This window comes from Cynocephalus volans, chromosome 5, assembly GCF_027409185.1.
Source record: "Cynocephalus volans isolate mCynVol1 chromosome 5, mCynVol1.pri, whole genome shotgun sequence".
In the NCBI taxonomy this organism is placed as follows: domain Eukaryota; kingdom Metazoa; phylum Chordata; class Mammalia; order Dermoptera; family Cynocephalidae; genus Cynocephalus; species Cynocephalus volans.
The window spans coordinates 61,417,914-61,490,002 of NC_084464.1; the positions used below are offsets into that span (position 1 = coordinate 61,417,914).

A 72,089-nucleotide genomic window follows, 5' to 3' on the forward strand; every position below is an offset into this window, starting at 1 on the left:
ACAGAGAAGCACCTAATAAGCATTAGCTATCATTGTCACTACCTAATGTACTCAATACAAGTAAAAGGCATCTAATAAATGTTTATATATTGATGCATAGTTCATTCATGCATTTGATTTTAATTATTGAGCTCTATTCTCCCATGGTTAAGTTACACTGATGAGGAAGTTAGACACATTTGAAAACTATATGAAATGAGAAACAGTGAATTTTTAGTGTTACTAGTAAAGTTAGAAAAGTTCACAAACTACCATCATAGCAAAATTATAATCTTGTTCAATCAAATGCAGTACTTCAATATCATTACATTTCTTTTCTCAGAACAGAGGAGATATTTCATCAATCACCAAAAAACTTTTAAGAGAGTCTATAAATTTTGATGTGTTTGTGCTGGATATATTCTATATCCATGTGTGCTTTTAATCAGCACATCTGAGAAATTAAAGAGAAAGATGCTTAAGTCACTTCTGAAGGTGAGGGTCAGTAGCAAATTGCAGAAGCAAGTTTGATGGAGGGAAAGAACTAAGAGTTAGAAAGTAGAAGAACTGAGATTTTTGTCCTAAACTAGCCACTTATGATCTTAGGCAAGTCACTCCACCTTTCTGAGCCCCAACTCCCTCTTCTGTAAAGTAATGGGCCTGGCATAATCGTTCCTTGTTTTCGTCATAGTTCTAACACTGGACTTCTAAAGTCCTCACATCGAAGAGTTGGAACTGACTGTTCAGTCCAGTGTGCTTCCTGAAGGTTGACTGAATTTAGTTGAATTGCAATTTATATTAAATAATATATTGATTTATATTAAATCTATAAAGTGGATCACTCTAAAACTACATTATAGAATTTTCTCTCAGATTTTGCAAGAAAAAAAAGATTAACTGTATTGAGTCTTCTGTCATATTCTTGTGTATCCTAGATTTGTTTGAAGATTATGACTTAAGATCTCTTACAAAATTGTGAAGTTACTCCAAAATGTCATTTCTTAATGGCTCATGGTGTCTAGGGAAGGTTGGACAAGCAAACCTTACACCACGGTTTCTCAACCTCAACACTATTGACATATCGTTCTTTGCTGCAGAAACTGTCCTATGCATTGTTTGATGTTTAGCAGCATTCCTGGCCTCCACCCACTAGACACCAGTAGCACCACCACCCACAGCCTGATTTGACAGCTAAAAAATGTCTCCAGGCATTTCCAAATATCTTCCGGGGATCAAGATCACCTCCATGTTGCAGATCTCTGCCTAGACAGAAAGTCATCAGCCTACCACATGCTGTATCTGTTTCCTTCACTTTCTTTCCACTTTACATTTTCTTTCTCCATTCATTCTTCTTTCCTTTCCTCCATTGGGCTTCGTTTTTCCTCCTTTCATTCTTCTGCTTTTTTTCTCTCTCTCTCACTACTATACATGATATAATTTTACCATTGTCTAAGCCGCTGACTCCTGATAGTCAGAGAAAACCTGACTCTAGACCTTGACAAATGCCCATGTAGTATCTGTAAGGCTAAGGAGACAGATGTGAAGTCAAAGTTGGGCTCAAATCCTATTTCCATCATTTACCAGTTCTATGACAATTTGGGGAAGTTTCTTAATCACTGTGGGACTTGATTTTCTCATCTGAAAAAATGAATGTAATAGTGCCTTTTTCATACACCTTGTAAAGATTAAATTAAGTGAGCTAAAGTACTTAAAGTATTTAGCTAGGGCCTAGGACAGGTGAGGTCTCAATAGATGGCAGCTAGTATTTACTAATATAAAGTTACTAGAGTGAAAGAAGCTCTACTCCAAACACAGTGAAGAGATTTTAAGAGTAGGAGAACCCATAATAGAAATTAAAGCATTGTTATTGTTAGTTGTCAAAGCAGGTAGAATCTAATAAGTCTAAAGAAAATAAATATGGAGTAAAGGGCAGAGTTAATGATGGTGATCTTTTGAGTCTTTTGACCCAGTTAAATCCACAAATTGCTAATTTAATTGGAGCATATGTATTGTGACTATTTCACATAGGAGCAACCACATTTATTCTCAAATGTAAGTCGATGGTACTAGAGTATATTAAGGTAATAATCATTTGCAAAAGAAATGCTCTCTTCTGTTAAAAAAAATGTTGGGAAGAAACAATAGTTTATCCCACAAATACCATTTGGATAAACACTTTAAGACACTCTGATTTCAAAAGGCTAGACCTGGTTTGCTGCTTCTCTTCACAACTAATGTAACTTGGAAGGCTCTGAAACTCTGGTCTCTCTTTTTAGCCAAAATCATTTCTTTCTGTTATGTCATTTGGGTACAAGGTTACTTTGGAGCCAATAGCATTACATTCTCCAAAACTGGGTTCCTCATTTTCTAGTACTGTCCCCATTAACTATAACTGAAATGGAAAGTATTTGAAAAAATAACATCAAGGTCATTAACAAGAAAGAAAACTCATTGCCCCAAGATAATTGGTTAAGGATAAACCATGGTCATACTTTTATTACAGATTTGTGAAAATCAGAAAAGTTTCTGACAAGTAAAGCTATAAATCCTGGAACAGACAGATCCTTTCTACGATCTCGAAGTAACTGACTAGGTGCAGCCTGATCCAACTCTCTCCCTGAGTTGTATTTCCACAGAAAGAAGGCTTACTTCCAGCTCCTGTATTATGAGACCCAGGAACATAAAAAGAGCAGACAAGGCCAGAAAGTACATTCAGAGTCCAGGCCGAGACTAGCCCGCCCATCAGTTCACAAACCATTGCTCTTTGCCTTCCGTGGGCCAAAAATCAAAAGCTAAGAAGGTGGTAAGAGATGTGGCCCCAAAGATTGGCTTCCACTGGTGAATGCATAAATCAAGATTTGGAAATGTTCAGGGTGAGACTTTATGGGAGAAAGTCACCACTAGTAGAATATGGAACAGTTTTTTCTAAGAAATGTAGAATCTGGAATCTGAGAGCCTGATATAGAACAAGTAGAAGCCCACCCCCCCCACACACACACGTATGCTTTTAATTTATTAATAGCTAATCACCATTTTTACTTGAAAAAAATCTAAGCAAATAATACAAAATCTGTCAGAACTAGGGCATCTGAGCACTGTACAGAATGCAATAAGTTAATTCAGGCTTTAACTTAGAAAGTAAAATACCACTTAATGTAGTTTCATGGTCAAGGTCACAAACTCTTCTTCTCCTATAATGTTTCATTTTCTTTACTAAAACAGTATACTCCTTCTGAGCAACTGTCCTGTGATTTATTTTCATATATACATAATACATTGAAAAAAATAGTCACTTGATCAATATTGAAAAAATTGGCCCCACAAAGGCATTGGAAGCTGCCGATATGACCTAACTCAAGTTCAATTTCAATTCTCTGGAAGCTTTCAGGTAGTTTTCATGCTGACAACATCATATTTCACGTGGTGATAAAAATTCTGAAGGAAATCAGTGAGAGAGAGGATAAAAAACTGACTTCTCATGCTTAGTTGGGTCTTAAAATATTTTTTTCACTTTTTGTTTAGGTCATGATGATGGGGTTTAATAAAAATATTTTACAACACAACAATAAAAGAGCATTCTTTATAATTTCTATATAAATACTAGTGAAAGTTTTATAAAGAATCTTTACATTCTTCTGCAATTAAGGAAATACTTGGAAAGGACTACTTCTCTATTAGTTGTGTGCTTATTTAAATTGCTTAAAGATTTTTGAAACTCCCTCAAAGGGAATCTGGCTTTGAGTGTGATCATTGGATGAATCTTCTGCAAAGGGTTTATTTCTTTTAGGGATCAAACAAATGTTCTTCAGAAATAATTGCAAATGAAAGCCTAAAAGGCCCTTCATCCATACCCTAAGTAAATAAATTTCCTTTTCTTCATTTCATAAAGCCACCCACAGAAATCCTATTAAATATGGGAAAAAAGTGATAATGATAAAAGCAAAACAATCAGAGACTGACAGACCAATAAAGCTATTTAGTATAATTACTGTGATGTTGTTTCTACTAATAGAAATCAGATAACATATGCATTACATGGAAACATGGGCTCAGTAAATGTGTACAATTCCCCAATCAGATAATTCATATACAGATGCAAAAATAATGGAATCTTCCACATATATGTCTCAATGCCAGTCCTTCGCAATGATTAATCTGCTGAACTCACAATGCAATATCCAGCTGAGCACCTGTAGTAGAATCCCAATATCTTGACGTTGTAAAGGACCTCCTGCCCAGCATTACCCAATCCCTGATGTGATGGAGGCCATCCCCGCTCTGCTTGCATCCTGCAGGGATTGGAAGTTCACCATAAAAGCTGCCTTTTTCAGTACTTCAAATTTTTGAAAATTTTTTTGTCACACTGAGTTAAATCTGCCTCCTAGTAACAACTCTCTGTTGATTTTATCCTGTATCTTTAGAGCAAAAGAGATTTCACCTAAAACACTTTGAGCACATTTGGGCCAGCCACTTTGTTATATGCTAGAAATAGAGCAGTGAGCAAGACAAATGCCATCTTTTCCCTCAGTCTACTGATCCTTCCCCAAGACCATCTTCAGATATTAGACAGCATTCACATCCCTGAGTTCTCTCTGTTCTAGTGTGACCATCCCAGGTTTCTCAACTCTTTCTCCCTTGGCATGACTTCCAGGACTTCCTTCAATCTGATTTTTTTTTTTACTTTTAGAGACCTTTGGTTTATCATGGATAGTCTTAAAGCAAGTCACCATGACTGGGCACAATGCCTGAAATGCATGAGAACAGTGGAATGTAACTTCTGTCCATCTGAACCAAGTTCACTAATGCAACCCAGAATTTCACTCACTATATGGGTTTATAAGTCTCAATATGTTGCTGAACATGGTGCTGATGTGGTTAGTACGTTCTGGAAGCCATAAGGACTTGAGCAGTGAAGGACTATGGGTATCTCCATATCTTCTTCTGTCGGTTGATGAGTACCTCCCTTCATGCTCATGTTTTGGTTACTTTTATCTTTGCTGAATTATAGCTTTTGGGATTTGCTTCAGAAAGCTAGACTGTCAAAGTATTTTTGAATTCTTATTCTACAGTCCAATGTACTATTTCCCGCAATGTTTAGCACCTGAAAAATAATAAACATGTCTTATAATTCTTCTTTCAAGTCAACATTTTTTTTAATATTAAAAAGAGTAAGATTAAGGGCAAAGTCCTGTGGTAAATTAACTACTGAAGTTACTGACTCAAATTGGTTTTCATTAATCAATCAACCTTTTTGAGGGAGAATTGTTTGAATAGCTGAAAATATGAGATAAAAACAATATACACAACATACTGAGTGGTTTCCTTATACTGTAGACCATGATAAGCATTTTTATATGTACTATCTCATTTAATAATTATGACCACCCACATGCAATGGTTATTGCCATATACATATTTCATATAAGGAATATATTTCATACAAGAAAATATGTTTCATATAAAGAAATTGAAGCTCAGGAGGGTTAAGTAATTTCCCCAATGTCCAAAAGAGTAAGTGGCAGATCTGAAATTCACACGTATCTTTCCTACTCTAAAGCTCATGTCCTTCATGAAAAGGTAGGACTGTCTCCAAATACCACAGCATTACTCAGCCCATATAAGGGAACCAATGCGAAACCTTTGAAATGTCTCAGTGAGCATCAAATACTTCATGTCTCCAACACTGTCTAGTAAACCTATAACAAAAGGAATTGAGAACACATGAAATGATCTGTTCTTCCTGAATCCATTCTAGTTTATAACGATCTCTTCTTTCCTGCCCAGATTTCATTATTAACTGTAATTTGACAACCTAAACTATTATTTTTCTGGGCTAACAATATCAATATGTATCATAGTATGATTCCCCATCTATAGTTTCTAGCCTTTATCTTTTTCCCCCTTTCTGAAAAATGAAATATTTTCCAGACTTTGCTAATAAACATTGTTTTTATTCTGCATACTTTATCAAAGGTTACTGACCATAATTTCAAGATCACAATTGCAAATTCTTTTAGTACATTAAGATGAAATTCTTCCAGACAGAATTCTTTCAAAGTGTCTATTAAGTACTAACTATTAAAATGATATCCTCTTCCCTCAAGCTATATGCTATGGTCTGAGTGTTTGTGTCCCTCCAAAATTCATATGTTGAAATCTAACCCCCAACGTGTTGGCATTAAGAGAAGGGACCTTTGGGAGGTGACTGGGTTAGGTCATGAAGGTGGAGCCCTTGTGAATGGCATTAGTGCCCTTAGAAAAGAGACCTAAGGGAGCTTGTTTGCCCCTTTTGCCTTTCCACTATGAGACAACACTTAGAAGACATCATCTATGAGGAACAAGCCCTCACCAGATCCTGAATCTGCTAGTGCCTTAATCTTGGAACTTCCAGCCTCCAGAACTATGAGCAATAAAATTCTGCTGTTTATAAATTACTCCGTCTAAGGGGTTTTTTTGGGTTTTGTTTGTTTGTTTGTTTGTTTTTCTTTTTTTTTTCCTTCTCTGGCTGTACACAGGAACTTTTGTTTATTGCAAACAAACAAACAAACAAAAATAGACAGAGGGAGAAAAGGAAAGAGAGAAATTAGAAGAACAACATATAAGGTTAAGAATTTAGAAGTGTCTTAAATTCTGCCCAAATGGTAGCATAATTTACAGGAACAAATGACAATCAGCTGGAGGGTATTTTTGCAGACCTGTAAGGTATTTTGTTATAGCAGCCCGAACAAACTAGGTCCCTATATTCTAATCCTTTCTTTGTTTGCTTTCTTCTAAGATCATATTCTAAAAACTTTTTTGTGATCAGTATTTATCAAAAGATTGGGATCAATTCTCTTAAACTCCCCCATCCCCACCCCTTGCCCACCACCAGAGTCCTGGAGGGCTGAGATTTTCCTGCCACATGTTCAGAAAGGAACACTTTCATTTAAAATTTTTCATTAATTACTACTTGATGCCTTTATAAATGTCCATTTCTAAAGGAAGAGGCTTGGATACCACCCAGTAAATTCTTCTCATTTTATAGATGAGAAAACTGAGACCCAAAAAGGTCAAAGGATTTATTAAGGGAAGATAGTTGGTAAGTGAAAAAAACATCTTATGTTAAAGAAATAAAAAAGAATCATAAAATGAATATCCTTCTCTATTTTTATCAAAATGCACAAACATGTATTTTAGAAAGTAGTTCCAATAAAATGCTAATTTCTCCCAAATGCTCCTTATACTTATAAGACACTTCAGCTCGGTGTTATACATTATGTGTGTTTATTCATGCTTTAAAGGTTATATTTCTGCTCTGCCTCTTTCCAAGTCTTTATTTGCAATTTTTTTCCTCACAAATATGTGTTGGTCTGTTGGTTGCATTTTGAAACCAAATTGTTTAGTCTTCTCACCCTTTGAGATTGCTCCTTCTTAAAGCAATAATATGGAAAATGCTCACAATGATGGAAGTACCTGTCCTCCTGCATTAGTCATGGCAAAGGAGACACACACCTCTCACATTTTGTGTAAGAAATATCCACTGGTATTGGAAACAATTTTTCTATGGCTGTTTGCATCATTTACTCCAGCCCCCCATCTTCCTTTCCTTAACCTCTTTATTTCCTGGAGATACAAATTTGAAAACTGTCCTGTTGGTCACTACCTACCTCCACAATCAAACAGAAAAGCATAAGGACTTCAGAATATCTAAAATATGTAATAAAATTACAAATGCTCCCAAAAGTCCAAGAGAAAGGAGTTTTCTCAGTTACAGCTATTTTAATTTTCTCAAGTGAATTTAACTCAATGTTGCTTTCCAAATTTATAAACGTACCATTAATTTAATATTATGGTTAAAGCAAGAAATACTGTTTCCTTTTCAGAGTTTGCCTCAATCTGTATAATTATGAAGAGTCAATCTAGAGATTTCACCCACATTGAATTTTCTAAAACACTCTTGAGCAAACATTAGTCCCTCCTGTTCAGTTTCCTCATAGCAAAATCACTGAAACCTATGTGGTATCAAAGCTCTATAAATCTGAGGGCCAGTGTTTGAAATGTAGTTTCACATATTTAACTGTAATTTTTCCAAATTGATGTTAAAAATACATAACAAAGCTTCCAAAAAAATATGATCATAAGAATGCTTCAAGACGGAAACATGCTAGGAAAATAAGCAGACTGTCACAATAAAAAGTGGAGCTGTCATGTCTTATTAATCAATTAGGTGGACAATAATGCGTCTGATGGGTAAGGGGTGGGGCAGTACCTGAGCGTGTTGAAGTCAGTGCTTCTTTCTCTTCTTTCCTTTGCCTATTTACAAATCCAAAGCAATGATAACTCTTGAAAAAGTAATTCAAAAGTACTGTCTTAATTTTAGAAGACAGAATCATGATACTGTGGGACAAGTGCTCAGTACATAACCAGCAGTCCTAAGATGGGGTTCCCACGTCCTCCACTTCTAACCAGGAGCTTCTGCAAATCCCTGGCTGATGGAAGCCTCCACCCTTCTGATACCCAGCTCAGTGTTTTGAGATGATGATGAGAAATTAAATTGTTTACGAAGTTGTCTACGGAGCAATAATATCATATACGTTCTTTCTTGCACAAGTGTTGTTCTGATAAATTTTCACAATGACTCCCATTTCGTAGTTCCGTACACTAGTAAAAAGCTTGCCCGACCGCTTAGAATAAGGGTCAGGGCCCAAACTTGACACAATAATCCTGATTCTAAGTCTTCTTTTCCCACTTTATTATTATGTTTGGGGAAGATGGAAAAGAGAAATTCAGGGAGACCATGTAATGGGAAAAGAAAAAGTAGTCCATCAGGCATCTGCCAAGGGAAATAGCTTAAACCATAGGTAGGTAGCAAGGTGAGGAATCGCGGAAGAAAGGAAGTCAAAGAAATTTAGATAGTTTATAATACGATTTTTAGAAGAAAGAAGACATAAGAGTACTAGTAGTTGAGCTAGATTTAACATGTTATTATTTTTCTGTAACATTTTTTTCAAGTCATAAACCTACTCCGAAAACCGCCAGCAGAGGGCTCCATGCTAGATGCATTTGCTTTCCGTCGGTGGCTTCCTCATTTATTGGATCATATTCCCTCTATCTGAGGCTGAATAAAAAAGGAGCATTATTAACTCTCTTCTTTTCTGTTATAAACTGAAGTACATATAAGTAAAAGGGAAAAATATGAGCATAACTATCTGGGATGTCTCTAGCACGCTTCCACCTAGGCAAGTGTATGCCTGCCTGAAAAAGAAATGCGGACATAAGGCAAGACAAAATGATGATACGAATGCATATTTTACTGCTTTAATTTCCCTTCCAAACCCAAAGTTTGTTTTAACTTTGCGTTTGTATTTATTGAGTTCTTGTGGGAATCTTTTCTACGTCACACGATTGGGTGTGGGAGCGAAATACAGTAGAAAGTAAGAGTAAGAAAGGCCGAACCAAGTTAGGAAAATTTTTCTCAGTAGAGGTTCAGCTTCTATTCGAGCAGTTTTTGAGGCGTTTGAGCTTCTTAGATGTTGAAACAATCGTTTCTAAAATTAGTAGATTAGTAGATATAATAAGAAATGAACTTTTAAAATGCTGTTAGCAATAACGTTTTCAAGAAACGAAAGAAATCTTTGCCGAAGGAGAAATCGACCGTGCAGTAGTTGCTTCTACAAAATCTCGACAGAGGGCGCTGTTGCCCGTTCAATGACTTGTGGAACGCTCCCCGGGAAAGGTTTACCTTGCAATTTTTAGGATTTTTCGAAGAATGCTCACGTTGAAAAATTAATTAGGACTTTAATAATGTTATGTATTTCTATGGGTATCTCTTTATATGTGTGTGGGTGTGTGTATGTATTTTTAAGTTTATGCTTACTAAAACCAAATTTGTTATTTTTCAGTTTTCCTACCGAATCTAAATCAATTTTAACCAAATATTTCAAAATATTTCTACTTTTAAAAAGACTTAATGTTAGCATAAAATAAAAATACGTATGAAAAATCTGAAATTATACATATATAACGCTATAAAATAGTTATGCTAACACAATACATTACATATTTTTAAATAGTTTTATATGTAAAATCGTCCTTCTCGGGTTGTTTCGTTTTGTTTTATTAAGTTTTGGAGCTCATTTAATTTAGATTGATCAATTATATACCAAAAAGAGAGAGAAAAGGTGTTAAGAGCATTTAGAAAAAAAATAAGATACTTCCAAGTGCTTTTCGTTTGAGATGGAATGATCTTTAGAAAATAAATAGAATGAAGTTCTTTATTTGAAAGGGAAAAGACAATTATTCCCATTAATAAATCTGTGTCTGGAGAATCTGAACTTGCAAGTATATGATATATGTCTTTCAAAGTATTGATCAGGGACTGATTTTAGTTCTAGAAGGCGGAGTATGGAACCCTTTCCAAGACCCTCCACACAATAAGATTAGGAAGAACGCTTTCCCATCTCCTAACTAGCTCTGGGGGCAAAGAGGAAAATCTTTGCTGATGCTCCTAGTGGAAAACCTGTAGAGATTCTGTATGGTTAATATTTTAAAAAGAGGAAAGAAAGGAAGGAGGGAGGGAGGGAAGGAGAGAGGAAAGGAAAGAAGGAAGTTGATGAAAGAGAAAGGAGGAAGGAAGGAAAGAAGGAAAGAGAAAGGAAGGAAGGAAAGCGAGAAAGAAAAGGGAAGGAAGCAAGGAAGGAAAGAGAGAAAGAGAAAGAAAGAGGAAGGAAGGTAGGTAGGAAGGATAACAGGATGGAGGGAAGAAAGGAAGGAGGAAGGGAGAGGCAAAAACAAAAATTAGAACTGGAAGGGGAAAGGGGTTTATTTCTGAAATTTCTTCTTAAGCACCTTACTTGATTCTTTTATCTGACTTATCTTTAAAATTTAAATTAAAAATCTGCGGAATTGTTCACTCTGCACTATATGAAGCGTCTCCTTGGCTTTTCACGGAATCGGTATCCACCGCGGTTGTCCGGAGCCTCGGAGCCTCGGTCCCCGCTCGCACAGGGCAGCGCGCAGCAGTAACAGATTTAGACAATCGCTCTTTGCAGATTTATTCTTATCAGGTTTAATAACCTCCACCCCAAATTGCCCCGTCCCTGCCCATTCCCTCCTACCATTTTTTTCTACCCCGGAGGCAAATATCCTCCTGCGGGGCTTCCATTCCGGCTTTGGGGAGCCTTTAACACCCTAAGTAGAAAAATAGAGGGGGTGGAAAAAGGGAGAACAAGTGAGTATCCTTTCGTGATGAATTTCTGAAACCCTCTGCCTTAAAGAGCACCCCATTTCCAGGTTTGGTTAACTTTGTTCTTGTTGTTTTCGTTCTTTTCTTTAAAAAAAAAAAAAAAAAAAAAACAACTATACAAGTCACGTATAAGAAAATATACACTAAAAAATAAATCCTGCATACACCCTAAAATATTTTTCACTGTTTCCTTGAAGAATATTCTACTTGAACTTTCTCAGATTCAGATGATCATTTCTTGGCTCTCCATGATTAAAACCACTTACAAGTTACAGACAACAGATGTAAATATAAAATGTTCTATGCCTCTGCAAAGAAGGCTCAAAATTAACATTGTGCATGTGTGTGCATGTTGCTTCCAACATCTTTAAAAACTTCATAAACTGGAGACTCCAGCTCAGAGGACTGGCACATGGAAATCGGTTGAAAACACACAGAAACAACCCCTAAAACAATAAGCAGTACAGACTGAGGTGTTCATATGGTATTTAAATTTCCAAATGTGTTTAACGAAATGACCAGAAAATATTAGAAATGGTCATCACGGTGGCTAGCTTTTTTGTTCTACAGTGACAGAGATAAAGTTTTTTTAAAAAAAAGAAGAAGAAGAAGAAGTGCAGCCATCAACACAGAGAGATCCCTTAAAATTCCCAAATTCAGCTTTCAAAATACCCTTCTCCTGAACACACATGAATAATCGCTTTTGTGTTTGAAAATCTCAGTAATGGTCCCCCTTTTGAAGCCTACATAGAAAACAGGGGACTGATGGCCCCTTTACAAATTGTAAAGACTTTAGTTAGTGACTACAGTTATTCATTTTCAATATAGAGGTTTTTAAATGTATACATTTATATTAATCACCCTGAGCAACTCCCTCTCTTTTAAATGCACGTTTAGAGTCTGTAGACTCTGTGTGACCCAGGGGTGCTTATGTAACTAAATGTGGATGTCTGGGTGTAAATACGTGTTTATGATTTTTATAATATATATGTCTGTGGGTTGCATCTAACTCCTGTGTGTGCAATAATGTCTTTCCCTTTGCTGAGGCTTACTTCTCCAGCCTATTGTTTGAGACAACAGATATAAGTTGCGATGGGAGAGGAGCGTCGGATTTGGTGTGTATCCCCCATTTCCAATTATAGATGGATCATTACAGACAGCGGAGTCCTGAGAAGCCAGACATCTGCTCCTCACATGAATGCACTCACCTCCTAGAGACCAGGCTGCCATCATGCTCTGGAAGCTCGTGGAGAATGTCAAGTACGAAGATATCTATGAGGTGAGTCGACACCCCAAGATGTATCTTAGAGCTTTGCAGATAGCGAATTTGAGCTTATTGACACCCCAACTGCTATATATTTTTAAGCTATTTACTCGTAGATTTCCGGTCGGTTTTCTCAGCTTTCTTTAACTTTTAGGAAAGCTGGCTTGGGGAGAGACTTCGCCATTCTGAAAAAGGACTTTCAGGTCGAAATCGGGCAACTTTAATTTAAGAGGTTTTTTCCTTTTTCTTTTTGTTTCTCTCTTCCTTCCCCCCACCCCCACCCCCACCCTTTTAGGCTCTGGTGGGGAACGTGGTGCTACTGAATGTGGGCAGACGGTCAGAGAAAATAGAGATTCTGATAAAGGCAGGGGCTCTCCTCGTTTTGAGTGTGGGAGAGAATTGGGTTCTCAAGCCTCGTTTATAACAGATTCGGGCTTTGGGTTTTTATTTTTAATAAAATTTCTGAAATCGATAACAAACGGATCCAAGTCGAAGAAAGAAAATTGGAAAGGGAGGTGGATAGATGGACGGATATACGGAGAGAGCACCACGTAAGGAGCCGTAGCCGACGATCGATCGTTTTCTCTTGCGCTTTGCTTCTTTGAGGGTCGGTGCGTGCAAACGGAGATCGCAGCCGCCCGGTGTCTGGGCGTTTGTAACGAAGCGTTCTGCCTGTGCTCAGTGCGCACGGTTCTCTAGCGCGGAGACTGGCGCGGCTCTCCCCGGGCTGGAGAAGTTGCGCACCCCCGGGCGGGCGCCTGCCGCCTTCGCGGGGCCGGGAGCGCGTTCGCGGAGGCCCTTTTCGGTCTCGGGCGAGAAATGAGGCGGCGGCCGGGCGGCTCCGCTGCTCGCGGGCCGGGCGGGAGTTCGGGCGGGGCGCGGGGCGCCAGGCGGGACGGGCAGGGGACGGAGGGACCTCGCGTGGGAGACTCCGTTTAGTGCCAGGGAAGGGAACAAGCAAAGGCTCCGAGGAGACGTCGAGGGAGGGAAGAAAGAAAAGCTTGGAGAAAGGCCGAAGGGAAGCGACGCGGAGTTGGGAAGGGGAGAAGACCGAAGCGGGCGAGCGGGACCCTGGAGACCGGCCAGAGGAAAAGTTGGCGAGAAGCGGAAGAGAAGGACGCAGCGCGCGGGCGGCGGGAACGGGCAGCGCTCGCTCGGCCCCAGCGGTCGCGGGAGGGACGCGCCCAGGCTCCGCAAAGGGCCGGGAAAGAAGCGCGAGCCCGCCGCGTTCCGGCAGGACTGGGAGCCCGGCAGAGGGTCGCCTTGCGGACCTTGAGAACGAGCCACTTAACAGAAGCGGCCGGCCCGGTCCTCCTTCCTACAAGCAGATTGTGGCCCCGACGAGCGCCCCGCGGGCAGCGGCCAGAGCCCGCGCCGTGTCCCCCGGCTCTGGCCATCCCTGAACCCTAGTTCTGGGATGTGAGAGAGAGATTCGTCTTTCTGCGAAACGATACTTGGGGTTTCCCTTTCCTCTTTGTGGCTGCTTATTGACTGTACCCAAGAGCCGCGCCTCCGCGCCTGGTGGCGTTTGTTTCGGTTCTGCCTCCTTTTCTCTCCTTAACAGGCAGAATAATGGTAACGTCGAAGACGCTGGAACTGCCTGAAAGAACAGGAGCGTCCGGAGTGGGCATGACATTGGCGGGAATGGGGCCACGGTGTAAACCGCTCGCAGTATAAGTAGAGGGACTTCAGTGGGTGCTAAAAAGTGTTCAGAGTAACACTCGTTCTTTGATTATGAAAAGTAAACTGGCTACATGGAAAAGGAGGGAGGGAGAGAAGAAAAAGGGAGGGAAAGAGGAAGAGGGAGGAGTGAAGTGCAGGGTGGGGGAGAGAAAGGAGAAAAGGGGGAGGGAGAGAGGGTGCGAGAGAGAACGTTACAGATATTCCCGTCTGTCTAAATTTTCTGCTCAAAAAAAAAAAAAAAAAAAAAAAAAACACAGGAGAACCCGCAGCGTGGTGGAAGGAGCCTATTTAAGTCTGGACTAAGGTTGAACTTTAACAGAAATGGCAGTCAGGCCAGTTGAACGGGTTCCTGAAACATCCAAAAAGGTTTTCTGTTGCCCCTGGCTTTGCCTGGAAAGGATAAGTTTAGTGTACTTGAAGATTGATTGCGTATATTTTAAATCGAGTTAAAAATTGCAGACTGTGTGAGTACTAAAGAGGAAAAGGCCGAACAAGGGCTGAAAAGCCCCCATCGTGCTTGCGTCCTATAACAAATGAGCATAATCTCCCACACTCCAGGAAAAGTCTGGCAATGTCACTCTGAGCAACTGAGCCCACTGGTTTACTTTTCTCTCCCCTCCAAATGATGAGCAATGCCTTTTTACTTTGTTTTGTAATCTGCACACTAAGCACCCAGGACGATCAATTGCCCCCATTAGGAAAGTCTCTCTCCAGGTACAAGGAGACACCTACGTTCTATACGAGCCCCCAGAGCCGTTCTCCCTCACTGCCTTGTCCAAAGGAGCAGGGGCTGCTTTACGCGTGTCCCCGGCTCAGTTAATTGAAGTTCTGCCTCTTTCCTGCTAAACTTTTTCCCCAGTCTGCCTTTGCCAGCCCCCTCGTCTGATTACATCTAGTAATTCTCCACTGAATGAACGTCATTTACAATAGTAGGGGAGCTCTGAGCTCGCTGCTGCTTCACGCTCCATTTGTCCTCCATTCTCCCTTTAAAGTACTCGTGTAATATTAATAGTCATGAATATCAATTATTATGAGGCGGTGTAGGCAAGCAGAGGGAGGAAGGGGCGCCCGAGCAGTCTGAGCCCAGCTTCGGGTGGAAGAGGACTGCATCTGGAGCCCCAAAGAACGGCAGAAGAAAAGAGGCCAAAAAGACAGCAAGAGACAGATGAACAGTTCTGTCTGTGTGTGACAGGCATCGCCAATCTTTGGGGGGGGGGGGGTTCTTTTTTTTTTTTTTTTTTTTTTTTGATGGCTTGTCCTGGAAACACCTCAAGCTCGTCTCCTGTGCCCAGCTCGCTTCTCTGCTGGACTCCTTAATATTTTTTTTTTTAATCATTGTTTGATTTTGAGCAGTAACCAGGCTTTTTTTTCCAGATGTTAGTCCACACCTATTCATCCATGGTGAGTTTGGATTCACGTTGTACCAGAATTGCATGCTCCCTCCTCTCACTGTCTCTCTGTCTCTGCGTCTCTGTGTGTGTGTGTCTCACACTCTCTGGCTCTCTCTGTCTTCCTTTGAGCGCCTTTGGCTTGGTAATTTAGCACCATAATTGGACGAGGCTGCAGCTGCTTCTCTCTGCATTGTGTGTTCTCCGTCTGAGCTCCATGAGTCAGCTGGGAGGGGGGAGGCCGAACAGAAAAACTTTTTATTTGCCATTGCAGTTTGGAAATTTGGGTGACTATTTCTCCAAAAAGAATTGTGGGGACTTGACCATGGCATTTTTACAGAGAGAGAGAAACTTAAAGCCCCCTGCCTCCCCCGCACACCTCCCCCTTCTCCTTTCACTTAGCTTACACTCCAGATAGGACTAAGAACAAGTTGTCTGGGCTTTTTTCTCTCCTTCCCAACTTTAAGTGCTTCATTTTTACACCCTAGAGTATAATAGCATCAGATGTTAAAACAACAACACCAACAAACTTAGGAATAACTCCTGAGAACCATAACTCAATTTAACATGGGCTTAGGAGATGATTTCGAATGAGAGCTGTTTAATCAAACACTATTTAAGTTATTAATTCCTCTCGGGGAGGGAGGGGTGACTGCGAACTCAGATCAGGCAGATTCCCCGGAGCTCCTGGAATTATCAGATTGAATGGGAAGCTCCTGATCCGCTGGCTGCATTGCTAGTAAAGGCAGAAGTTGGTTTTTAAGCAGGAGGAGCAGCACAGCACATACTTTGAAGTTTTATTTGTTGTGCTTTGGGCCTCTGGAAGAGTTCGAAAAAAATAGTTTAGAACACCCAGAAGAGCAAATACCATAATGAAGACTCCTACATTTTTAATTAAGGCATTTAGAATCCTCCTCCATACAGTTTCTTTACCCGCTCCCATTTCTCCTGCTTTGCACTCCCAAAAGAAGGCTCAGATGTTAGTTAAGTGGGTAACCCCCCCCCCATTTTCTCCCCAAAGCCTCGCGTTTGGAATTGCTGAAATCATGTGGCCCTCTGATTCAACTTGGGGGTCTAAGTTTCAGACTCTTGCTTCTTCCCCTGTCCCGGGAAGAGCGTACAAAAATCGGACTTCTCCATTTGTCGCTCGTATATTTTTTTGTTTTGTTTTGTTTTGCTTTGCTTTCTTCCTCTCTGTCTCTATCTCTCTCTCTCTCTCTCTCTGTCTCTCTCTCTCTATCTCCGCTCCCAGGACCGGCACGATGGCGTCCCGAGCCACAGCTCACGACTCTCCCAGCTGGGCTCGGTGTCTCAAGGACCCTACTCGAGCGCCCCGCCGCTGTCCCACACCCCGTCGTCAGACTTCCAGCCGCCCTACTTCCCTCCTCCCTACCAGCCGCTCCCCTACCACCAGAGCCAGGACCCCTACTCCCACGTCAACGACCCCTACTCCCTGAACCCACTGCACCAGCCCCAGCAGCACCCCTGGGGACAACGACAGCGGCAAGAAGTGGGTTCGGAAGCCGGCTCTCTCCTGCCCCAGCCTCGGGCCGCCTTGCCCCAGCTCTCGGGCCTTGACCCCCGGAGGGACTACCACTCGGTCCGCCGGCCGGACGTGCTGCTGCATTCGGCGCACCACGGTCTGGATGCGGGAATGGGTGACAGCCTCTCTCTGCATGGCCTCGGCCATCCCGGCATCGAAGACGTCCAGGTAATCACAAACAAACAAAAAAGACAATAAATAAGGAATGCCCCGGGAGGAGGAGGGGCAGGAAAGGGGCAGCTCTGCCTCCTTTGGGGGAGGTTGTTCGCATCTTTAGAACAGGACTAGCTGGACAGAACATATCTAACTGTTTATGGGTATATATATATATGGCTCTGTAGTGGCAATTTCTGGAGATCCAAATATAAAGGCCAGACCATTAGAAATTAAATCATGAAGGAGAAAAATATGTATGTGTTTTGATAGTTTACCATCATGGGAATCAAGGCTGGTGTTTTTGTCTTGCCTCAGCTATCCGACTCCTGCATTTTCTTTAGTGCTTTGTGTGAGCAAGCTTCATACTCCCTTACTCGCCCTGCCACTAGCATGCACACCCCCATAGTGGGCCTGTCCCTCTGATTTGGTAGGTGAAGACCTGGTTGCCTAAACAGTAGGACTCCAGCATGAAGGTGCAGGAGCCTCTGGATGCTCCAGAGGTTCCTCCGGAATTTGCAAAGATTTTGCTAAGCATGATAATGAACATTGGAAGAAAGATGTGCGCTATGTTCATCTAAGCCAGGTTTTGCTTTGAATGTCCCGTAAGCCGCAGAGACCTTTTCCAAAATAGAGTTCTAGAGTCACCTCTCGAGAAATGGAATATTTATGGGAGAGAAACCCAGAAAACCATAATGCAGTTTGGGAGTCCATGAGGACAGAGACCATATTGGATATTCTTTCACTTTTTGGCCCATTAAATAATTGTGGAGCAATATTCTCCAATTCCCTCTCCAGTCTTCCCCCTCCATTAACATTCTTCTCTCCCCAATGCCACTATCCCAGTTGAAGAGGCATCACCTGTTTATTTCGTAAAACAAAAGTCTCAAAACACTCCTCCTACCCACCCACTATCCCATCTGCAACCTACACAATGAAGTCTGATTTGGTTGAGAATACTTGGTTAAACCAAACAAAGAAACATCAAAGAGATTCTTCCTAAAAACTGTCTGGGCAATTCTGAGCAGTTCTCCTATTTTACCTTAATTTAAATAGTCTATTAAAAAGATAAATATGATTGAAAGATATTTAATTGACTCTTTGGTCTCATTAGCATAGTTGTATATATTATGCATCTTAGGCATACCTCTGAAGCAAAGGAAAATGAAATTGGGAAAGAGAAAAGGGTGCATGAGTCATTCTTCTTTACCTTGCTGGAAAAAAAAAAATATTTTTAAACAGTTAAAATGTGGTGATAGCATGAAATGTTGTGTGTGATTTATGGTGGTTTACTGTTTTTTTTTTTTTTAATCAGTTATTTATTGTTTTCCAAAAAGACAGAATCACCTGATTTGTGGCTGGATTTACCTATAGTAACAAGAGTGATGGTTTTGTTCATTTAACTGAGCTTGACTGCCCCTATTTGGAGATATTGCTCCTTTTGAAATACCATAGAAGAAAGAAAATATTTGTTTTTTTTAATGAATTGGGGTAATATGCATCTTGGAGGGAAAAGTTTTTAAATTAACCTTTCTGAGGATGGTTCAAAGTGCTGGATAATGAAAGTGGATCAACTCATCACCATTACCGTTGGTGATGCTGACACCGGCTGTGTCACCACCACCCTGCAGGCCAGTAACTCAGGCAACTGAACCCAGGAATTCTTCCCCCAAAAGAGGGAGAAGATTTCCTTGGTTTCAGATTTTTTTTAAAGACAGAATTGTGAGAGTTTTCAAGTGTTTAGCAAAATGCAACGGGTGAGAGAAAAACAAGATCAAGTCAGTGTACATGTGGGAGAACACCCTTGTCAAAGCATCGGAAAGGATTTACCGTGTTTGTGTGAGCTGAGCACTGCGGCCGAGTTGTTGTGGTGGGGAATATAGACCACAAAGGTGGAGAGAGCCCAGAGGAGAGAAGGAGCAGTCCGGGACCCCCGCAGGCTTCCCGCCCCACCCCGCCCTGTTCCTCCCCCAGCTTCATCCCAGCCAGTGGCCTGGCGAAGTGGGGAAGCCCGCGGGACCTTCTGGCGAGGGGCGTGGGGGACGACTTCAGTGCAAGGTGTCGTGGGGGATGCACCCCGCGTCTGTCCCAGGAGGGAAGCAACAGGGGCAGGAACGGTCCCTGTCTCCGCTGAGATGACAGGCCTCCTGAGGCCAGGGCGAGGTTGACGGTTGACGTGACTCGGAGCAAGTACCAAAGACGGGGAAGTGGTGTACTTAGGACAGATCCCCCCGAATCCAGAGACTGCGACTCAACTGCTCCATCCGGAAGGATCCACTTCCGAGTTGGGAATCTGGAGCTCAAGGGCTAAGGTTACACAAGGTGGTCAGGGTTGCAACGTTTCAGTACAGCTACAGAATGGGTGGGCTGCTACCATAGTCTTTAAAAGGGACGGGAGAGTGCCTCGGCCTGGACCTCAAATTCACTTGTTCGATCTCAAGGGCCTGGTGTGTGTTCCGAATCCCCCCAGGCACAGACCAGACAGACCCCGAGGGCGCTGCCTGGTCTTGGGTCAAGGGCTGGGGGGTTGTTGTGCGAACCAGACACACACACGCAGGGCCACCGCCCGACCGTGAGAGAAGAGGAGGAGAGCTAATTAACCAAATGCTTCTAATATTTTTTTTAAATGAAACTATAAAACCCTGTCAATTTCTATTTCAATTTACTCACAGGGGCTATTAAACTAGCAAATCGCTGTTTGGGTTCTGGGTATGCTACATTTCACTCATTGTATGTGGGTTGGGAGGTGCAGTGTTAAAAACTCAGAAAAAGAGCTATGCAAAGACAGAAAAAGGGCGTGAGATGACACCTGGTTTGGGATTTGTTTTGTTGCCATGCAAACCTCTTCTTCCCATCTTTGCTTTCTAACCTCCCATCACCTCTACCACCCACGAGTATAAACATACAAGGATGTTAAGTCAAGCCCCGCCAAACACACACACACACACGCACAAACACACACTCAAACACACCCGAGTGTCTTAAAGCAACCCCTGGTATCACTTTTAACTAAAGAAGTCTAGTAATTACGAGTCTGTGTTGTTTTTTTGCGCTTCCGCATGCAGTCCTAATTAAATCTTTACGATCCTCCCTGTGACGATTAAGCGCCAGCATGCTGCGTGAATATCCTGTACAAAAACCCAGCAGGCGGCCGTAATTAGATAGAAAATCAGACAAGAGCCTTCTCATTAACTACCACAACTACCCCACGTCGCTGATGAGGCATAGATACATACTTACGTACCAACGTGAAGGTGAGGTGTGGAGGCTCACCGGTCCAGGCCCGTGTGAGGGGGTCTGTCCGCCCACAGACACAGGTGAATATTTCTGTCCCGTGTGAACACATTGCCACTGTAGACATGCGAGCATAGAAAGGCGTGAATCGGGTGTACGTGCGCACGTGTGTGTGCGTGGCGGGCCCCCCTGAGGAGTTCTGAACAAGTTACATGAAGTATTTTTTTAAACGGCGTTTTACTGTTTCTTAAGATGAACACGGCATGTTGCAACACGGAAAACAGTTCTTATGGAGAATAACAATTTTCCTCACCTTTCTGAGAACAGAAGAATGACTATTAAAAATGAAAAAAACCAAATCAACAAGTCCCTCCATGATTAGATCATCTCATTTCTAAAGTGCTGCTTGTTTGGGATAGACGGTCTTTTTCTTGTGATGAACACACACCCTGTCTGGGGATGCAACGTGAGTGGGTGGGAGGTGTTGTGAAAACACCACCTCACTCTCAAGCCCTGTGCTTTTCATGTCTCTATAGAGCAGGTGACACATTGGTCCAAACTGAGCTTTGTAAGAGTCAAGGAAACCAATTGTACATTTCAGAATGACCTAGCATTTATTTTTATTGGAGGTAGGGGTTTGGGGAGGGAGGGAACCCACTGCTTTTGGATGCCCTAGATGCACTGCCAGAACCCCATTCATGGGCATCTTGACAGTCAGAAACTCACTCCAACAGCTATTCCCCCTAAGACGTGCTGCCAATGCTCAGGGTTGAGACTTTCTCTGGATGAAACTGTGGCACAGAAGATGAATGTTCCTTGAGATTACCTAGATGCTGATGGGCAGGATCCAGGTCTTTTGTGTATGTCAGTGTGTCTGTCGTTACTGCCTTCCAAACAGGTGTGCTCCTTGCTGGGAGGTAGCATCAGCAGAGTTAGGAGGGGGAGTAAATTGTGCCCGCTCCTGCGAGGGATTGTCTTTGTACAGCAACAAGCTCGTAGCTCACAGGAACGTGTATGGACTGCAGTGGGTGTGCGGTCCTGGAGGCTTGCAAACATGTTCCTATGTGTTGCTGTTTGCATTCCATTCCAAATTGCTCAGACTTTAATTAAAATCCCATAATATAAACTATTATGTATTTGTAAAATGGCTCTGGGGTTAAGATGCACTGGGATAGAATGAAAAACAGATACCGCTCTTACTAGTATTGGTAAAAGTGTTTTGGCTGTTGCCAAATCTTCACAATTCATATGAGCATATAATATAAAGGTTTATACGTCTATGAAATATCTGTTTTACATAATAACTAAGCCAATATTGTACCCTAGAAGTCTCTCACCATTTTTTTTTCTCTTCTTCCACTGGAAGAATTTATAATTTGGGTGAATTTCATTTCTATGTCTATTTGGAGGTAATAATGATAATAATAAAACCTCCCTTCATGAATTAATATAAATGGAAATAACAGAAACTCCAGTTTGGAATGACATGATTTATGTGTGCAATTCTTTAATATCCAGTCAATTTGAATAGTGATGTTTTTATATTCACAGTCAGTTGAAGATGCCAATAACAGCGGCATGAATCTATTGGACCAGTCTGTCATTAAAAAAGGTATGGATTATTTCCCCCAAAAGTAAGCAAAGTTTTCCTGTGCATTAATATCTTTATGATGCATTTTCACTTTAGAGGAATTCATTATTTTATGAGACCAAATGTTTGTTTAGCATCATAGGACAGTGGCTGTCAGACTCGGTAAAAGGGCATATTGGAAAAAAGGAAATGGGGCAAGGGAGAGTGAAAACCATAGACAGCAACCCGGGTTAGAGAGACAGAAGGACAGCAACTATGGCCTTTTGTTTCATGGTACATTCGAGATATATCTTAAATAATTGAACTATCACCACGTGTGCAACTGGCTGGAAGACACTGGTTTCAAAAATGTGCTATAATTATTTTATTGATAACGAGTTTGCCGAGCTAAACCCTGTGTCATTGAGAGACAGCTCCTTCTTCGTTGTTTTCGTATTCGATTTTTTGGTGGTAATTTTGTTCCCAGTTCTCTATGTTTTATGAGTGGTTTCTTTTATTATTTTTTTTAATTGTGCCAAATGTGTTGCTAAATATGCGCATCCTGAGAAGCTGAGACAGCCTATGCACATTTCTAAATCTTCCTACATATGCATTCATGATTTAGTGTGACTGTGGAATCACCCCATACTGTTAAAGGGCATGTGATATTAACAAATGTTTGCAGTCTCTTGTACAGCTGTAAGCAAAATAATTAACTAATTAAACTAATTAAATGTAATTACAATAACTCATTTCGGGCGTATTGCAGCTGCTTAATTTTTTTTACTCTTCTCTGACAGTCACTGAGAGAATGTCTGGCGATTAGTGTGGCTGCTGAAAGGCCTGAATGTCACTCACATGCCACAAATTTAGGAGCTTGAATGTGCAAACAGTGCAATCTTGAATTATCACAGGAATTGGCATTTGAAGATACAGTTTTCACTACTGTAACCCTTTATTATTGATGCTGAAAAAAAGCTGTCCTCATGTTTGGTGTCAACAATCCCCAGCTTCAGTCATTTATGATTCACTTGAGCCACTTGACATTCACAAAAACAATTAAAAGATGCTCTTGAAAGTAATCCATCCAGAGTCAATTGGAATAGTAGGAGGGCGGTGGAATAAAGATTCCAAGCAGGGTGAGGTATTCCAAATTTTCTTCTTTTACAAAAACAGAAAGAGTAGCATTAAACAGTTGGGAAGCAGTACTTGAAATGATGCCATTTGGTGTGGGAATGAATAGCCTGAAGAATAGTAAGGTTTGGGGCAAAACTATTTCTTTTAAGTGTCGCTCAAACATCTCTCCCTCTCTTCTTTAGATAATATTGTTTCTGTTTTTAATGCCAGGTTTGGAGTTTGCTAAGATATTCAGGCTGGGGGCTTACATGCTGACAAGCTCACTTTCACCATTTCCTCTTGGGTCTTCTTTTTTGGTTAATTGCTGGTTGATTGCGGTGGGGTCGGGGAGGAGCTTCTCCATTGGCTTTTGTTTTGTTTTGTTTTAGTTCCTCCTCCCTTTTCATGGAAAGCTAGAACCGTTTAGCTCAGGGTTCCGTATCCTAGCAACATCATTTGGCCTTGCAGTGAGACATGCCCAACAGATGACCAATCAGAAATGTTATTAATAACCAGGCCAATAAAAATATTTGGAATTTAGCTTGCCTAGCAAAACAGAGCTGAAAATATTCTTAGATGTGTGATGATTTGGTTTCAGGGCTTGTATATGTTTGTCAGCAAAATGAGAATATTTTGCTGTGTATAAAGTTATCTCTAGGAATAAGAAAAGGAGAATATTGACTAAAGTTGATGGTTCTGTTTTTGGAAACACTGGAGTACTTTTTATTTCTCCAAAAGCATTTTGAAAAATTGTACAGCTTAAAACATCTAAGTAGCACTCCAGCCCACTTTAATTGATTCAAGGGGTATGGTCTGAATAGAAAATGTTAGGTCAGTTTCATTATTTAATACTTCGATATTTGCTTTATTACATCAAGAAAAGATCCTAATATCATGCCTTTTATTCAGAAAACCATCAGCAAAATAGGAATAATGGTCTATTTATTTTTCTAACTCACTATGAACCACTTAAAGTTATGGGTTCGTTAGCCTCTTCCCTGCCCTCTAGTCTCCCATCTTTGTCTACTCCCCCCCATGAAGGATGTCTCCAAGAGATTAATTTTGTAAAAGATATGAGAAAGTTTTCTTTTAAAATTATGCTCAGTTTTAATAACTGGCAGGGGACTCAGTTACTTTATTTATTTTCTAATGGGCTTTCAGACAGATTTTTTAAAATTCTACCTCATTAATAAAAGGCTAGAAACTGGTCTGGCCTTGGGTGTCTCTGCCTCTGTGCTTATAAAGCCAGATGACTTGGGCATAAAAAAGATATGTCTCTATCTCTATGTCTCTATATCTCTAAAGCCCCCTCCTCAAATTTAACCAGTCTAATTTTTCACCCATGTTGATTTCACCCCATAGATTATAAGCTCCCTCTCTTGTTATGTTTGCTATCTAGGCTTAGCTGACATTTCTGAAGTAATTTAGTTAAGAGGAAATGAGTTGTTCCCAGTAGAGAGAGCAAACGAGTGGAGTGAAGGTAGCCAGCGTGATAAATGGCTCTTTCATTTGAAGATCTCTGGAGCTCGTTTACGGCTAATTTTCTGTATTGGCCCCCTTTGAGCTATTAATGCAATCGGCAGGGACCGTGGCCCCTCTCCTCTTAGCTGCCCCATTAGAGCTCCCATTAAGCTGCCTAGTCTCAACTCCATGGCAGGAGTGAGTGGAGTAATGAAAGGTGCTTTTTAAACTCTCCTAATCTAAACTGGCAGAGGGTGGTTAATACGATTTGAAGGAGGCTGGTCAATGAGCAATCAATAAAGTAATAATGAGAAGGATTCGGTACATTAACAGTCTAAAAATCCAACAAGACATTAAAAAATCATTCTTAACTCTCACTTCCATTAAGGTTAGGAATCTGGGAGGGGGCAGGGGGTGTGCTCAGCTAGTATGAGTGATCACTGCCACCATCATATAGCCTAACTAATAAAAGGATCAATTAGGCTTTAAGAAAAAGTTTTTGGTGCACTCAGAAGCCAATATGCAATGTTTGACACCTTAGACAGCAGAAAATATGCTGGGATTTCTTGGAAAGACTAGGGTGGCTGGAGTCCAAAGTTCAAATGTTGTGACTGTGGGGCATTTTCATTGGTCTTAGGGATATCCTGTTTGGTTAGTTTCAGTTCAGCCTCCCCTCTCTCCCACTTTTTCCCCCCATTAGTTCTGGCCCCTTCCCCACATAAACACTTTGGTTGGTGTGGATTTTCTTCTGAGAGGAAATAAAGAAATTGCCAAATTTCAATTACAATGGTTCTGTAGGGATTCTTCCTTCTGACTTAGAAGGTAAAAAGCACTGAGGGTCTATCAGAGCCTCTGAAAGGAATGAGTTTCCTCTCAAAGGAAGAGCATTTCCAGTGCTGACTTGGATCCCAATAGCTATTTATCAGCTAGAGATCCTGAGATACATTCCAGCCACCCAGGGAGTGATCATAGTTCATAGAATTTCAAAGCTGGAAAGGTTAGACACTCTTCACTCCCCACCCCGCAGAAATTGAGAGAAGACAGATGACATTCTCAAGGTGCTGCACACCAAATAAGTGATAAGACACAACTCAGTTTCCAGCTTTTCAGACTCTGCCCCTAAAGGATGCCAATACTGGATGTTTGCAGTTTTTTTATATTCCAACTTTCTTTGTGGAAATTTTTAAATTTTTCTTTCCACAATCTCAGTGCTCATATTTATACCTGTGCTATACATGTGGAATACGATTTAACCCTCAGGTAGATGAGAAATGATGTAAAGTAAGGAGAGGGTACTCTGCTGGTGAGAAGTAATTATTTCACTTTGGGGCCACTCTGAATCAATGCTGAACCTTTTGGTTGCTTCCCAATGTAGTTTGCATATTTAAATCAGAGTTCCTTTCAGAGAGACTTAACTGCTTAAATCTATAAGTTCATTTTTTACCTTCTCCCCACCAGCAGATCAAAGCTATGATTTCACACTTAAGTTTAAAGAGTAGAGATTAAGAGCCATCCTATTAACATTTTAGCTCCATACAGTTCACTAGTGAATAATATTTAGTCTAATCATTTTCCTTTCTCTCTCTTAAATAAAACTCGAGCCACTGAAATGAAATAATTATGTTTTTAAACCTTTTTTCTTCTTTTCAACATAATGCAGAGAAAAAGGGAGAAGTGAGTACTGTGGGTGTTATATCCAGAAGTTGGCTGTGCTATCCAACTGAGAACTGGAGAGAAAAAAAAAAAAAACACTTTTAATGTATGCACAGAAAATTGTAAACATATAAAGAACTGAAAGCTTCATGCTGAGTTTTGCTATGCTCCATTTCCTTACCATTTCCTGCTGTCGCTTTAAACCTATCTCAGTCATCTCTGGGTTCCGTGAGCAGGAACAGTGTGCTCATAATTACTAACAAATCAACCGGGCCCTGTTGCTCTCTGGGTTTATTGATAAGCTGAAGTAAAGCAGAAGGGAAGAGACAAAGAGAATAAAATATGGGGTTAATCAGCTGAACTAAGCAGGTGTGAGAGCGAGGTGGGAGAGTAAATGATAACAAAGCTATGAACCTAAAAGAAAGTTGGAAGAAATGTGTAGGGTCTAGTCTAGGGTATCAACACTAGGCCAGGGGAGGAGAGAGGTTTAGAAGCTGAGGATAAGAGGATAGAGGGTGGAAACATGATTGTGATACTTAAATTAGAAAATGGAAATGTACACTCTCCCCCAAGACAGCGGTGTGCTGACAGAAGCTGACTGGATTGGGAGTATTTAGGTGATAATGTATATGCAGAGAGGTATAGCCCAAGGGAGGGAGCAATATACATTCCCCAAAGGAAACAGCTCTTGTCAGGTAAATCAGGCAATTAACAATAGTGAAATTAGAGGGCAGGTTATAAAGTGTCTCAAAAGGTCTGGGTTTTCAAAAGATTTGGCATCTGGGACTTGAGATGCAGGCAAAATTCCAGTCCTTAGGAAAGATTAGGTTACCCAGTATAGGAAGCAAGAATTGAATTTAGTATTTTCAGCTTAGTGGGTTTTTCTGTTGTTGTTAATATATTCTTCCTAAATAGAATTTAAAAATAAAAAGGTTGCTAAGAATCAAAGATGAGATTTTTATACGATTTGTATAGTTAACATCATATTAAAACTACAAAGGACCATCTATATATTGGGGAAAAGTTTTTCCAAGTTTACTAATGTCAATTCCCATTATCATAAGTTATTTGTTTAGAGCCTTGAATATGAGTCTGAAATATGAAAATCAGGACTGCTGTGAAGAACAAGATCAATTAATATTGATGTGGATATTGTGTAGGAGAATTAAATGTCAGGGTGTTCCCACCCCAGTCATCCATCTATTAAGTGACTTTAACTCCACATTTTACTCAAGTCTGATTAATACTCACACTTCAACATTTCACTGGTTCATTCTCAAATGAGAAGCAACTTCACTATGAGAATGAGGAGAACCAGAAAGAAGTCCCCTCTGTGCCTCCCCCCCATGACAGTGCAGAAGATCCACCATGTTACCTAACATCATTCATCCACCTGTGACAAAGTCTTGGGCTCCATGGGCAGAACCAGAGATCCTAAAACGTCTACCAAGAAGTAGCAAAAGAGAGTACTTTCTTTGCCTCATCCATTCCCCTAGAAAGGCTCTTTTCCACAAGGTATTTGTAAAGGGCTAAATGCAATTCATAGAAAATAAAAGATTTAGGGCCTACGTGCCTTTTAGGAGTCTCCAAACAAATGCGGAGGTTTGAATGTTGTAATCTGTGGCAGATAGAATAAACTGTTACAAAAATACTTGGTGTTGGTTAGTCTGTTCAGTACAAGGGAGATTATGCATCTTGTTTGACATATAGGGTTCTAGGCCCCAGATGGTAAAAAAAAAGAAAAAAAGTGTTTCTTTCCTTCATCAGGATTATAGGGTGAGAGAGACAGTCTTTACCAAAGAGGTAGGGGTACAAACCTCTTTTTTCAATCCAGATGTACATTTCAATAAATTTCCTGGGCTGGTGATCAACAAATACTGTGAAGATTTGGGGGCTTCATATATTAATGTAAGAAACTAAGCTGTAAGGCAAGTAAGGAAAAATCACCTGCCCAGTGGCCTCAAGAACCTATGGGAGGAAAAAACTGGCTTGAGCAGTGTGTAAGTCCAGGGGACAAAATTGCAAGGGATCTGGGAGGTTGACTGTCGCACCTCACTCCAGACTTCTGGTTCCACTGAGCCCAACCTCTTCCTGACTTGCAGATGACACTGAAACACAATTAAACAGAAATACAGGCTGGAGAGGCTGAAAGCACCAGGGTAGCAGTGGCAACCAGCTGTCAACTGTTATTAACTTCTGCATAAAACATACCTTGAGTGCGGTTTGTTATCAATTACTTGCCAAAGTGAAACAACTGGGGCAAGGCAAGACCGCTGCTCATGTGAATTAGAGTGATTGGTTGATTGATCAGGGCACCTGTTGTAAATCATAACTCCTCCAAACAATCACAAGCCGGTGCTTTAATTTGTAAACAAAATTCATGTCACTGGAATTGCTTTCACTGGAGATGAGCATTTGGGTTTATTTCTAAATGAATCTGTTTTTGTTATGTAGGAGAGAATGTGGCTTATTTAAAAAGAGGAGCAGCTCTTTGGGGTCTAACTCTCCCACTCAGTGGTATTGCCTGTCTGTTCTTGGGCATAACATCTGATGGTGCCCGCCCTCCCGATTGTCTCTGGTGATGACCATAGATTTTGGTGCAGTATTAGAGAAGGGGGAGTCCCATAAAGACCATTGGTATTACCATTTTATACCATTGAATGATAATAATCATCTTCAGACTTCAGCACCAAATGACATAGGCATTATTATCCTAGAGAGACAAATGAGGAAACAGATTCAGAGAGGTTCCGTGAGGTGTCCAAGGTTACACAGCTAGCATGTGATGGAATAGGGTCTTTCTGATTTCACAGCACAATCTAAGCTCTGGAATGCATGCTTTCTTGATCTGTGTAATGAGCGGGGCTGTGGCAAGCGACATTCTTATGTCTACACACATGGGGTAAGTTTCCAGAGGAGTGATGGCTTTTCCATCTGTTTTCTCACAGTGCTGTGAACGCACGGCAGTCTCACTGGAACAAACACTTCCTCCCCCAGCTTCCACTTGGCGCCTGTCCTGTGGTCTCATGCAATGACACATTCTATCAACCGGTCACCAGGATCGAAACCCGGTCACCTTTATGGCATTTTTTTTTTTTCTCTCTCTCTCTCTCTAGTTCCGGTTCCTCCCAAATCTGTGACTTCTCTAATGATGAATAAAGATGGCTTCCTGGGAGGCATGTCAGTAAACACCGGCGAGGTGTTTTGCTCGGTCCCCGGACGTTTATCTCTGCTCAGTTCAACTTCAAAGTACAAAGTCACTGTGGGAGAAGTGCAGAGACGGCTCTCGCCCCCCGAATGCCTCAATGCGTCTCTCCTCGGCGGCGTCCTCAGAAGGTAAACCCCCCAACCCATTTTTTATATTGGGTGGGGGAAGAAGGCTCAAACGAAAACCAACGTGTCCGACGCGGTTGCCTAGCGACCGGGCGGCCGGAGCGCTGTCCCCGAGCTGAGCGTGCGGAGTGCCTGGGCCGCCACGTGCTCGGGGCCGCCCGCGCAAACACCGCCGCCCTCGGACCCACCCCCGCGGGCTCGCGTCGCGCACGCGCAGTCTCGCGCTCTCGCAGCTTTTGGGGCCCTGGGAACCTTCCGTTTCTCCGCGCCTGCAGCCTGGCTCTCTCCGACCTCCCCCGGACACCTCGAGAGCATTCTCAAGCCTAAGAGCGCGACCCAGAATCTACACACACGCACGCGCGCGCGCACCTGTCTAAAACAGAAGTTTCATTAAGCAACTCCATTCATACCTTGAATGTACTCTGATAATTCTCTACTTTTTTTTATCTGTTTAAAATTCAGTTGGCTACTTGCTAAAGTGGTCTCAAGACCCACTAATGCATTGTGCCCCACAGTCAGAAAACCTCTTTTCTAGATTCATGATTTCCTGACTTTAATAACACCACCAAAAATAGCAATACTGCTACTTTGGAAGTATTAATAGTTATCGCTTCGGGCCATTCAGATGCTCCCCAACATTCAAACCCATAGACTGTCTCCTCGTGGAAGTAGAGAAGGTAATCCTTTCCCATAGTCCCTGCCAACACCTGAACCCTTTTGCTGTGTCTCTGATATGAAGGTGACTTTTTATGAGACAGAACTTTTCAAGTTAACCCACTTTGTTTTCTAAAAGTGGTTGAATAAATAGTACAGCAAGAAAGGTCATAGTAACTGATTTATTTATTTTTCCTTGCATTTTTGCCCAGACCTTAGCACAGACAGGGAGAGCCATGGGAGAAATTAAGTGTGCGACCCAGGAACTTTCTCATTTTGAATGCTCTTGCTTGGCCCTACTTTGATTGAGTTTTCAAGCGAGCCACAGAGTATGAAAGTTTTCAGTCACCCTCTGAGCATTGGGCATGTGTGTATAAAACTTGCTTTAAGATTAAGTGAGATAATCAATATAAAATATTTATCACATAGTTAAACTCTCAAAAGTGTTAGTTTTATCATTATTATGATTATCATCACCATCACTTTTGTATTTCAGTCTTTCCTCTCCTAACACAACTCTGTTATATAGCAACTCTCGACCTCTTCCTTGCAAAGCCCACCTGTTTCAGCAAGTGCCTTCTCCTCTCTGAGCCACTTGGCTCTTTTCCTCTTTCCATCAAGGTGCTTGCCCAGTTTCTGCTCACCTCACTGGCTCCATGACAAGGAGGGAACGTATATGTGCCACTTCTACCTTCTCTGGACCCACAACCTACACCGCAATTATTCCCATCTGGTATCATTTTTTTTTCCTCAGGAGATTTAAAAAAGACTCTCTTTTTTTTTTTTCTTTTTTTTCTTTTTAATGCTCTGTATTGCAGAAATTAAGCAAACCTCAGCAAACTATCAGCAAATAACCAAAAGGAAGGGGAAAATGTGCTAACCTCAAGTTAAAACCTCTTCAAGCTCCACTGGGCTTTAGATTGCTAAATCTAAACTTTGTTTCAGGAACACTCTGAGGTTAATCAGAATGTTAATTCTTGCAATTTCAGAGCCAAATCGAAAAATGGGGGGAGATCTTTGCGAGAAAGGCTAGAAAAAATCGGTTTGAATTTACCCGCGGGCAGGCGCAAAGCAGCAAATGTCACGTTACTCACCTCCCTGGTGGAAGGTAAGCAATACGTGTGGCCATTTCACGAAGTGGCTGAGCTTAAGTGTCGGCTGGTGGCTGACATTTTATACATTTCATGATTAACTGGAAATCATTGCAATTGTTGTGCCCCTATGAGTTGGATGTCAAGCGGCTGCTTGAGAGAAGTTCAAAGGTCCTTTTACTTAGAGGGAGCCATCAGTTGTAGAGAGGCCAAGGGACGTGTAGGAGGGTCCCTAAGCCCTGAAGAGTGCTCAGGTCCAGCCTCCAAACAAGGGCAGGGGTCACCTCTGATGCCACGTGGGGGTCGCAGTCTCTGAAACACCCTCTATATGACCTCTTACAAGAGTAACTTTGTAAGCAACAATCCATTCTATACCCCTTCTCCTTCCCAGATTTTACCTCTGAATTGTCAGTACTAAAAAAACGCTTTGTATTCATGACCCCTAATGGCTATTTTAAAACTCAGGTCACTCCCAGGGCCCAATCTCTTGCTGATTACCTGTGACTTATTGTTATTAAAATACTGATAGCTTAATGAGACCAATGATGCCTAGCAAAATTTGGTGAGAGTTAGGTATGATCTTTAATGTAGATTCATCAGCTGTAAATTGAAGGGTCATAATTGTAATATGCATCTTCTAATTTGCTTATCAGTTTGGGTTTAGAGATGATATTTACAGTAACTAAGTTCATCTACACAGAAACAAAAGGATCTGCAGTTGAATTTGTGGGATGGGGAAGGCATAGGAAATACAGCCAGATGGCCCTAATGGAGAAAGACAGAATTGTCTCTAGAGTCTAGCTTATAGGTCTTATTTTTCTTTCCATTTTTATGGATGCGATATTTTGACACTCTATTAGGGAGTTGGTTTTTGGAGGAGGGGATCTTAGAATATTAACACAGCAACCATAACATCATAACAGTTATATGCCTTGCACTTTGCCATCTTCAAGCCAAAGTTGCTTGACCCAAACTTACTCTCCAGAGGCAACAGTCACTGAATTTTCAGACCACACTTATTAGCAGTTGATTCTCAGCCTGGGGGTTTCACATTTTGCCCTTCAGGGAATTGCTAATATCACAGTCCTCATTTTGAAAAGCAGTCAAGGTAATCTTGGCCCAAGATAGGGATTTTGGTGGCGAAGGGAGGAAACTAGAAAGCCACTGAAATTCTAATACTCGGTTGGCAGTTTTTGGTTTTACGAATCCACATAAGCACCGTGCCTGAAATCTTTAGTTGTTATTATTATAATGATGATTAAAAATAAGTCATGCACCTTAAAAATAATGTAGATATGGGATAATTCAACATACCTTTTTCATGTTTGGGATCTTCCATCAACCCCCTAAGGCTGTCCTTTAAAGGATAATAATGCTTTATTCAAAAGGCTTCCACATAAGCTGAGTATACCTTATATGCCCTGGTTTGCTATAGCTGCTGTGTCATCTCTATGCAGTAGAAAGTCCTTAAGTAGCGAGATGATGACAAAAACCTCTGAAGGGAAGAAACCAAAAACCCATCTAGCAGTAAAAGTGATGACAAAAATAATTATTTCATTGCTGGATACAAATACTCTTTCCATGTACATTGTACATATATTATTTATATGTGGACATATACAAACATGGATTTGTTCATATATTAGTTGTTAATAAGAGGGTTTTTTTCTCTAAAACAATTACAGGAAGATGATGGTGACTTTTAAATTTTATTTAAAGCAGGTATAATGGGTGCTTTAATGAGAAGAAAGAAACCTGACTCGAATATCCAGCCAAATGTCTAGGTTCAATTGCAAGGTGTCTCTTGAATTTATTGGCCCACTTTTTCCTGAAGACAAAGCAAATAGGGTATGGGAGACTCCACTCTTCAGGGGTTGTTTAATTTGGACTTGGCCCAGGGAGAGGCTTGAAAGAGCAGTAGGAGCAAAGTTTGTCCCATCAACTTGAATTACAACTTAAGAATTATTTTTATTTGGGGCATCCGTCTCAGCTTTGCTTTTGACTCCAGTAAGTAGCTGGCCTCCTCTGGAAATACAAACAGAATTGACCAGGGAGTTTTCCTGCCCTGGGATGTTAGGGACACGGTGCTGATTCTTACCTCCACTGTTGTCTTTTCAGGAGAAGCTGTTCACTTAGCTCGGGATTTTGGGTACATTTGCGAAACAGAGTTTCCCGCCAAAGCTGTCTCTGAGTATCTGAACCGGCAGCACACAGACCCCAGTGACTTGCACTCCCGAAAGAATATGCTGCTGGCTACCAAGTGAGTGTCCCAGACCCTCGGCCCTTATCCCTGACTCCCACCCTGTTGGTCCACCTGGCTTGGGAGGTAGCCCTGGGGAGCGATAGTGCAGACCTTCCTTTGTGGAGCAGAAAAAGGGCTCAAGTGGGTTGTATAGAAGTAGCATTTGCAGACTGTGGCGTGCTGGCTTGGAAGCCATCCCAGCTCTCCTCACCCCCTCTGAAGGGGTGGAGGACAAAGTTGATGGCTATAGGATTGTCTCAGTCCTTGTCTCTCTTTCCACGTCTGGGGAAAATGGCTTTATTAATCTGAATCCAGGCTTTTTACACTTCTCTTCTAGAACCCTGGGGATGTCAGGCAGACCTTTTCTGGTTGGGTCCCTGGTCCAGCTCTTCCCTGGATCTCAGGTGTATATTTCTGCCTGGGTTTCACACCTCTCTGCCTATCATATCCACACAGCCACGTGTGCTCACTCAGGGTGTCTGTATGTCACCCACGTGTACCCATCTCTACCCACAGCTCTAATTACTCCGTTTCCAACATTGCTGTTTGTCATCTTCCACAGACTTGTAAAATTTACTACAACTCCAGAGGGGAAAATAGTAAATCTCTGGCTAAATTTAGGCCTCGAGCTCATTTGAACTTTTAGAGTGGGTTTTCTATTTATTTGATTTACTCCTGTCTTTGGCTTCGGTGTCATATTGTTGATGTTTTATGGCCGGCTCAGGCCTGCAGTGGGCGGTGCTGCGTGCGCCCGCACGTTTCTCTCGCAGGCGCGACCCAAACAGCGGCGCTCATTTATTTAGTGCTCCAGGACGCGGTTTGTCCCGTTGACAGCGTAATTTAAAGAAATATATGGAAGGCTGAAAAATCATTTGCTCAAATTTGTCCAGATGTTTTTGAGACGTGATTGGAATTTGATTGCCCCTTTCCGCAGGGTCAAAAAATATTAATGTCCCAGAACTTTAATTGCTTACAGACCTTGGTTTGGGCTTTGAAGATTTAAAATGTTTGACTCTAAGCATTTGTTCTCCCCAGTTCAGAATTTCCTTTTTGGCACTTTGGTAATGAGTACAAACTGAAGAAAGACTTTAACCATCTCTCTCAATTATCAAAACCTGGCACCCACCCTCTTTTTAGTGGGTTTTCCTCTGATGAAATATAATATAATAATAGATCTTAGTAGATTTGCACTGCTAGTACCTCTTGCCCTGGTGACGGGTGGTGGGTGCTTTATGAAAGATAAAGGGTACTTTAGGGGAAAAAAAAATAAAACCAAAGTGTACAAATCAAATAACAGGATTCCATGAACAACTGCTTCATTTCCCTAAGGAATGCTTATAACTGTCTCTCTCACACACACAGACTTACCCCCTCCGTGAAGCCTTATGGCTTCTCTTAAGCCAGCACTTCTTAACCTGGGGTGGGTCTCAGAATCATCTGGGGAGCTTTTTGAAGATATTTATGCATGGAGCTATTCTCAAACCCTCTGAATTGGAGTCAGTGGAGATGAGGGCCTGGGAGTATGTATTGGAACCCCCACAGGTGATTCTGAAGTATCTCCGGCTTACTACCCTACTTTGGTCAGAACCATTACCAATTTCTTCCTGGTTGTGGGGATGTGTGTGTGTATTTCAAATGCAGAAACTCGAGGGTAGAAAGACTGCCTGTTAGTGTTCTCTATCCACCAGCCTTTAAACCAACAACATTTCAACTGCTGCAAGGGGGGGGGGGGGGAGCTATTCTCCATCTAATATAGCCAAAGTGGTAGCACCCTGGGAAAAGATGCCTCAGGGTCCTTCACATTCAGTCACCAGCCCTGTTTACCTGTTGGCCAGGCCAGGTGTCAGGCCATCCCATGGGGGAGGCAGGTCTGGAACTAGAGTGCTGTAGGTTTGCTTTTCTTGAAACCTCACCGACCCACAGACTGGGCGGAGGCAGGTGGACAGGAGAAGTCTGCCAATCTGTGAAAAGCAGTGGCCTTTGGGATGCTGTGCCTCTGCCTGCCTGCAGAGCCAAGCCATTTGACCTTGAGGGCTAAAACCCTCCCATCCAGCTCCAATATTAAAAATTCCTCAAATAAACTCAATCCATAGTTAGGCAGGTAGGATTTCTAAGGCTGGGAGATTCCTCTAAATTGTGGATGCCTTGAGGAAATAAAAACCTTCAACAAATAAAAATCTATCCTCCCTAGTGTCTTAACAGTATACCTTTAGGTTTTATTTAAACTATGTGGGAATCCTTTTATATTGACAACGATCCTGTTATGCAAAGATTTTCAGTAGCCTATGCTTACACGAAAGAAAGGGGTAAAAAAGGAAGAAAAGAAGAAAATATCTCCCTTCCCAAATACAGCAGGTAAACAGGTTTTTGCTTTGAATGGAATCAGCATTCTCTCCCAGAATAAACAGTTTCTTGCCCTGGGCCATGCAAGGCTCCAGCAATCTGCTTCGGTGCCAGGGACAGGCTTGTGGCCGAGGGGCCTAAATCTTTCAGGGCTTTTTGCGCCTGATTACCAAGAGGTTGGAAAGGCAGGAGAGAGGAGGGGGAAGTGGCTCAAAAGGAATACCAGGTGAGAGCTCAAAATTATTGAATATTTAAAATCAAATGCTAAAGCCTAGCGAATTTCCCATTGGAGAGTGTATGCTGTCCTGTAATAGAGGGGAAAGACTGAAGGGGGTGGGGAGGGAAGCAAGGCTTTGGGGTGGAAGGGGTGCATTACCTCCCCACCCCCACTTTTCTTCCAGTCCCAGCTGCTCGAGAAAGGAGAGCGCTGGGAAAGGAAACAGAGCGGAATCGCCCACATTAGCCTCGCTCTTCGGTGACCGGAGCCTCTGGGCTTGTGTGAGCGTCTCCTTTCTAATGTCAGTGACAGCGATACTGAGGGTAATTTTCTCTTCCTCCCCCACACCTTTTCAGGCAACTTTGTAAAGAATTTACGGATCTGCTGGCGCAGGACCGGACGCCGATCGGGAACAGCCGGCCCAGCCCCATCCTGGAGCCGGGGATCCAGAGCTGCCTCACGCACTTCAGCCTCATTACGCACGGCTTCGGCGCCCCGGCCATTTGCGCCGCGCTCACGGCCCTGCAGAACTATCTCACCGAGGCGCTCAAAGGCATGGACAAGATGTTCTTGAACAACACCACAACTAACAGGCACACGTCTGGGGAAGGCCCAGGTAGTAAAACTGGCGACAAGGAGGAGAAACACAGGAAATGAAAAAAATTTTTAAAAAGAAGGAAAAATGTTTTAAATACAAAAGGAAAACAGAAAAAAAAAATCTAATTTTAGCTTTAAAATATTGGATTGGCTTTGGAAGAATTATATTAGGTAGAATACACATACAATCAAAATTAAAAAAAAAAAAGCTAAATAACTTTTAAAAAACTGAGGCGTACAACGGAGCAACAATATCGGTTCTCAGTGTCTATTTCAAGATACACTTGGAGACAACCGTCCGGATTTTCCACTTCGGTTCTTTCGAGCTTAGTAATACTGATAATAAAAGAAAACCATGATTTCCCCTCCCTTTGGAAAATAAACATAAGACTAAACATGAGAAAACGCTAACTTATTGGAAGAAAATCGGAGAAACGTTGGTGTCAGTGCTTTGAGAGCTGGTTGACTGAGACGCACGAACTTCTTAATTTTTAATATTTTTTTAGGAAACTCTCTTGCAGTCCCCACCCTCCACCTCGCCCTTCTCCCCAGCCACGCTTTTCTACGTTGCCCTCTCTGCCTCACACTGTTACGGGAATCTTTGGGATGGGAAATAGTGTGGTTAGCCCTTTTGCGTTGTTTCAGTCCCCTCGGAACCCCTGCCCTGCATTCTTAACTCACCGGTGCCCAGCTCCCTGGCCACTTGCATAATTAGGGAGGGTGAGGGCGGGTGGGGCGGGAGGCCTGCCAAGAGGCAGGCGGAGGCTGCAGCTTTTGGTGCCGGCCAGCAGGGCAGAGGTTCCTGCGGCTGAGGAAAATCCGGACCAATAAGTTGATTCAGAATCAGCAACGATTCCTTTCAGAAATGTTACTAGTTCCCAGCCTTGCCATCATCTGCATACAGAGAATCTTGCATTTGTTATAATATTTGTGTCATCTACCAATTTTAAGAACTATAGTAAAAACAAAAACAAAACACTATGAATACGTTGATTAGTATGTAATTCCTTCGAAGGGGTATGTACCATTTCATTCTCTTCTGTTTTCCAAAGCTTTGCCCGCATGGTTTATGAGCTTCTTCAAAGAGGACTTGGGCTTCCTACACAATCTATAAGGTACAGAGAAAAAAAAAAAAAATCCGATCCCTTTTTAATCAAAGCCTGTGTGTCAGAATTCTGCAGGTGCACTTCTTTAAAGAAGCTCAAAGGGAATAATTTAGAAAGTGGCCAGCCAATATGATGGAAGCAGCTTTGAGTCTACTTGCTAACATACCTCAACATCAGAATTCCGGCGGGGATAGAGGGGGAGTGGGCTGCAAAATGAAATTTAAGGGAAAAGAGTAAGGTGTCTTGGAGTCCTATATTCTAACAGTATTGCCCTGCATTTATAATGCATTCGAATTCTCTGGGCTCTTTGGAAATTGCTGTTTTAACGTGGAAAGAGCAGCTTTGCAAGTGGACGTGGGCAGGAGGATGGCGCAAGCTCCTGTGTTTCTGCAACAATTGCTTTCTTACAAGATGCCTTATGGATGAGGCATTTTTCCCTCCAGATGTACACTAATTTAGGCATATAATGGTAAAATAATGCAAAGTGAAAGGAGATGTATTTCAGTTTTTAATTTTACCGTCTGGATACACTGGGACTATTCCCAGTGGATACAGTTTCATGTGTTTAATATTTCTCACTTCTGGCAGTCCACCTCCTTTCTCGGGCTTCATTTTAGCATTATCATAAAATAAGATCTGGAACCCATTGTCCCCACCATCCTCAAAGCAGCAACAAATCCCCTGGGGTAGTGGTGGGTGAGATAGGTCCCTAAATTTAGTGTAGATACAGGAACCTCTTTAAACAAAGTAGCCAGGACCTTTGCAACATCCTGGAAGATAAAGATCCAGATGTTGTCCTGCAGGATTTACAGTTAGGACCCACTCAAATACCTAAGACTCTCAGTCCCCTACCCCGCCCCCCTTCCAACTAGCCTTGGGGTGAGTGGAGAGGGTGGGTTTTTAGAAACCTGCTGAGAGCTTTGCCCAGACATTTTTTAATGGGGGGAGTGGGGGGGAGGGGAGGAGGGGAGGAATGGAAGGAAGTTATGAAGCTGTTTTTAAGTCACCTGAAGGGCCCAAGCAACGGGTAATATCACACCGCAATCCATCTCCTATTCCTAGCGCCTTTGGGGGCCTCTGGGTCAGCAGGGCCCAGCCCTACAACGTGTCGTTGAGGGGAGTACAAAGGCCAGGAACTAGATCTTACGGAGAGTGTAGACGCTCCCTCTGTCCCCAGTTCAGAAATCCGCACCTTTGTCCGAGGGCCTGGCCGCTTGCATTAGATGTATTCTGATTGCACAAGGCCTGGAGAAAGCACACTGAAAACCATCGTCTCCTTTCCTTGCAGGGCATCGCGCCCCACGCGTGTGACGTGCGAGAGACGCGATGGACGCGTCTTGCTCTTACTGTGCAGGTCCTGAGAGCGTGTGGGCCACTCGCGCCCAGTCGTGTTGAGGACATAGAATCAGCCACTGGAGGGGCCGCCGGCCGCGCGGGCCCTTCCCGCTCTCGGTCTCACCCTAAGGGCTAAGACGACCGAGAAAGCCCCATTCTCCAGTAGGTAATCGGGCGGTACCCCGCGGGCTGCAGGCGGGGAGGGGTCCCAGCGCTGCTTAAGCTCTTTGCTATCAGCGGCAACCCCGGGCGCCTGCTCCCGGAGGGAGAGTGGCCTAGAAATGTCGAAGGCAGCCGAAGCTTCCCCTCCTTCTACGCCTCTACCAGGATAGAAAGGCTTCCCACCTTCCAGCTCCTAAAGGGGGGACATGGGGTGGGAATTGTCCTACTAGGCTATGCAGGCTCCCTTCAGTGTCCTACCGTCCCTCGCGTGACCCAGCTACAAAGAACCCCCTGTGCGGCCCCACCCCCCCACACCCTCCAGCCGCGTGGAGTGAGCCCACTGCCCCTCTCCCTCCCTCACTTTTCCTTTCATGTAGGTCCCCCGCCCCCTTGCTTTCGTTAGCCAAGCCCGCTACGTTTATCTGATAATTGAGTTATTAAAAGATTTGGTTTCCTTGGGCCTATAAATCAATAAACAGTGGGATTAACGCAAGAGTTTGCCTTTTAAGTCAAGGGAAACGTTTAAGGCAAACCCCTTTGAGCTTTGTTTTCAAACCAAACAGGTGAGTTGCAGCTCTCCCCCACCCCTTCGCTCTAGATATTTTATCCTTGCCGCATGTCTCCTCCTAAATGCTCGGTCCCAAATTAAAATAGCTAAAGATGGAAAGGAGAAATCGGGATGTGGCAGTGCTGCCCCTGCAACTTTCCACTTTGTAAGTTCCTTTGGAGGTTCTGCAGATCTCCAGGCCATTCTCTGTCCAACCCTGCCTCTTCCTACAACTATTATGGGTCTCAGGGGAGCAAGGAAGGAGCTGTCCTGGGTGAGGATTCCATCATTGAAGAGATTTTTAATCCTCCCCCCCAGACTGAAAAGGTAACTTCCCTCCACCCCCCACCCCCAATTATCTAGCATTTTCTTTCCTTCTTTCTGGCCTCCACATCCTTAGCTTTCTCCACCCCCTCACACAGAACCGAAGAGGCTTTCAAAGACCTGGATGTTTTGTTTTCTTTGGCCAAGGAAACCACTTTCTCTCAAGCAATTATTTCATATCCTATGAAAACTTTGGTCAAATGAAAAACCCCAAACCCCGAACTTATCTACACACTGTTCCTCTGGTACAACGCATTCCTAGTTAAAGTGTTTATAGAGAGTTTGTCATCCTATCTGATATCCTGTACTTGTAATACATTATGTGGAAAGGAAATAATAACCTTAAACCATGTGATGTTGCCTCAACAGCACAAACAGCGATTCCCTCCTTTGCCAGTCCGTTAAATTATTGGCTTAAAAAAAGTAGTGAAATCGTTTTGTTTTCTTTCAAAAAATGGAATGAACACTATCCTTCTTTAAATGCCAAAATCTACTCCTCTTTTAAGTTGGTCTCTAATTCACTAACATTGTTTTTGCCACACAATCGAGAATTATCAATCTATTGACTCTTCACAAGAAGAGCTTTGGAGGGTATTCATGTTAAGTTTGTACATATTTATTTATGCTTAATTTAATGGGAATGTGTAAATATGGCGAGCAAGTAGTTTGGGATTATTTATCTGTGAATCTATACCTCTGTGAATGGGTGGTTAAAAACAAAAAACTGCTTGACTCTAGGTAGAATCCTATCTGAATTTTTCTGTTCTTTATAGACAAGCTGTTATGGTAATGGGTAGAAATTGGTTTATTGTCCAGTGTTGATCTGATTTACATAAATAAAAAGATTGTTGTGTTTTTGTTGTGTTTTCATCTTCAGTTTTTAAAATATGCAGATTGTTTAATTCCAGAGACAAAAAGTACAACAAGATTTTTTCTTTTTGTTCCCCTCACTGAAGCACACACAGCATTTTTGTTACAACAGAAATACAATAAATTTTGCTTCTCAGAAAAACGACACTTTTGTTTTCACTAGGAGGTGTTTTGGATTTTTTAAATTCCAAATTGACACTCTTCTCTCCTATTTCTAACCAGATTTACAATAAACGTTCGTTTTAACTGAATCTTTTGGTTTATTTTGCCCTTTTAAAAAAAATGAGGAGTCAAATTTACTTTTTAGGTAAAGGACTCTGGGTCCAAGTCAGAGATGACACTCCCTTCCTACTGCTAGTGGGTGGTGTGCTGGCATGGTGTTCCCAGAAGAAGATGTGCAGGAGAGAAGTCTTCAGGGATGGGTGTGGACTTCTGCATCCGCATGCTTGGGATCTGGAGTTAACTGCCCAGTTTGAGGACTGAACCTGAACCTGACCTCATTAGCCATGCAGGGCCCTCCATAAACAAATGACTCTGATGACTAAGAAAAGAGGCATAAATGTCTTAGGAGGCGGCCTAGAGAAGCCAGACCTTTTCTCATTTGGGTTAATGATCTGCAGTGATCAAACATCTCAGTCTGTATTTTATCCCAAGGCTTGAGTGTCTTCCCTGAGGCCAGGAAAGCAAAGTCATCCTAGAAGTTATACAGTTTGGATGAGACACTGCTTCTTTTGGGGCCTCAAAGTCTTTATCGGTAAAATACGAACCGAATCTCCTAAGATCCTTTCTTATACCAATATTGCCTAATTTAATTACTTTATAAAAAGCAGAAACTGCAAAATGTATATAATGGTACTTCAAAACGTTAGTGAAAAAATAAAATTGAAAGAATAAGAATATTTTCATGAACACTTGTGTTTAAAGAGAATCGGAAACATTAAATCTCGATAACCCTAGATTATATGAGAGTGCTTAGCATATAATTGGTGCTCAGTTTATTAATATGCCTCCCATACCAATTTTCTGTTTTTCAGGTGACTCTTTTCCTAGTTGAACTTGCCTATAGGGAATGGCAGAAGGGACAATGGAATCCACTTTATGTGAGATTTTTCCCTTCCTGTTTTACTTATTAATTAAAAGGGGTGAGGGGTATCATGGCTAGGACTATAAACAACGGAATAAAGGGAAAGCAAAAAATAAAAATAAAAAAAGGCAAGTAGAAGAAAGCAAAGAAAACCAAGGAAGTGTGATTATGAGGGTATGCAATCCATTTATCTAGAAAAAAATAGGTATATGACTTAGTTTCTAGCTTAATTGTGTCACACTGACCTTTTCATTTGCTTTGCAGAGAGTTTGGGGTCGGTTACCACTGAGATTATACAAGGAGGGGGTAGGTAATTTCTATACGTATGGCAAGCTTTTCTACAAAAGGTTAGCACCAGCCCTGTATAAACAGACCTGCAATCTGTTACCCCACAAGTGAACACCTGATCACCATGATGACCACCACCACCTGGCAAAGAGAGGTTCTGAGACAATCACCTTTACTAGGTAAAACCCAAGGTCTTGAGAGGCCTGAACTGTCAGAAAAGATCTAGAGGCAGAACTGGAAAGGGAAGAAAGGGGGTTGGAAGTTAAAGCCTTGCCTAATAAAACGGCCCTGGGTTTCTTGTCACAGTTTCTCAGCCCTTTCGTCACTGCTTTATGAAGCTGTGGAAGCAGTAAGAATAGAGCAGGTAGCCAGAACCGCTAGTCTGTTCACCAGCCCAGCGCGGGAACACTAGGTGACCCTGGAGGAGCTGTCGCTGCTACCTCTGCCCCAGAAACCCACCCGCAGGCCCTTATTAACAAGGTAAGGGCTTGATTAAAAATAGTGATAGAAGACCCGTTTTTTTGTTTTGTTTTGTTTTGTTTTGTTTTGTTTATGAGGCCACCTTCTTTTTCTTCATTTGCGAATAACAGCTCCGTAGACTTCCTCCCCAGGGATCCCGGGCGCCAAAACTAGAAGCCACCAGGGAGTCGCTGGTCTGGTGGGTCGTGTCCCTTTGTGAGGGCGCTCAGGGCCCCAATGCAAGCTGCCTTCCACGCTCGGGCTTCGAGGCCGGTTGTCTGTCATTTTGAAGCCTCAGAAATGAAACGTGCAGCTCAGAAGTCCATTAATTTCAGCTTCCCATTAATCTATTTATAAGTGAGCCATCACTGGCTCTATAAATACAATCCTATAAAATTGAACTCCTTCCCATAAATCTTCCAAGTTGTTTATTTACATGTATTCCCCGGCCCTCTAATGATCCTCGTGTAAACTTGGAGAAGACTCGGGCAGACCCGGCCCACGACGGGATGTGCTCACACCTCCATTCCCTCTCGCTGGAATCGTGGCCTCCTAGAGGGAGGACGAAATAGCGCGCAGGCGGAGCAGGTGAGATAGAAAAGGGAGCGCGAAAACTCATTTTTCCTTCTTGACTTTGTTTCCTTGTTTCTATCCCAAACTCACACTCTCCATACGAGTTATTTCCCATCACAAGTTCCACATTGATTTATATCGTCATAAATAGCATTCCTGTGACTATAGCTCCTCTCATAGCTTGGGGTTAGCTCCTTTTTCACTTCCCTGGCAGACTCTACTTTTAAGTCGGGCCTCATAAATAACCCCTTAGGCTTCCTTCGGATGAGCTCAGTCAAACGTCTCCCTGGGTCCGCTTTCCTGATTAGAGTTCATTCATGCCCCTCCCCCAGGTAACAGGTTGGCGCAGTCCCACTGCCTTTCCCCTACGTTTAAAGACACAACCACCAACCGCAATTTGGAGACTGCGTATGAGCGTAGTGATACACCCAGGGCACAGTGTCCGCAGGCTACCGTACCACGTGTGCGCCGCCTCAGCCTGCGTCTCGCCCGCGCACGCGGCGCCCGCTGCTCACGTCTAGGCACGCTCTCCGGGTTGCCGGGCGGGTGTCAAGGAACGCGCACGCGCGGACGCCCACGCCCACACGCACGCGCCGAGGCGCCCCGGGGCCTAACCCCAATCACCGCCACTGCCTAAGGTGCGGCCTGGCCTGCCAGGGTTTCTGGTGAGCCCTCGGGAGCAAGGTGTGCAAACGACTGCAGCGTGGGCAGCCCTTTTTTTTTTTTTTTCTCTATGAACTGGTTATGCTCAGGTTGAGGGAGCAGTTTTGTCACACTGGTTCACCGTGTAACACGCTGGTCACAAGCTAGCAAGGTCAGGCGGCCATTTTTCGCCCACTTGTTCGAAACCCATTGGTTTCTGCCTACCCTGCTTTTCACTTTTTCTCCTCGCTCGGAAGGGCTGCAGCCTTCTGGAGCTGACTCAGGAGAGAGGCGTCCAGACCTAAATAGGGGTCACACCTGCTGCCGAGAGAGGCCTCTGCATAAAAATGCTCTTTAAATTTTTTAAAAAGCAATATAATGGCCAATGGACTTAACAAAGCGTGACTTGCCCAGGCCGCACGGAAGGCAGCTCTGGCAGTCATCTGTAATTCGACCAGTTAACGTCTCAGACGTGCCTCTTCGTGGAGATATTAGCAAACGTTTTCAAGGATGTGGCTGTCAGTTGTCATTAGCTAACGCCTGCTCACCGAGCCTTTTGCTTAACTGGAAGGAGGGCATGGCCAGGGCATAAATGCGTAGAATATTGGGGGGAAGGAGTCTTGTGTCAGAGTTTGTCCCCAGTAATAGCCACATGTCCCTAGCTGTACAGGCATTTATCAAATAAAAGCTGGCACATGAGCAGTGGAACACAGAGACGTGGGAAGGGGAGCTTCTTAAGACTAGAAATGGGCATGAAAGTCATGCAAGTCTTTTCCAGGGTGGAAACTCCCCAGTTCTGACAGGTCTACTTTATAGGTGGAGTGGAGGATCGAGTTGATCCAGTGAGTCCTAGCGCTCACCGAATGAACCCTCTGGTTCTGAGCGCTGGAATCTGGTGTCCGGTCGCTTAATTAGAGGCCCGGCAGCTCTGAAGCACCTGGTTGTGGGCGAAGAGAGTGCAAACCGTAGAGTTTCTGAGAAAACAGGACTTTAGATCGCTTCGACACAGTGGTGGATTTTAAATTGTCGACAGCTTGTTCTGGTTTGGAAACGGCCAGGTAGGAGTTGTATAAAACAGCTGGGAAAAGCGCAGCCAATACAAAGTAAACAAGGATCAAACGAAACCAAACCTCAGGGCTCCATTAGCTGGTCCTCGTCAAGTAAACAAACAAAAAAACATAAAAAATGCCGGTGCTAACGTCGAGATAAAAGCGTCAATCTTAGACCAGGATGAATTTTGTGTATATGTTATCCTTTCTGATAAATGATTTTGCCAAGTGACCAGGTGAGAGACCTGTTAGGGCTATTTATTCTCTCTTACACACACACACACACACACACACACACACTCACTCTCTCTCTCCCCCCCTTCCCCCCAACTCCCCAATATCTGGACTAAACAAAACAGCCACAACAAAGCAGTGCTTACCAATGTGAGATTTCTTTGCAATGAGCGTACCATGTGTCAAAGAGAAGGTAAGATTTTTTCATTTCTTAAGTTTTAAGGCTCTTGTTTTCAAGATAGAATTCTTTTGACCAAGAATACTTAAAAATAGGGAGCTATCAAAATTTGAGGCAGAAGCACAGCTTACTTGTTTCAAATAGATTGTTTCACACACTTTCCCTTTTGCTGTTCTTAGGGAGGCAGCCACAGACATGAGCCCTACCAACAACATGGGCCCAGAGTGACTCATTCATTTTTATGTTCAATCTAAATATTCTTTTCTTCTTCAAAGATAAGGGCCATTCAAGACAATGGGGCCAGATAATCCAAAGAAGGATCAAGCTGATCAGGGTCCCTGTGACCTTTTACCCTTCCTTTAATTCTCAATAGTGAACATCTGTGTTTGGTGGCCAATGTCTGAAAGTAATAAGGACAATTCTAATTTTTTTTTGGGGGGGGGGGGACTGTTGGGTGCCAGTGCAGAGAGATTAAATCTTTGTCTATAACATCACTTTGCAGGATGAAAGTAGGGGAACATCATTCACTAAGCTTGCTGCTTCACAGGCCCTGAGGAATGGAGTGTAGTAATTATGTACACTGAAGTTATAGGTAATTCATATTGCTCCTTTCTTCCCCGTATTTTTAGTCTGTGGGCATTTTTTTTTTTTTTAACAATCCTGTCATTTGTCACCTCTACACCAGGAAAAGAAGATAATATCCACCTTTCTCCAGCCTTGTTCTGGGTTTACTAACAACTGTAAGGACTGTTCAATTAGGTTGAAGACATTTCTCTCACACCTAAAAACAAACGTCAAACCAAACCAAACATGACAAAACACAAATACCCACCACATGTTAATTAATTTATTGAAAAGCCTTTCAACCTTTAGAGTGTAAAACTGCAAAGTTTGCTAATCTTGAGCCCATTCGAAAGAGTCAATGATCTAAAAGAATAAGGTATTCCAGAGATAACCAGTTAGAGAAATTTATCGCCAAAACAAATATCAGGAGTGAAATAATACGTTTTCTCAGTACATGTTGTACTTATGGCACTCTGCTGTGGGTTTCTGATGATCCAAAGTTTGTTTCTTATAAAGGCTGTACCTATGATATTGAATGAGCAAACCTATTACACTTGCATGTGTGAAACTACGTAGCAATTTAAAACTCTGGGGCAAGTTAAGATTGAAAAGTGACAAAATATCTCTACGTCTATGTTTATTTATCTCCTGGAATCCCAGTTGTAGTGAAGCATTGTATCTAATGGAGGTTATTTGGAAAAGCCATCCTATTTTTAATGTTCTGAAATTTGTAGAAGGGGTGTGTCTAGGAACCAGAGCATGAAACCTTAAAATGAAGGTAGAGTTTTCCTGTCAACTCAATACTGGATGATTTCACTGTATGTCATCACTCTAACATGTACTCAGAAACAAGAGTTTGCAGTTGAATGGTTCTTCATTTAATCACATATGTGCACAAGCAAACACAGAAGACTGTTTTCACTCATCATTTCTCCTTGATGTTAAACACATGTTTGGAATTTTGGAACTCTGACTTCTCCAGATCATATTTGTGACTTTGTTCTTACACATGCAGTTTAGAAACCTACAAGGTGATAACTAGGTTATTCTTCCTCTCTTCCTTTCTTTGCTATTAATAACTCTGTCCTTCCTTTCCTCTCCCCCACGAACCCCCCTCCCCAACATTCTGTCAAGCAATAGGCTGTAAAATAGTTATCCAGACCAGCAGCCAGGCAAGTGCCGTTTGAGAGTAATTTCTGCCCCAAGCGTTTAGCCCAGGGCAAAGCAAGCGTGCTCTCTAACTGATCAACCTGGATATTTCATTATTCATTAATTTACTGTTTAACCAAATCCCACTCATTATCAGAGGCAACGCTTGGCAGAGCCCAGCGAACAGTAGCAGTTGGTGTCAGGCATGGAGAATTGGCCCATTTGATCCTGGGCTGTTTTATTATTCAACACCACTGACTGAGAAAAAGGTCCATGAATAATAAAGAGCCAAAGCGTGTTTGAACTGAGAAGCATGACACAGCCTTACAAAACAGCAGTTAGAAAATTAAAGGCAAGGTGGCCCAGACTTTGCATTTTTTATCTTGGCTGTGGGCACAGACATTTATATCCCTACATTGTTTTCAATGATTTTTTTTTTTTTTTTTCAGTCCTTAAGACAGGCATTTGTTTCAGTCACACTCTTTCAAAACAGGCCATTGAAGAACTCAGGAGCAAACTTACAGAGCAAGAAACAAACATGCCTCCAGATGGGGACATGAAAACATAATTTCTGACCTTATAATCAGGTCCTTTGTGGCGCTTCTCAGCTATGGGGAAGATTTGGGTGATTTTAATTCTCCTTTGTACCTGCCATCATCCATACTCTGGGTGGGTTTAATAATATAATTCACAATGCCAATCAAATGCATATTATATTCCTTTTCTCTCCAGCTGGTTCCTTGAAAAGTTTTTGGGTCCATAAGCACCTGGCCACACAGGGCATATAGCAAGGGGTTTATGGCCCCATAAGTAATATTTAAAATCTCATTAATATGAGAGAAGGGCCTATGAAATATATATGGATAAAGGAAGCAGTTTACACTCCCCCAGAAGCACCTCTCTGAGTTTACACAGGCAATAGTGGTCATGAATTCTCTCAGGCTCTGGTCAGGTCTGTAAGTGTACAGTTGAATTAAACACACTTATTGGATCCATTGGTGGTGGGCCTGAAAGTGTTCTGTCTTTAGAACTGACCTGTCTTGTCATTCTACTCATGCATCTTTTTTTATCCATTGATTTAGTTCTTGAATAAGTATGATGGGACCTAAAACAGTAATGATAACAGTACCTTTCATACAAGTATGTTGCCCCCTACTGCCTACCAACCTTTTCATTTTATCCACACAGCCTTACTTGGGCAGAGAAATAGAGCACATGATCTGTGCTGTTTTATTTAGATGAGCAATGGGAGGTATGTAGGAAAAGTTTCTGAGGACCAGTAAAGTCCATATTGGCTACCTATACTCATCAGAAATAGTACAGATTAATCTTCCAGGATTCTCCATAACTTGGACAGGTAAAACCGCCTCAGTGCTTTGATACTTTGAGTGACATGTAAAAGCCCCTGTCCACAGGTGGTGGTGCCAAGATCAAACTTCAAGTGATTGTTAATGTTGGCATTTGTAAACAAAGATTGAAAGCACTAGGAGGATGCTTAGCTTTTTCTTACCTCAGGATATTCTCTTGCTTACTTCAAATGCATTTGGAAACTGTTCTTAATATGTTGCATTTAAAATAGGATAGGATGCTAGCTTGGAAAGGGTTCTTTTAACATCATCAGCCCAACTACTTCATTTCACACATGCTTAGAGAATGACTTGTCCAACCTCATTGCATTTAACTCCTATCAGAACTACAATTAGAACTTTGGTTCCAAAGTGCTCTTTCCTCTACACTAGATCTTAGGGCTTGGGTTTTTATTTTAGGTATTAGTGGCAATTTTTTTCTACATATCTTTCAGTAGTAGAAGGAAGAGAGCTTTAAAAAGTTTTGATCCTATAGGACTGAAGTACAGTATTTTAAAAACAGATCCTTTACAATGGATACTCTTTTGGATCACAATTTTTGGTGTTACTTGCAAGAAGAGGGTGAAAATTGTTCCTCTGAAAGACTCCCAAAGTGGGTAGTCAGTCAGTTCAGGGAGACCCTCCCAAGGAACAGCGAGACCACGAAGACGGATGCAAACAGCAAGAGGTTTATTTGAACACACGGGTACCCGGGCGACACAGTCTTTTGGAAGACTGGCGCGCCGAGTGGAGCTCCTGGGTCCTTTTTATAGCAAAAAGCGCGGGTACAGAAGCGAGAAGCGAGTTTAATTGGTCAGTTCAAATAAGCGCGGGTACAGAAGCGAGAAGCGAGTTTAATTGGTCAGTTCAAATAAGGCCTGGGGTGAGCTTCGGTTATGTGGGAGTCCTTGAAACAGCTGAGGGGCACCCTGGAAACTGTTGGGAGTCCTTGAAACAGCTGAGGGGCACCCTGGAAACTGTTGGGAGTCCTTGAAACAGCTGAGGGGCACCCTGGAAACTGGTGGGAGTCCTTGAAACAGCTGAGGGGCACCCTGGAAACTGTTGGGAGTCCTTGAAACAGCTGAGGGGCACCCTGGAAACTTTAACTGACTTGTCTATTTCTGGGAACTATCCGCCCTTTGCCTCGGGCCGGGGCCCAGGTGCATAACCACAGATATCCTGTTCGTTATCTGGTCTCAACCTCAGGCTGTACTTTTCCTATGCTAGGGACTTTTAACCAGGGTAATGTTTTGTGCCTTGCAAAATGGCGTTACTACGGCTAGCTTAAAAAGTTCTTTCTTCATTCCCCCATTTCTTTTGTGGATAGCTCTAATCTTAGAGCGGAGTTAAAAGTTATTTTCATTATCTATAGTCTGATATTTTTGTCTAAGAACCAGGACTTTAATTGTACTTATTCTATCATTGATGAATTGGACTAACCTGTTGATGACACAGGGCCCCAGAATGAGCAACAGAAGAAGGAGTACTAGGGGCCCGGCGATGGTTGATAGTAGGGTAGTGAACCAAGGGGAGCTATTGAACCAACCTTCAAACCAGTTTTGATCTTTTTGGCGCTCTAACTGTCTTTTATCTAGTCTTTGTTTGAGTTTGGCCATGGTGTCTCGTATCACACCTGAATGGTCTACATAAAAACAGCACTCCTCTCTGAGGGCCGCGCAGAGGCCTCCCTCTCTTAAAAACAGTAAGTCAAGGCCTCGCCTATTTTGGAGTACTACCTCAGATAGAGAAGTCAATGAGTCCTCTAACTTGCTGACTGAATCCTGGAGGGCCCGGAGGTCAGTGTCCATGGCAGTCTGGAGCTCGGTTAGGCCCCGCTGGAGGTCTATAGGTCCTTTAATCAGAGCAGCCGAGCCGGTACCTATACCTGCCACAATTCCCAGTAGGACAGCTAGGGTAAGTGTGAGAGGTTCTCTCTTAAACCTGGGATGAGGGTTGTCATAGGCCTGCAACAAAGTTTCTTCAGGATGGTAATAGATGCGAGGAATCAGCTGAACCTGGACACAGAAATCCTTAGACTGATTAAAAACTGAGAGGGAAACGCAAGGGGTGAGACCGGTGCTGCAAGCCCACCAGCTATGGTTGGAGGGGAGAAGGTACTGATGGTCCCCGGAGGAATTGATGGATAGGGTCTGGTTGCAAAGATGTTGATGGGTAGAAGGTATTGTTCCTATACATAACCCTTGTCCTGTGACCTCTGTGAGAGTAAGCTTTCCCTGGGTCCCCCAACGGCAACTCTCGGCGCTGGTATAATTGGCCTCTCCCAAAAAGGCTATTCCTTCATAGTAGGGGGGGCTTATGGCCAGACAGAGCCAGCAATGCTCTGTGGCGTTCGGGTTGGTGGCATTTAGAGCTAGGAAGGCCCCCTGTACAAGACCAAAGAGCCTGTCACCCGTGGTGGGGGGTAGAGTGCCTGGTGATAGGAGGCTCTGTGTAGCAGTGCTCCTTTGTGCCGCGGGGGGTTGCCTGCTAGTCATTGGGAACAGCTTGTTGCTAGGAGGTCCCTGTTCTGCAAGGACGGGGTCGGGGCCCACTGCCACAGTTGGCATATTGGTGATATCTAGGCGAATGGTGAACAGTACACCTGGATCGTTTCCCGTCAAATAGAACCTTAGTCCCCAGGTTCTTCCTTGTGCCCAATCTCTGGAATTTTTTCCTTTCTCTGTGAATTTTATTTTAAGGGGGTTACACCAGCCGGTGTTGTCACAGTTTTTACTGCTATCGTTACGTTCTACAGTTATGAGGTCCCATGAGGAACTAGGTCCCCAGTAGACTGTCCCCGTGGTTTCACAACCCCATTCTTTGCAATATAGGGATTCCAGCCCTCCGCACCTTCTAGCTTCTGAAAGGGTCCGGCCATCCCGGGGGCACACGTAGAAGGGGGAAGCGGCAAGCCTGTTTCTAGCTCGGGGATAGCTGCACCCTGGGACCCCCCAGGTGATCTGATTATAAGCTTTTGTGTAGTCTGAATCAGGGGGTCTGATCTGGGCCTAGCCCGATGCTATGTATCCCGGGATATCCCAGGTCTCAATACCCGCCGCCAGGGCACATACATCAGGTTTAAGATCGGGCCACCAAGTCCAAGGCGGCTGGGTAGCCTGTTTGGTCCAGACAACTTCTCCAGTTTGGGACAGTACCTTCCAGGTGAGGATCACAGGCCGGTGGGGGTTCTTACCCGGTGGACTCATTTTTCCGCCGCCGAATACGCAGCTTAAGAGGATGATCAGTCCTTTCCAGCTCCCAGGTCTCGTTTGGTGCCGGGGGTGGTGCAGGCTTGAGATGGGAAGCATGGACCCAGGCAGCGATGCCATCAACTTTTACTGCGGTCGGGGTGGTCAGCAATACCAGATACGGGCCTTTCCACCGAGGCTCAAGGTTGCTGGGTCGATGGCGTCTGACCAGCACTCGGTCTCCGACCTGGAACGGGTGGGGGACAGCTATGGTACCGGGCTGATATGTCTCTTTGATCTGGTCCCAAATCTGGGTCTTCACAACTTCTAGAGCCTTTAAGTGGGTAAATAAGACAGGGAGAAAATTATCATCGGGACCCAGTGTTTCTCCCAACTCAAGTATGGGGGGGGGTCCCCCGTAGAGGATTTCATAGGGAGTTAGACCGAACTGGCCAGGGGTATTCCTGGCTCTGAACAGCGCTAAGGGAAGGAGGGCCACCCAGTCTTTTCCACCGGTCTCTAAGGCCAATTTAGTTAAGGTCTCTTTGATGGTTCTATTCATTCTCTCTACTTGACCTGAGCTCTGGGGCCTATACGCACAATGTAATTTCCAATTTATCCCCAGTTGTGTGGCTAGTCCCTGGCTTACCTGAGCAACAAAGGCTGGGCCATTATCTGACCCGATCACCTTAGGGATCCCGAAACGGGGCAGGATTTCTTCTAGTATCTTTTTACATACAGTCAGGGCCGTTTCCGTTTTGGTAGGAAAAGCTTCTACCCATCCAGAGAAAGTATCTACAAATACTAGCAGATACTTGTTTCTATACCGGCCAGGCTTTACCTCTGTAAAGTCTACTTCCCAGTATACGCCGGGTCGATCTCCCCGTTGTCTTTTTCCGGTCTCTCGGTAGGTGGTAGCCGCATTAGTCATGGCGCAAGCTGGACACCGATTGGCGACTTCTTGAACAGTGGACCGGAGGTTCGGGATGGAGAGGCTGGTGCGGCTTGCCAGTTGAAGGAGCTTTTCTGGTCCTAAGTGTGTTAGCTGATGTAACCGCTGAATGAATTCTTTTCCCTGGTCAGGAGTGAGCTCTCTTGGCTTGGTCCTAGCTTGAGCAGGCTCGATTGGCTCTTGAAGCTTTGTAGTTTTTGTTAGCACCTTGACCGACAGGGCGGCTTGTTTTGCAGCCTCGTCGGCCCTCCGGTTCCCGGCCGCCACAGGGTTATTTCCTCTCTGGTGGCCTGGGCAGTGGATAATGGCGACCTGCTTAGGGAGGTAAATGGCCTCTAGCAGAGCCAGAATTTCTTGTTTATTTTTAATGTCTTTTCCAGCAGAAGTGAGCAGTCCCCTCTGTTTATATATTGCCCCATGAATGTGAGCAGTGGCAAAAGCATACCTGCTGTCCGTGTAGATGTTGATGTTTTTTCCTTCGGCTAGGCGTAATGCCTGCGTCAAGGCTATTAGCTCGGCCTTCTGGGCTGATGTCCCTTCTGGCAGGCTGCTTGCCCATACCGTCCGTTTGCCATCTACGATGGCGGCCCCTGCTTTCTTCTTACCTTCCGCAATGAAGCTGCTACCGTCTGTATACCAGGCAGGCACTCCGGGCAATGGCTGGTCCTTCAGGTCCCGTCGAGTCCCAGCTTCTTCAGCAAGGATTTCTGAGCATTGGTGTACTGGGGTGGATTCTGACTCGACTGGTAGTAGGGTAGCTGGGTTCAGGACAGCAGGGGGCGCGAAAGATATTCTTTCGTTTAGCAGCAAACTCTGGTAATGAGTCATTCTGGCATTGGTCATCCACCGATTGGGGGGCTGCCGCACGATACTTTCGAGGCTGTGGGAAGCAATCACAGTCACATTTTGCCCCAAGGTTAACTTATCAGCGTCTTTGAGGAGGAGTGCCACTGCAGCAACCGCTTTTAGGCAGGTTGGCCACCCACTGGCCACTGGATCCAGTTTTTTTGATAGATAAGCTACTGGCCGTCGCCATGGTCCTAGGGTCTGAGTAAGCACTCCTCGGGCTACACCGGCTCTTTCATCTACGTACAGAGTAAATGATTTGGTGAGGTCTGGGAGAGCCAAGGCGGGGGCAGACAGCAAGGCTTTTTTTATGTGGTCAAAAGCCTTTTGATGCTCCTCAGTCCAGGTAAAAGGAATGTTTTCCCTTGTCAGGGGGTACAAGGGTGCAGCCAGGGAAGCAAACCCAGGAATCCAGAGCCTGCAGAATCCGGCAGTACCCAGAAATTCGCGGACCTGCCTGGGGGTTGTGGGAGTAGGGATCTTCATAACTGTAGCTTTCCGGGCCGGGGTCAGCCATCTTTTTCCCCCTTTGAGCAGGTACCCCAAATAGGTGACCTCTTTCTGGCATAACTGGGCCTTTTTAGCTGATACCCGGTACCCCAACTTACTCAGTTCCTGCAAGAGCTTTTGTGTCCCTCTTTTGCAGCCTTCATATGTGGGAGCTGCCACTAGGAGGTCGTCCACATATTGGAGTAATATGACCTGGGGGTTGAGAGCCCTAAAAGGAGCTAAATCTCGGTGGAGGGCCTCGTCGAAGAGAGTGGGAGAATTTTTGAACCCCTGTGGCAGCCGTGTCCAGGTCAGCTGACCTGTGTTACCTTTTTCTGGGTCTCTCCACTCGAACGCGAACAGTGGCTGGCTGTTGGGGTGTAGTCTGAGGCAAAAAAAGGCATCCTTGAGATCCAGGACTGAGTACCAAGTGTGACTAGGCGGAAGGGAACTCAGGAGGCTGTATGGATTTGGGACCGTGGGATGAATGTCTTGCACCCTTTTGTTAATTTCTCTCAAGTCTTGGACTGGCCGATAGTCATTGGTCCCTGGCTTTTTTACTGGTAGCAGAGGGGTGTTCCAGGGCGATTGGCAGGGCACTAAGACCCCTAGGTCTAAGAACCTTTGGATGTGGGGTCTGATGCCTTCCCGGGCTTCTTTAGTCATTGGATACTGTCGGACGGCCACCGGTGAGGCACCTGATTTCAGCTCTACTACTACTGGTGGGACGTTATTGGCCAGTCCCATACCTGTCTTTTCTGCCCATACGGTGGGAAAAAGTTGGAGCCAGGATGGGTCGATGGAGGGAGAGGCCGGCTTTTCATACAGCCGGTATTCTTCTTCTAGGTTTAGGACCAGGCACATGGTAGAGTGATCTCCCCATGTTACTTGTGGGCCCTCTGTGGAAAACTGGATTTGAGCCTTTAGTTTGGTCAGGATGTCCCGGCCCAACAGAGGAGCAGGGCACTCAGGTATGACCAAAAAGGAATGGGTCACTTGCCTATGTCCGACCCTTAAAAGTCTCTGAGTGGTCCAGGGGTAGACTTTGCTGCCGGTCGCTCCTACTACGACTGTCCGCCTGGACCCTACCTTCCCCATGGGTTGGGTCAGCACCGAATGTTCAGCCCCGGTATCGACCAGAAACTCGATGGGGGTCCCCTCCACTGTCAATGTTACCCTAGGTTCGGGGAGGGGGTCCGAACCCCGACTCCCCTAGTCATCTAGGGATAGAACCTTGGCTTCTCTGATGTTCTTTTTCCGGGGACATTCTCTTGCCCAGTGACCCTTCTCTTTACAGTACGCGCATTGGTCTTTGTCTAGAGGGGGTCTTCCATCCCTAGGTGTTTTCTTTGCCCGGTTGCTCAGGTTCCCTGTCTGCCTATCTCTAGACCCTCTTTCACCTACCACTGCGGCCAAAATCCTAGTTAAATTTTTTTCTTGGCGTTTATCACGCCGCCTCTCTCTCTCTTCTGTCTCTTTTTTTTCTCTTTCCTGTCTTTCTTCTTCTGTTTCTCTCTTGTGGTACACCTTTTCTGCCTCCTTTACTAAGTCTTGTAAGGAAAGGTCTTGGAGCCCCTCTAGTCTTTGTAACCTTTTTTTAATGTCTGGGGCTGACTGGCCGATGAAGGCCATTGTGACCGCAGCCTGCTGCCCCTCAGAAGAGGGTTCAAACGGAGTGTACCTTCTATAGGCCTCCATTAGGCGTTCTAAGAAAACCGAAGGGGGTTCTGCCGGTCCCTGCAAGACCTCTCTTACCTTGGCCAAATTGGTGGGGCGCCGGGCTGCCCCTTTGAGACCTGCCACTAGAGTCCGGCGGTAGACCAGAAGACGCTCCCTACCTTCGGCCGTGTTGTAATCCCATTGAGGTCGATTGAGGGGGAAAGCCTCATTAATGAGGTTCTCGAGTTGTGTAGGGGCCCCGTTATCCCCGAGAACGTTCTTGCGGGCCTCCAGAAGAATCCTTTCTCGCTCTTCAGTGGTGAAGAGGATCTGGAGTAGCTGTTGGCAATCGTCCCAAGTGGGCTGGTGAGAGAACATAAGGGACTCAAGAAGTCCCGTGAGACCTGCTGGTTTTTCAGAAAAAGAAGGATGGTTAGACTTCCAATTGTAAAGATCTGCTGAGGAAAAAGGCCAATACTGCAAAGGGACCAAGCCATTTGGCTCAGCTGGGGGCCCTATGGCTCGGAGGGGCAAAGCTACGGTGGAGTCAGGACCGGAGCCGTCTCTCGGACTGCGAGGTTGGCGGCTCCTAGTCCCCGCAGCCGGTCCCTCAGGGCTAGGATCACCGGGCGCTCGGCCTGGTGCCGATCTGTTTCCCTGAGGGGCCAGAGGGGGCAGCGGAGCCGCCGGGTAAGGTGGGGGTTCAGAGAGAGAAAATAGGTCATCTGGTGTCGGGAGGACGGGGGGTTGGGGAGGGGCGGAAGGCTTCCTTGTAGGTGGCCTTTGAGTATTTTCTGATCCCGAAACAACAGCGACTTTGCTGGAGGGTGGCACCCAGGGAGGGGGATTCTGGGCGAGGTCTTGCCATACCACGACATAGGCAACCTGGTCCGGGTGTCCTCCGGTCTCCTGAAAAACAATCTTTTTAACTGCAAAAATGACAGAAAGGTCAAAGGTTCCCTCTGGCGGCCAACCTACGCCGAATGTGGGCCACTCAGACGAACAGAAAGTCTGCCATTTTCCTTTTTTGATCTCCATGGACAGATTGTGAGCCCTGGCTTTGACATCTTTCCAATGATCTAGAGTAAGGGAGAGAGGCGTAAGGGCACCTTGCCCCATCTCGAAAATTTCCAATAGGGGAACGACGACGCAAAGACCTATCACAACTAAGACAAAAAGAAACCAGAAACGGCGACGAGACCGAGTGCCGTAGAAATAGAAGAAAGAGTCCGATGGCAGAGCGCGCCTCCCGAGACGCGGTGAGACCAAAACACAATAATCCTCTGCCAAGGGGTCCACCAGGCGTCCCTGGTCCTCCCCTGATCCTGGGACGTCTCCCAGGATTGCCGGGTGGCGAGCCCCCGAACACGTCTGTTCGCTACCCGCACTTCGCTCCCAGAGCGACTAACCCGGAACAAACTGAAACCAAAATGCGCGCACTCAGAAAGACAGTCAGAGTCACAGGATTAGACACAGAAACGAGACACAGAAACGAGACACAGAACGACTGCTGGCCAGCTTACCTCCCGTTGGTGGGTCGGTGGTCCCTGGGTGGGGGTCTCCGATCCCGGACGAGCCCCCAAATGAAAGACTCCCAAAGTGGGTAGTCAGTCAGTTCAGGGAGACCCTCCCAAGGAACAGCGAGACCACGAAGACGGATGCAAACAGCAAGAGGTTTATTTGAACACACGGGTACCCGGGCGACACAGTCTTTTGGAAGACTGGCGCGCCGAGTGGAGCTCCTGGGTCCTTTTTATAGCAAAAAGCGCGGGTACAGAAGCGAGAAGCGAGTTTAATTGGTCAGTTCAAATAAGCGCGGGTACAGAAGCGAGAAGCGAGTTTAATTGGTCAGTTCAAATAAGGCCTGGGGTGAGCTTCGGTTATGTGGGAGTCCTTGAAACAGCTGAGGGGCACCCTGGAAACTGTTGGGAGTCCTTGAAACAGCTGAGGGGCACCCTGGAAACTGTTGGGAGTCCTTGAAACAGCTGAGGGGCACCCTGGAAACTGGTGGGAGTCCTTGAAACAGCTGAGGGGCACCCTGGAAACTGTTGGGAGTCCTTGAAACAGCTGAGGGGCACCCTGGAAACTTTAACTGACTTGTCTATTTCTGGGAACTATCCGCCCTTTGCCTCGGGCCGGGGCCCAGGTGCATAACCACAGATATCCTGTTCGTTATCTGGTCTCAACCTCAGGCTGTACTTTTCCTATGCTAGGGACTTTTAACCAGGGTAATGTTTTGTGCCTTGCAAAATGGCGTTACTACGGCTAGCTTAAAAAGTTCTTTCTTCACCTCCAACTTGATTGGGATTGAAAGGCCAGGGTAACAAGATAAAGAGCACCATTGTTTCCCTTCCTGAAATGGTTAATCAGGTTGTTCAGTTAATAGTATAAATAAAAGTGAGTATATGCTAACATTGCTGTGAACATGATTGAAATCTGAGTCAGATAAAGATAATGCGTTGACTTCACAGATCATGCCAGTCTTCATTAAATCATGACACCCTCGGGTATGACTACATGTGAAGAATTCCCCAAATGAAGAAAATTAGATAATATCAGGCAATTTATCCACTTGGGAAACACAAGGTCTCTCTTCTCCCTTGTCTTCCAGCCTTGCTCCTGGTTGAGATACTGAATCTTTCTCTCAAGTGATGTGTGATCTAGGACTCTAAAGACTCTCTGGTGCCACTTTAAATCTTTGGGGTTTAGATCTTCAAAGGGCTGGGAAGAGATGTTTTTGGGAGGGGCTGGTCTTTGTAGTCCCTGGAGAGGAGACACTCTGTTGGAAATTTGGAAGGGGAAAATAATTAACATTTTTCTGGGTTTGGTAAATTATAGGAACAAATAAGCCCAGTATAAATATCATCTCATCTGAGAAAATTTTCTTTCCTATCACTTTTACCTCCTCTTATAATCATTCCTTTTAACTTCTCTGCCCATGGTTCTCAGTTCTGAACGCACATTAGAATTACCTAGGGAGAATTTAAAAATTACTGGTGTTTAAGCCTCATCCTCTGATTCATTTGATCTGGGACACTGGTATTGCTTCCAAAGATTATCAAGTAAGTCTAATGTGCAGCTGTGATAGCAAAACAATGATTTATGTTCTCAGAGCACTTTTTTCATAGCATGGCACTTACCCCATTGTCCTCTGGCCACTTCTCATTTTAAATAGTAAGTGTAAAGACCATGTCTTACTTAACATACATAAAATGTGGCATGTAGTAGTTGCTTGTTCATTCAATAGACTTTTTTCCCTTACAGATTCTGACTGAGCAGTCAGTAAGTTCTAGAATCTGGTTCTTTACCTTGTGAAATTTACCGTCCTTTTGTCCTTGAGGCCAAACATGCTGTTTCTGCATTTGTGATCTCTCTAGGGTTAGCTGACAGCTCACCAAGAGGCATCATAGTACAACAAATAATTGAGTGCTTCCTGTGTGCTAGCCATTGTGCTAGGTCCTGGCTACATTAGGGCAGATGAACCAGGGTTCAGGGGTCTCAGTCTGAGCATTGTGTTTTATTTGTCCTCAGGACTGACCCATCCTGTGTTTCCTAAACCCTGTACATTTGTGAGGTTTTCATTTAAACCCCACTTACTGATACAACGAATTAACGATTTTTAAAAACAAAAAGGTTTCTACAAAGTGCTAAAATATTTTATGGTTTCAATTCCTAACACTGCACTCTAGATGATAAATAGAATAAGCAGGTATTTATAGATTGCTTCAATTTCATTCACCCTAGTTTCACTCCAAGCTAGGACACGGTATATTTTTCAGGTAATAATGAATTTGAAATGTGTATCTGGATAATTAAGTATGGTATGCTTCATCAACATTTCCTTCTAAATCAAAGATAAGTCTTCATTATATAGAGAAAATAGTTATAACATATTTGTATTTCACTTTATGAAGTACTTTCATTACTTAGATAACATCATCTGATATGACCCTTGCAACAAATCTGAGATGTAAGATGAGTACAAAAGCATCCCTCTTGATTTTTCAGATGAGGAAACTTAGGCTCAAGCTGAGACCTAAGTTCACCTTACAGGACAGTGGCAGAGCTGATAAGTTCCATGCGCTTTCTAGCATTTCATATTGTCATACTTACACTGAATGTAAGTATGCATCCATACACATCACACAAACATGCAAATACTAAGTTTTGTTAAAGTACTTGAAAAGTAAAAACAACAAATCTAGCATGTTAATGTATTATATCATGATATATATTCTAACAACTTATTAACTTACATTAGCTAGATAAAGATGTGCATATATTTGTGAAAAGTTTGAACTATAGAATAATTTAAAAGGATGCAGCTTTATCTCTTTTAAGTATATTTTTAAAAAGTGGGCCTGCAAAAATTGAAGATTCTTTTTAGAGGTCCTTAGAGTGCCTACTTTGTAATTATACTCTCAATTATCTGTGTGTAAATGGGTACTACTCAAGTGCTTGAGGATATTAAAAACAGTATTTTTCTTAAACAGATTATATACTATCCCTGTAATCTTTATTTATGCTAGTGATTTGTTCAGCAAGTCTTTTTTCCATTGATATGGTAACAGCAACTTCAGCTTAGCCAGACTTTTACTAGATCAGAAATTCTGATTTAAGTGTGTCTGAATTAATGAGGTTTTGCTTTATTTGCAACTTAATAGGTTTTGTACTATATATCTGTCCCCTACATACATGTATAACCTTATTAATATATATGTGTTTATACATTTAAAAGCATTCTGCAGAGCTACTGACTTGATTTATCAATGAACCTAAGACGTTTCAAGTTATTTTATATTTTCTTACCATAGATTTGCCTTAGTTCATCTGTAGTAGTGGAGGAAAAATTCTGTTCCCTTAATTCCTTTTATGAGGGTGCCAAAAGGTATAAAAATATGAAGCCATTTAATGGCCAGGCTCTTTGAAACTACCAAGCACGCACAGTGTGCATGCTAAGTTTAATCACACTGATGGATTTACACGTAATGTCTCAATTCCAGACTCCCTCATTAGTGCAGTCAATCTTCAAGTTCTCCCCAGTGAGAAGGGTGAAGGTGACTTCAACACCCATAAGAGGATGGCTGGATATTGCCAACACCCAGAAAAAGACAGTGGGAAAAAGCTCCACCATATGAGGCTATAATCCTAGCTGTGGTCAATGTGTTGAAAGCTTTATATTTCCTGACCACAGGATCTTTCTATAAAGTGTACAGGGAGGAGGGATATTCCCAGGATTAGCCAGCTGGCTATTTCTATATGGTTATTAAAATTTCTGGAAGAAATGGTGGGTCCTTTAAACCCTTTTAAAATAAGATGACTATATCCATTTGAGAAATCGTAAGCTTTCACATCCCCCCAACTAGTACAAGAGGGCAGAATAAAATATTTTCAAACTTAAATTTTGGCAGTTCCAGCAAAGAAATCAGAGTGTAGAAAATGACAGTAAAACAGCAGTAGTAGCAGAAGCAAGAGGAGAATCCAGATGTCACCTTCACACACAGGAAATCTTTTTCTCCTCTAAGGACCCTTAGGTCAAGCTTTTTAATTTTGGACAAAACACAGTTTCATTCCATCCCATGCAGAGTATGGAGACAGCCCCATCTTTTGGAGGCTGCATTTGGAACCTGCTGCCTTTTTGTATTCAATACCCACACGCTAGTCCCCTAGCTTGCTGAGTGAATCCCTGCACAATAGTGGCATTAGAGAAAAAAAAAAAGCATGGGCAATGCATTTGGGTTCTTTGTTTAGGGAAGACAAACAAGAAACTTAACACTTAACATTCACCAAAGACACTGGGTCATCAGGAATACTGCAGAAGTAACATTAGTGTTGGGTCCTTTATATAAGAAAACCTCAGAGTATTTAGGCAGAACTGCGAGACCCATTCTGGCATATATATGTATATTTTTTTTTCTCCATTTTTTAATTCCTTTCTTCATCTTTAAGTAAATCACTGAGCCAACCAAATTTTTATTTTCATATGTAGGACTCTCAGTATATACACAGAGGAAACCCAATGTACTTTCAGTATCTTTAAATTTTGTCATTCACTGTCTTTTTCTTCTACTTGGTACTTTCAGAACTAATGCATAAACATGCATATTTGACTGGGTCCTTAATTGAACTTGAGGGAGAATCTTTGGTTGAAAAGTATAATGAAAACAATAGCTTATATTTGTTTCGTTTTTTATAGTGTATAGTGTGCCTTCACATATTTTGTTCCATTTTATTACCCACAACAAATTCTCTGGAATATTATGGACCCCATTCAGTTGGTTGAGTAAAGAGAGGTTGAAGAAACACTAGGCTTGTTCAGTGACAAACGTTTAAAAAGAGATTTGAAGCTGACTCTCTGGAAGTCTTCTAATTGCCAGTGCACATCTTGCCACACCAAAGGGTCCTCTAAATTATAATGGAAAGTGCATACTTACGAATTTGAATGCAGTAATTTAGGTGGATAATGAAATAACGAATTAGATTACTTTTAAAGATGTGTGTGTGTGTGTGGTTTCCCAATCCTCTGGTACCTAAAGGGAGGCGAGGGATATATATCCAGGTCAAAGGTGGTGGTACAAGGAGAAGAGAGGGCACAGAGTTTTTAAAAAGACTGCTTTCTGTCGTTTAATCATCAGGATTTAGGAGCATAGGAAGACAAAGAATATGTTCAATAATTGCTCAAAGAAGGAATTAATGAAAGGAATATAAGGATGGAAAGGAAAGCAAGAGAGAAAGAACAGAATGAAGAAATAAGAAAAAGAAGGATTAAGGAGTGGGCAAGTGAGTAAAACAGCTAAGTAATACCATTGTTCTTTCTGACCGAAAGCCTGATATCTGAGACCTTAAAATATTATGTTTAAAATGTGTCAGCCAGATATTTTAAAAGACTTTGGCATAAGAAAAGACTTCCTTTTCCCTAAATATTTCTTCTAACTTATTTTGATGCTAGAAATCTCCTTGACATGAGGCAAAGTTTTCTATTACAAATTAAATGTTTTAAAAACACAAATCTACAGGTATGACAGTACATTAGTACGAGTGATTTTCAAGGTATAAAAGATGATTTCAGGTCATTTTCTGTTTGTTTGTAAGGGATGTATTCATAATAAAATTGTTTTTGTGCTTTGGACAATGGGGTGGACTTACTGCTGAAATGAAAATAAATGGAGACAGTCACTGGAGACTCCAAAGATATATTTTACTGATTTCACATTTTGCATCTGGTTACATCCTTGAAATTGCATATGGACAAAAAGGATATTCATGGAGATGTCTTAGTGAATGTGATGTATATAATAAGACAAAGTCTGTTCTGAAGTAGCCTTTTTTTTTTTTTTGACTGGTAAGGGGATCGCAACCCTCCGCATGGTGTTGCCCACACCATGCTTAACGAGTGAGTGCACTGGCCATCCTTATATAGGATCCGAACCCACAGCCTTGGCGCTCCCAGCGCCACACTCTCCCGAGTAAGCCACTGGGCCAGCCCAGGGCTGGCCCCTTCAGGGGCTACTTCATAGCCTTTTTAGACCTTCTCTCAAAGGTATAAATATCAGATACATAGATGGATTTAGAGAGCAATGTTTTTTCTAAACAAAAGAAAAATTCCAAACCCTGGAGAAAGATTCAAAAAATTTTACATCTTCCTGATGCATATTTTTATAAGACTTAGCAAATGATTCATTTAAATTCAGCATAGTTAATAAACTCTACTAAATAGAGGGCAATACACTAGCTGCTGTAGAAAATATAAAAGTTGAAGAGGCACAACCTTCTACGTCCAGAGGAATATAGAGCTTAGCTAAGAGATGCAAAGCCATTTCTTAGGCTGGATAAGTTGATCAGAAATGAAGAATAATGTAATATTTAAAGCTAGGTTGACTTTGCTTTCCTTTCTCTTCCCTTCCCTCTCCTGTCTATCCACTTATCCATTCTTATTTTTTTCCCCCTTCTACATATTTGTTTCCTTGGGTATCAGTTATGTTTGTAGTCAAAGCAGGTCAGCAAATCTGGTACGCATCAATTAAACAGAGATGATACTTAGTTCCCAGAAAGGGTGACCTTTTTACCGTAGTCAAATCATGAAAATAAAGGTCTAACATGTCAACTATCCAAGTAGAAGAGGGAAAGAGCATGAATCTTGAAGGGCAAAATAATTAGAGACAGGTGATTTGACTTTAAATCTAATTACTAGCTACTTGTGGCTTTAAGAGACTGTGTCTCTGTTAATTCATTTACAAAATAGAGATATTTTATACTTTCCTCCTAGGATTGCTATAATGGTTAATATAATTAATATATGAAAAAGTGTTCAATTATAGAGCTATAAATGTTAGTTTACTAGAAATCTAGATTTTTTAAATTTATTAACATAGTGCTTCATGTGAAATGAAGAATAAATAAAAACCATATTTTTTGTTTTATATGTAAAAGGAGAGAAACATAAATTAATTTGGTTAAGGTTATACATAAAGCCAAAGACAGGAAAACAAATGACCTTTATGTATTTTATTTTCTGGCTGGAGTGGGTTGAATTGTGTCTCCCAAAAGATATGTGTAAGTCCTAACTCTTGGTACCTGTGAATGTGACCTTATTTGGAAAGAGTTTTTGCAGATATGATTGAGACAAGGATCTCGAGATGATAACATCCTGGATTAGGGTGGGCCTTAAATTCAATGGTAGGTGTCCTTATAAGAGACAGAATAGAAGATGCACAGAAACACAGAAGGAGAAAGCCACATGAAGACAGAGGCAGAGATTAAGTGATGTGTCTTTAAACCAAGGAATGGCAGGGATTGCTGATAGTCACCAGAAACTAGGAGAGAAGCATGGAACCTCGGGACATCCAGAAGAAATCAACCCTGCCAACATCTTATTTTTGGACTTCTGGACTCCAGACCTGTGAAAGAATAAATTTCTGCTGTTTTAAGTCATCCCGTTTGTGATAATTTGTTATGGCAGCCCTAGGAAACTAATACAACAGTTTTGGTGGCAATGAGGATGAATCTGCTGAATATTGTCACTCAGTGGGTGAACAAGGACCAACTGAGTTTCATGCTAACGATGCAGTTTCCTGGGCTGCGTTCTAGGGCTATAGAATCAGAATGTCTGGAGGTGGAGCATGGGAATCTCAATCATGCACCCAAAAGATTGTAATGCACACTAAAGTTCCAGACCCACTGCTTGAGCAAAAAGAGAAACACATTTACCGAACTAGAGCTCATCTTTTCTACTTAGTGTCTGGCTGACTGTTGTATACAAAAGTCTCATCTTATCTGTAGGCATGATTGATACAAACTTGGCTTCAGATAATGCTAAGAAAATTTTCATTTCAACATTTTTTCGAGGATGTCAGCCCCAGAAATGAGATAATTTTATTCATAGGGTAATGAGTAGATCCTAGAAGTAGTTTCTGGTTTAATTTGAGAATGCCTGCCTACCAAAATATGTTAGATTTAGGCCAAAATTTCTTTCTTTTTTTTTTTTTTTTCCGTACTCCCTAAACCAGAACTTGACTTAAATTGGAAGTAAGAACACTCTTTTCTGATTTAATAAATTTATCATTAACGAACAGTGTTCTGAAGAACCTGGTCCTGCCAAGTGCTCTGTTAGAAAAAGTTTCCTATGACTTGAAATCATTAATAGAATATTCTTCTCTTAGAGCTTTAAGATGCATATTAGCATATTAAGTGCACTGAGAAATCCTTCAATAAAGAAGCCTATTTATCCCTGTTTAACCAAGAATTACCCAAACATATTTTAAAATAGAACTATTTTCCCTCTCCCATGTAACGTCAATGGCTAATACACAAAATTAGTATTTCTCAGAACATTGAGTGTTCTTTCTTAAAAATTATTATCAGAATTTTGTCTGGTTAAGAAGAGACTTTGTTAGAGGAAACAGCTTGAGGAACTCATATTGATGAAATCTGGGACAATTTGCCTATCAAAATGAGTAAGAGTAATAATGGGTTATACCCTGAGAAAATATAAGAATCAACAAGTCCATACTAATAATCAATCAATCAGTTGATAAAATAATACGAAAGAGGGAGGAAAACGCTCTTTCTACAGTAGGATGCCAAGTGATAAATGTAGGAGGAATGACTAGAATTTTTTTTAAATCACCACTTTTCAACTGTCATTGTAAAAATTGATTTGGACAAGAATCATTAATGTATCCTAAAACTAATGGGCACAATTTGACAGGTTATTTATATAATCTCCAGGCACGTCCTCACTAATTACTTATTAATTGCAAAGGAAAAAATCTTGTCAGTGGAGAACTCTGGCTACGCTGTCTTCAGTACAATGTGCCTCCTGACGTGATACCCTGAGAAGAAGACAATGCCACTTACATTGTCACTATGTTGTTTGGTATTTTGCAAAAAATGCCTAATCTGAATTTAATCACAAAGAAACATCAGATAAACCGAAATTTAGGGAAGTTATGCAAAACAAGTGGTTTGTACTCTTTAAAAACATCAATGCCAGGAAACATAAGGAATGACCAAAAAATTGTTTTAGATTAAAGAAGCCTAAAGAGACATGTAACTGGATGCAATTTATAATCCTGGCCTAGAACCCAGATCAAAAAAAAAAAAAGAAAGAAAATTGCTGTAAGGATTTTTGGGGGAAGTTGATGAAACTTAAACATGTCAGTATACTAGAAAATAGTATTGCATCGGTGTTTTATGATTTTGGTAATTGGGGGCATGCTGTGTGCAACTTACTTTTTAAACTAATTTTTTCATTGAAAAATCCTAGTTGCATATATTTACGGAATACAATGTGATGTTTTGATATATGAATATGATGTGGAGCTTTGTTTTAGATATTTCAAGAGAGACCGAGAAAGCGAATAGAAGGATGGTTACAAATGTGGTAAAATGGTGAATCTGGATGAATACAGAGTTCTTTGTTCTCTTCTTTCAATACCTGTGTAAGTTTCATAATATTTCTACATAAGATTTTTTTAAATGGGGAGAAAGCATTTTTTTTTTCAGAGAGGATTTTCTGAAGCTGAAGAGAGGAAAATTGAATTATGCATTTGGGCTGTGTTTCTACAACTAATAAATTTTTACATCTCACTGATGAATAAAAATAATGGGCTTAGATAATGTCATTTTTTTTTACATTAAATACAAAAACCTAGTAGTCAGTTGTGAAGGCTCAGTTTAGTCAGACAGCATAGCTCACACATTTGTAGTATATGAGATAATATAATGTTTTCAGCATAATGACATAATGTAGGATACACCTACAAAGGACTAGGTGTAGGCCAGACATCATTTTGTTTCACATGCAAACATGAACACAAAGATCTTGATTTTGGATCTTTTGGTAGAGTTTCCTCTCTTTAAAAGTGATCAAATGGAGAAATTAAAAATATTTGTAAAGGTATTTTATAAAGATGCAAAAAATTAAAAACAGTTAAATGCTCAAATGAAGTTGACATGTTTACTAAATCATGAAATTATTCACAGCTTTGGATAAAACAAAATCTAAGTAATATTAAAATCAGTGATGTCACAGTTCTGTGTAGTTTTTCAAGTATCTTATCAAATCCGGGGGAAGCAGCAGATGTGGCTAGGAACATGTCTTTGCCATGGTTCAGGTCCAGACACTTGTTTTTCTTTTACCACCTGGTGTCCACATTGGTCCAGGCCCATGTTAACACGTTGCATCTTACAGTGGTCCATAGAGGCCTCATCACTTACTACTGTCATACTTATATATGAATTATGTAGAATGATTTGTCTCACTACCTGCCACAACAAAAGTTAGCATTTGAAGTACAAAATCCTTATCTACTAATGAACATGACTTTAGCTATTTGCTTTCTATCTTCTGCTATATGGATTCATGTTAATGCCGGAAATGTGATTAGCCTCCCATTTGGTACTTGTTTGGTTATTCTACAGCAGTCAAGAAATAAATGTCTTTCCTTTGCTGTAGCAATAGAGAAGTTATGAAGATTTTCCTGGATTTTAAGGGTGGGAAACAGAACAAACTTCAGGCTGAGCACTAGTTAAAAAAAAATGTCTCCCCTACTACTCAGAAGTAATTTACTTTATTGTTACTTCCTGTGTTTTGCTATCAACAACACCCCATGACATCAGCAGTCCTTGGTTAAAAGCTGTTCACTGGATGCCTTGACAGGCTTTTGCTCTTTATCTGTTTGATACCCGCTTAAATATGCCATATATTCATGCCTCCCAGTGATTTCATTGGGTTTTCCCATGACAAAGGTCCTCGATGCAAATTACAACCTTTAAAGACACACCCTGTTTTTAAAACTAGCAGGTTTAGAATTGAGCTACAGGAAAAAAAAAAAAAAAAAAAAAAAAGTGGAAAATGCACAGAATTCATGGGGCTGTCCTGAAATTCTTTACTGTCAAACTTCCATTATAACACAAGACACAGCTGGACAGTACGATGGCAGTGGAAAATTTGGGATTGAGAAGGGAAGACAAGGGGTTTTTCAGCCTCTACAGAAACATTCTGACCCCTGCCTTGTTCCCCGACAACTAAAGGTTGTACAACTGTCCCCTCCACCAAAGAGTGATTTCTGCTGTATCTGGGTTAGCTCTGTACCAGTATCATTCAGAACACAGCCATTCACAGAAACTGTCACCAATGTGGGGCAGCAACATGATAACAGAGATTCTCCCTTCAATAGCAGCAGTTCCTTAGGGTCTCTATAATCATAGCTTCCAATCAGACTGGCTTACAGATTGCCATAGTGTTTACAGGTTGTCCGGAAAATGAAATGTCATGTAAGGGGGATCTCAGGGTGCAACTTTTGAAATGAATTCAACATGAAAAATCAAAGTGATGTCAGATCTTAGTACAAGTCAAAAACCTATGCAGAATTGCAGATGAAAGGAAGTTAGTACTGTAAATTATGTTATCACAAATAGGGAACATATCAATCATTAGCGCTGGAGGATGAATTTATGTAGGGATAACTGATGAACCACATTTTAAAAAAAGTTAATGTAGATAATAGATGAATAAGGAATAATACCCCTGATGTCTGGGCCTGCAGCTGTCCTCTGGGTCATAGTGGCTAACAGTCAGAAAATTGTTTTTAACTCTGTGTGTAAGAAAATGCTGAGTACCTTTTCCTCTAGACATCCCTGGACATCCTAAGTCATTACAGGTGCTAAAGACAGATTTTAAAGTGCTACTTACAGATTCCAGAAGAGAAGGCCTGTGTGGTCTGTTTTACTGCAAGTTCAGTAAAAATTAGTGGGCGCTGTTTACTCATTATTAATCTGGTGGCAGAGATGTATCTTAATTCCTGATGGGCTTTATGTGCTGCCGCTATTATTTGTTGGGAAATTTTTCCGTTTTTGCCTATAAATCTTTATCCCAGGAGTTGTGTTTATTTGGCACTAAGTTAAAAGGAGAGGATGTTGTTAAAAGAAGGGACCACTTTACTATTCCTATTAACACAGCATCTCAGTACCTACTGCTACTAAAATCCAATTGACTCGGTCTCTGAAGTCCATCATCAAAGGGTAATTCAAAAACTATTAAACTTTGTAGACATAATTTTTTTAATCTAAAAATTTATATCAGGGTAAATTGGTTGAAATTTTGTACAACACTCTTTCTCTAGGTTTTCCTAATATGATATTTGTCATATCATATTTTAATTTTATTATTTTTCTATGGTAATAGAATACTTTAGACTTTCTCTCCTAGAGGAACAAATGCAATAAAGGAAGAAAAAACTTCTACCAATAACAAGTTCTACCTACACTTACATGTACAAATAAGAGTATTTCAAATTGAAACAGATGATAGGCAATGTCTGAAGTATTAGAAGATTGAAGTGGCTAATAACAATGTGTCTGGCCATGCTTTAAAACTGAAGTACAATAAAATCCAAAGAGATAATAAATAGTACATTCTCTTTCTTCCTGAAGAGTGATAATTTAATTCCTAAGATTTCCCCTTTTCCTCCAAGAACCCTAAAAACTAACATGGTTAAGTGCATTTGAGAAATTTGTACACTTCATACTATAGGGGCATAATTGGATGACCACTTCTTGAGATAATCCCCTTTCCTTTTAAACCTGGATCCCAAATAGATGTTTCCTTCTAGTATGTGCAAATGTGCACTAGGACATTGTATGTTCCTTCCTAACTCCCCTGTTCTTTTAAGGAACTCAGGAAGACCACCTCTGGTATTGACCTATTTTGATCTCAACTTGTTTCAGACATCCTGGGCATACTGGAATTTAGAGCTAGAACTATTGCAGAAGGTACCTGGGAGAGTCAGGTGAATTTTGTTGTGGGCTGACTTCTCCCTTTTGTTGCAAGCATTCTGGAGGTGGGGAGCAATGGCTACTCAAAGTGTCCAGGTCAGTTCTGGATAGAGAACCATTTATGACTATTTATGGTAAAAGTCTGTTTTTGACTTAAGTTTAGGTGTATCCTACATTGAATCGGCTTCTAGACCTTTTATTTTCTTTGAAAAGTCTTAATAATAGTGCAAAAAAGGTAGCTTGTCTTATCTAGTAGTTTTTCTCTTATTGAACTATCTTTATTTTGGTTTTGTTCCTGGTTCATCTGAAGTGGACTCCCCAGATTTGGCTGCTCTGAAACTTGATGTAGGGGATGCTGAACTCGGGGCTACTCCAAGACTCTCATGGCCCTGAGTTTGCCACTTTCTGTCTATTCTGATGCTCAAACGTTCTTGAATATAAGATTTTGTTATTGTTGACCACCAGGGAAATCTTGTATAAGAGTTCAACTTATTTCAACAGAAAAAGAATGCCTGTTACAGGTCAAGGGCTAGGCATGAAGGTAAGGACATAATAAAAAAAGGGAGGGGCATGCTGTACCCTACGAGAAAATCAGAGAAAAATATGAAATAATAAAAACTAGGTACTGTTATAGTCCAAATAGTGCAATGTGTAGTTTCACTTCCTTACTGTGATCATTTTTGAGAAAGCATAGACTAAGCCTTACGATTACAATGTCAACATTTCCTCATTAAGAAAATGGAACCATGACATTTACATTTTAGTGACATTACAGTTGTTTTAATGGATATCTGATAGAATAATGATATGTGATAACTGGGTGTAATTAAGCTACTAAGATTTTGAGAAAAAATAAAACAAATCACTATGTTAAATCTCTAAGCTTTGAAAATAATAAAATAGCATATTAGAGATTATTTTTATCAGTGCAGGGAAAACCCTAAATCAGTGGTCAAGATACTTGAGTTCTAGTGCTGGTTCTGCCACTAAGTAGCCACATGACCTTGTAGTTTGTTAGTTCTCCTAACCTCCTTGGGCCTTGGTTTCTTTGCCTGTAAAATGAAGGAGCTGGGGTAGACCACTTGGACCTGATGGACCCTTTCAGCTGTATAACTTTATGCTTTATAAATGCATTTTAAGAAATAATGATTGTGATGGGTTAAATGTGTCCACCAAAAGTTCATTATTGGAAACTTGATCTCCATTGTAACAGTGTTAAGAAATTGGGAAATCCAATTATGATATTTGAAAGGTGGGACCTTTAAGAGGTGATTAGGTTGAAAGGACTGTGCCTTGTGAATGGATGGATCCATTCATGGAGTGATGGGCATGGTTCTAATGGCTTTATAAGGAGGGTGGTTGAGAAGTTTTGCTCTCTCTTGCTCAGCCCATTTTCTCTCCATGTGATACCCTGAGCTGCTGTAGAGAAACCCCACCAGGAAGAAGTCCTTCATCAGATGTGTTCTCTGGACTCTGGATATCCCAGTGTCCAAAAATATAAGAAATAAAATTCATTTTCTTTACACCCAGTTTCAGATATTCAGTTATAAGCCACAGAAAATGGACCAATATGATGATCATCTAGCCTCCTTTATTTTATTTATTTTTAATTCTTTTTGGGGGATATGTACCCAAGTGACAGCTGGGGGCTCTGTTCAGTAAACTTATTCATAAAAATATTACTGAGTTTGTTCAGAAGATCTACAGATATGCTAATTGCCAGCTGCTCTGTTCTTCTCAGGGAGCAATTCTAAGTGAAATATTTAGAATTGGGTTTGAAATACTTCTTCCTTATTCCTGCCTGGGGGATTTATGTAAAAGAATAAAAATTTTACCCTAAATCAGAAGATTCTCTGGTCTGATCCACCTCTTCTAGGACTTTATGAGCAGGAGGGAAGGTTATGGCAGTTTTTCATTTTCTATGAGAATGTCAGAGCTTGGAACAATAATGGAGTCTGGAATTGCTCTTCATAAAAGTGTATGAAATTATCAGCAGAATGGAAGGGAAATGCAGTAGGTGAGA

General features: G+C 42.3%; 1 protein-coding gene across 2 annotated transcripts; it reads left to right on the top strand.

Moving 5' to 3' along the window:
* The first annotated feature begins 12,401 nt into the window (after positions 1–12,401).
* TFAP2B (transcription factor AP-2 beta) lies at positions 12,402–36,805 on the top strand. 2 transcript variants are annotated; one of them, XM_063097643.1, is made up of 7 exons: positions 12,402–12,482; positions 16,791–17,249; positions 22,020–22,080; positions 29,385–29,604; positions 31,245–31,363; positions 33,465–33,606; positions 36,505–36,805. In XM_063097643.1, the coding sequence occupies exons 1-7, from the start codon at positions 12,402–12,404 to the stop codon at positions 36,803–36,805; spliced, it is 1,383 nt and encodes a 460-aa protein (XP_062953713.1). The 2 variants fall into 2 exon arrangements, with proteins under 2 accessions (XP_062953713.1, XP_062953714.1); XM_063097644.1 differs by lacking the exon at positions 12,402–12,482 and adding an exon at positions 15,525–15,551.
* Positions 36,806–72,089: the final 35,284 nt, after the last annotated feature.

What these genes read in the sequence shown, in the direction of transcription:
- TFAP2B (XM_063097643.1), top strand. Translation starts at nt 12,402, where the DNA reads ATGCACTCACCTCCTAGAGACCAGGCTGCCATCATGCTCTGGAAGCTC. An exon ending in AGTACGAAGATATCTATGAG is followed by an intron (nt 12,483 to 16,790) that starts GTGAGTCGACAC and finishes CTCCGCTCCCAG; the next exon opens with GACCGGCACGATGGCGTCCC. An exon ending in AATATGCTGCTGGCTACCAA is followed by an intron (nt 33,607 to 36,504) that starts GTGAGTGTCCCA and finishes ACACCTTTTCAG; the next exon opens with GCAACTTTGTAAAGAATTTA.